The 72,089-nt window shown below is 42.3% G+C and overlaps 1 long non-coding RNA gene across 4 annotated transcripts; it reads left to right on the top strand.

The window, feature by feature from the left end:
* Nucleotides 1-22,448: 22,448 nt before the first annotated feature.
* Nucleotides 22,449-35,158, top strand: LOC104867563. Of its 4 annotated transcripts, XR_002025605.1 has the most exons (7): nucleotides 22,449-22,903; nucleotides 23,283-23,412; nucleotides 25,618-25,988; nucleotides 27,417-27,486; nucleotides 27,667-27,724; nucleotides 27,824-27,933; nucleotides 30,062-30,194. It is a non-coding gene; the product is annotated as an uncharacterized LOC104867563 (long non-coding RNA). The 4 variants fall into 4 exon arrangements; XR_781800.1 differs by having other exon boundaries at nucleotides 27,667-27,933; XR_781799.1 differs by having other exon boundaries at nucleotides 27,357-27,486; nucleotides 27,667-27,933.
* Nucleotides 35,159-72,089: the final 36,931 nt, after the last annotated feature.

Genomic DNA, 72,089 nt, shown 5'->3' with positions numbered 1-72,089 from the left:
CCAGCCCAGCAAAGCCAGGAAGTGGCGGGCCAGGGTAGACAGCAGGGCTGGTAGGCTCCTCAGAATTTCTATATCCTGTTTGTTTCACTTGGTTCCCATTAAAACTTTTAACTCATGTTTCTAAAATATTCCTGTTTCATCGAAGGATACACTATCCATCCAGTGTAAATATTTCAGCCCCTGCAATAACTCATTTTAAATGAACTCTTTATGGTTTTGTTTGCTTGTTTGTGTCCACTGGCCTGTTCAAAGTCTCTTTTTTTGTTTTGTTGCAATTTTGGCTTTATTGGTATTTTAAATCAGGACATTTCTTCCTGTGGATCCCACACAGGCCACTCCTGGGACATCCTTCTGGTGCAGTAGAGGCTAAAAATGGAAAATGCAGGGTGCTTAACTGGACCCTGGCTTTATAATTGCTTCTGCGGTGCCCTCCCACATTCCCAGATGTGTGTGAGAGACAGTGGACAGGGAGGGAAGGAAATGTTAAAATAAGGCTAAGCAAAAAGTTTGCCCAACAGCTGTCATCCCAATTCACAATTTATAAGTTCCTATTTTTGTTAGACAATGGATTTTTAATTTTTCCTCCAAACTCTGCTTGGGAAGGGGGTTCAGAAAGATTCACTCATCAACATTTCCATCAAACTTTCTTCCTAGTCATAGGTCAAAGAAACAAAGCGGGTGTGGTTTCTTACTATTCATCCTAGCGTTACTTGTTAGGACCGAGAAGATTTGTTTAAACGTTTTCTTGTTAACATGGTTACCAGGACTAGGCTTAATCAAGACTGAATAACCTGTTGGTGCAGCACAGATCCCATTGGAAAATCAATGCCCTAGAGTTATATTTATGTAATTTTAAATGGAATAATTGAAATCAACTATGACCAGCTGCCCCCACCCACAAGTCATTCTCCACAGTAACCTTAGTCTCCAGGTGGAATTTAGGAGACGCTAAGTGGAGTACATTGAGTAGAAGAAATCAGCACAGCCCCTACATTAAGGCGCAACAAGCAGAACACTTAGCAGCTGTTTACAATGAAGAGCGGACACCCAACCCTACATAAGCATTCAGACCATGTTGTAACAAGTCATCTAGCTGGCAGTGCTGAGCGGAACACGTGAGGGTCCTGACCTGTGGGCTCATCCTCGGATCACAGGGACACGGCGCCCTCGTGCCCCCCACATGGTGGGTCCATCGGTCAGCCCCACACCGCAAGTTCCCAGAACAAGGCCACTCACGTGAGCAGGAGTCGAGGCTGCCCCAAGTGACGGCAAGGATATTGGTAGTAAAAGTAAATTTGTAGTGGAGAAGCTGAAATAAGTGTGCACCTAACTCTTGTGCTATAAAAGGGCAGTAAATAGAGAACAAAGGCATAAGGACAAGAACAGAGAAAATACAGCCCCTGAAAAAGCCTGAAGAATCCAATGTTAGGAGACAGCTCGGGGCATTGAAAGAACATTTTCTCAAAGAGGGAACTTTCTGATCTCATGTTAGTACACGTATTAATCATTTTCCTTAAGTACTAACAGTTCTGCTTCTCAGGATGAATGCAGGGCTCTGAGATGCGGGTATGAGGAGCACCTGGGTTACCACTGTGGGTCTGTACCTGGGACAGGTACAGATGGAGATGGAGATGCTCTCGCTGACTGGAAGACCTACTGTGCAATCACAGGTCTGAAGGCCTGGATGGGGCCTGGAGACCGACTCCCGTGTCTCAGGTCCACAGAAGGCAGAAAAACCCCACCAGCCGCCACAGAGTGGACATTTTAACTGAGCACATTCCCATGTTTTTGCTCTGGATTCTGTGTCGTGCTTTATGACTCGTGGTAAACGTGTGTGTGTCAGTGACGTTAGTGATGTTTAAACACTTGAGATTGGGCAATGTACTTGGCTGACTCATATTTGAAAATTCAACTTTAACGTATAAGTTAACCACATCAAATCGATATATTGTTTTTTGCATGGGAAATGTCTCATCTCTCCCCATGAAAATAGCTTTACTTTGGAATAATTTGTATCTTGTCAATTTTTATATCTCGGCTGCCAACAAGCCTGTGAGTAAGATTGCATTACTTCCTCCTCCTGCTGTAAAGACACATACGAGGAAGTTCAGGCAATTTCCAGGAAGGTACGTAAGTAACCTTTGTAACTGACTCCATAGCTATGGGGGTTTTACTAAAATTATTTCACAGCCACAAACATATTTTACAAGGATAAATATTTTTTGCATCAACTTTATTGCAATATTTGTGAAGATGACAAATGAATAATCAATATCATTATCTAAATGCTATTTACCCATTATTAAATAGTATCATTATGTACAGTAATACCAAGTATTATATATTAAAAATAGAATGAAGAAATACTATTTTTGTGGGGTTTTTCTGTAATTTTTAAGCATTAAGAGTATGTCTCAAGCTGGGCATGATGGCTTACACCTATGATCCCAGCACTTCAGAGGCTGAGGAAAGAAGATTGCCACAAATTTCGGGCCAACCTAGGCTGCACAGTGAGTTCAAGACCAGTTTGAATGCACAGGGAGACCCTCTCTCTCAAAAAACAAACAAACAAACAAAATAAAACAAAAAAAAGAGTATGCCTCATTACGACTACTATGAATCATTTCAAAAGATGTAAATCTGATGTTTTATGTGCAACAATAGATTTTTTTTTCTTTATGGACATTTTTTGGTGATATCAAGATAGAAAGACAATACCTGTGGAATCAAATGGAAAAATGTCCTAGATAGAACCTTTTTTCCTTATTGGGGACCTGGGCTAAGTTAGGAAAGATAATTAAAACCTAATTTGGCAGCTTTTCTGACTGAGGGAAACATGGACAACTTTCCTTTCCTGGCAGAGAGAGATGACTGCAAAACTAAAAACAAGCAAACAAGATATTCAGTAAAGACACAAACACTCTTTCCTGTTGGTCCCCAGAGTGGGGCTGTCACTGAACAAGGGAAGGAGGCAAGGGAAGATGGCAGCTCTGGGGGCCTGTGTGTCCCCAAGAATCCCCAGGATGAAGAGGTGCTGCTATCAAGCAGGATTAAACTGAAAAATCAGCAGCTTTCTTAGGGCTGGGAATCATGTGTATGAAAGACAAGGACTTTCCTGAACAATCCTCCTGTAAACAACTATAAAAGATGCAAAAATCATTTGAAAAATCCTACTTCCTGTGTCCTGGGTTTACGAGATAAGGGAGGGGAGATGGGGGAGAGAGAGCAAAGGGGAATAGGTTTCAAATCATATGTGAGACACGGTAAACAACAAAACAGAGTTGGGTTAATATTTGGAATTTCTTTACAGTGAATAAACCTGATTTTATACAATGTAGATTTTTGGGGGTCAGATATCTGAAAATCTAAAGAATTTTTTTTCACATATCTGGAGTCTAAAAGCAAGTCAAGGGTAATAGTACAAAGAGAAAGTAAAATAACCTTTCCATGTGTGTCTGCATGGATGACTTTAACTTCTAAACGGCACCAAGTTAACCATTACCCAGGTAGTGCTCGGAAGGTACTGCTGGTTCGGTAGATGGCAGTCTTCCCACTAAGCCAATAAAACACGTTGTGAAAATCACGTTTTAAGAAAAGGAAAAACTATTTTATGGTAAAATCCAACTTTTCTGACACTAGTTATTACAGATTACATTTAGTTGGAAAACTCAGAGCCCTTATGTTAATGTCGAACAGTTTAAATTGGTATCTAATATTAAATCAGTAAGGCAAGTTGGAGCTATTACTGTAATTATTGGAAGAGAAATTATAAGAAAGATGTGATTTTCTCTCCCTGAGATCTCTGAGCCCTCATTTGTTAGGTAAGGAAGGAGGCCCCCCCGATACCAAATCGAAGTACCCTGCTGGCCTGGGGTCCCCACCGAGGAAGCACACAGACACAGCCAGAACTCAGAGCTGGGTGGGGCGGAAGGGGCTGACAGGCTCTCTGGAGCAGGACCCCCACATCCCGCCACTTACTTCTTAATCCTCAGCAAGTGACCAGCTCTGAGAGGCGGTCCTCCCTCCACCTCAGCGAGGACAGTGTGATACCCTCCCAGGGTCCCCCCGAGGGCTGAGGGGTCCTCACAGCTACCGATTAATAAAAGTTAATTTCTTCTCTTCCCTTCCTGTCTCTTCCCTTTCTCCCTCTTCCTAAAAATGAACTTTGAAAGACGCATATGTATATATTCAAATACGTAGATTTTAATTAAAGTAAATTAAAATTAATTTTGTTCTGATAATTTTGGGCTTTCTCTTGTGAAAACTGGCACTCCTTTATAAGTGGGGGCGGGCCTCAGAATCCAAAATTGGGGCAACTTTTCACTATTTTAAATGATATGATTTCACTTTATTTCATGGTCACTGCATATGGATCGTTAACTATGTTTCACTCTATGTAGGAATGGGTGTGCTTCAGAGTTAGTCTTATATAAAAACGGCACTTTACTTCTATTAAGAACATGTCACGTAATGTTTAGGATTAGAAAAGTAGATCGGTAGCTATCCCAAGCAATACTTTATAGAAAGGAGAATTCTGAGAACATATCATCTTCTTTGGTTTCTTTCTTCGTCTGAAGCAAGTACAGGGACTTATTTTTGTACTTATTTTGTGCTTTAGTGTGCAAATTATAGTAAAACAAAGGAATCCCTTTTCCTAGGCCTACTGTTCCTTCGCCAGGTAGGAGTATGGATTTCAAGGACTTCTGATTATATGTGAAGAGTCAACGTGATTTTCCTCTTAGTAGTCTGTTTCTTCTAATTCTAATTCTAATTCGTACAAAAGGACTTGGAAGACCCCTGCCCAGTGGGAAGCCAAGGCCGTCAGCTGGCCGCCTGGGCTGCCCCACCGCTGCTCCTCCCAGGGCTGAACTGTGGGCAGGAGCCACAGGGGAAGACAGGTCCCGTGCTGGAAACCATGCAGAGAGGTGAGCAGAAGACAAGCTCTGCCCGTCTGGGGCAGACTGGACGGAGGACAGACCGCAGTTCATGGGGATTATGAGCTCAGGCTAGAGTTTGCCAATGAGCGCGCTCCACACCCTGGCATGTGTCTGTGCGGAGAGCGGTTCCGTCCTCTCAGACACGGTGCTGCCCCAGCTGTAACAGTCAGTAATTGTTACTCACTTGCTCCTCAGCCACTAGGATTTGGTCTCACCAACCCCCCTGAGCCCATCTACCTAAAGTCTCGTGACGCCTATTGAAGGGAACTTAACTGTTCAGACCTGAGACGCCCTGGCAGGGCTTCTTCTATTGGCAGAAGACCCCTAAATCCGATGCTTGTATCGAAGTCTGGGGACGAGTTTGATGGAGGGCTCTTCTCAGGCGCAGGGCACTGGGTTTGGTCGGGGGCAGCCTGATTCACAGAGCCACTGCACCGAAAGGCGGCTCTGTTAGGGCGGAGCCTTCTGCTCCCTAGACTCAGTTCCCATAGTGGCTGTTATGGGCCATCACAATGACGGGCAGCAGGAAGTGACCTAAGCCCCGGCTCTGGTACAAACAAGGAATAGAGAAACGCACCAAGCTGACGCTAGAGATCAGTGCAGCCAAGGCGCCCCAGGGAGCTGTGATCCATTCGGGACCGCTGGCCTCTCCTCCCTCACCCGATGTCACCCACCTTCTGTCTCCCCTGGGTTGTGAATTAACTTCTACAAAATGCTTACATGTTTCACCCATTCAAGCCACATAGCCCTTTGGAGGCAATTTTACTAAATGTGTACATGCTTTTATTCTCAAACGCAGACTATTCCTTTCAATAAAAATGTCTGTGTTTTGGCCGCGCTCTGGAAACGACGCCATGGAGCAAGTGTGCAGCGAGTTAGAAGCCAGCGCCTGACTCCCTGCATTTCCGGGGAAACAGGGTCAGAGTGGGCCTCAACCCGCCTTTCTGGTCTCAAGTTTGTTTTTTTTTTTTCAAATATACAACTTTTAGGGCTTTGTCAAAATCTATCTTGTATTTGTTCTGCGGGACATGCACAGTAATAACCAAGAATAGACCACACGGGGGGACACAAATTCTCACCGTCCTGTAGAGCTGGATAGAGGAGAAGTGCGTGCAGCCTGTCTTGAGATTAGCTAACCATTCTGGAGAAGACGTCGCAATGCCAGGGCGAAGAGAAGCACTCACGTTAGCTTGTATAATCCTAACTGTTCTCTTCTGGGTTTGCGTTTTCTGCTCAGTGTCATAACAACAGAATACAGATGTCTGCGAATTGAGTTTAGATAAAACGCTTGATTTCCACCCGTCCTTATCTCAAGGAGAATTGATAGAATGATGGCACTGAGTTTTTGTCAGTGCTTTTCCTGGATGTTACTTTGGATGATGAACAAAACCAGGTGGGCCGCGAGCAGAGACGTAGCCTGCACCTGGTTCTCCCGAAAGCCGGAATCCCCCCATGGTGCTCAGCGCTGGCTCACGGCTGTGTCTCCGGAGTCTCACCGGCTGGTTGGCTGTGGAGGACGAGCGTGAGTGCTTGTGGGGTTGGAGCTTCATGCCACAGGTTACCCGGGCTCCGCGTGCAACTCGCACCGCCAAGTGCACGTCACAGTGCTCCGCCCAAAGGGTCTGGACGATTCCACTCCCTCGCAGAGTGGGACCCACTATGGTGTGAATCTCAGGTCCCTCAGGCTGTGGGCTGCAGAAACACGGCGATGACTTCCCACAGGGTCTGCCTCTGCTTTTTCTGACCCAGGGCCTGGACCGACTGCCGAACTTCTCTGGTGCCTGTGCAGGTTCTGCTCTCTCAGCCTGACCATCGAGAGTGAGTGCTGAGCCCACGTGGCTGAGTGGTTGTAACTATTAAAGCTGTATTGATCAGTCACTCTACGGTGATACTCATACTAATAAAATGAAATTTTTCAAAGTTTATCTCAATTCTTTCATCAGCGTGTGAATTCCCTCTACTAAGATAACTATTTTAAAAGACTAATGTAACACTGACCTGTATGGATCCCTGGTTATTGGCAGGAATCTCACAAACGTACGTCCACAGAACCGGGCATGGACAGAATGACAGCCTGGGAACCTGGCCCTGTGCTGAGCAGGCCGGAGGAGCAAAGGCTGGTGTTATCAGAATCACTCTTAGTTGTTTCCAGTTTCAAAATGTCTTTAGAAAATCTGACTGGAACTTAAAATTCATTTCTCTCCTGACACTGTTAAAAATACATTTTATATAACTTCCCTTGTTGCTTCATCACCTTTTTAAAGGAAAAGTTGAAGATTAAAAGTCTATATACTTTTATGACCACATTTCCAAGACACGTGGTGTCTTGTAATCCCTGTCACTGGGGCCACCACTGGCTGCTGCCCAGGCCTGGGACAGCTCAGCCCCCAGTGCAGTGATGGATCTGTGTGGATGGGGTGGGCAGGGGTCCCCCCAGGTCCTCTGCACACCATGGAGTCAGCGTGGCCTCGTGGCTATTGCAGGGGCCTCTGTGCTCCACTGTCACAAACAGCCGGTGAAACTCTCTGAGTCTATTCCATTGGAAAGCCAAATTTATTACAATACTTTATGTGTGTTCAATTTATTTCACTAGAGTTCTTCACCTATCATATAAAATACAAGTGTTAAGCAAGCTCAGTAAAAACATAGGGTGTTTGCGGATCGCATACTTTTTATTGTCTAAACTGAGTTGAGTAATCACCTTCCAGGACTTCCAGGAGTGTGTGGGCTGGTAAGGCACTGGGTAGCGGCGTGGATTTGTCCATGAAAAACCTTCCCTCCATGTGCACCTCGTCTTACCAGCATGAGTCCTAGTGTCCTCGTTAATGAACACTTTTAAGTGAGATGACCGCTTTGGGTCTGACAAGGAGCAGGAGTAAGTGTGTGCCATCATCTGCTCCCACACAAATGCATACAGGTGATCGGGGTGCATGATGTTGATGAAATGATTTGAAAGGTGTTAATAAAGTTGAGAAATGAAAACTAATGAATGTGGGTTTCCAGAAGGCAGGAAGTGATGTATTTTACTTATCATATCCAGCTGCAAGGCTCTCAGCTTTTGGGTCTGCACCCTTGCTACTGCAGTGCCAAGGGAACATTCTCCCCTGAGATCTCACAGTAACCTAACCCTAACCTTAACCCTGTAATTGCTTCTAGCTGAGTCCTGGGGAGCATGGCGTCCTCTTCAGATAGAGACTCCAGATGGTGCAGTTAATGGGCTCTCCTCTTCTACCTGGCAAGTCTCTAACCTTTTAGCCCCTGAAAACATCATCTTTGAGACTTCTTTTCTCTGGAATTGCTTGTTTTTTTTTTCTCTGCAGAGAGCACCAGCAGTAAAGATAGCATCAGCAACTTGAATGCTGCCAGCTAAGTCTCTTAGTGAGTGGATGGAGCTCGGTGTAGGCTCTCCAAGGGCTCTATGCAACATGTGGCAGCACTATTGCGGGAACAGAGGGCCCATCCTACGGGAAAGGTGGCCTTTGGGAGAAGTAGGGGCATTGTTCGGGAAGGGCGATGGATGGATGGCTTGCCGGCCCTCTCATCCCCAGAGTGAGGTCTTCCACACGGTCATTCAGGCGGTGACTTCAAACAGGCTGCACATCACCATTGCCAGGGAGAGCCGGAGACCTGCGCCTGCCTGTAGCCCTGGCCCAGGAGCAGATAGGGCAGAAGATCCCTCAGCCCCAAGCATGGACACCATCTCCAAGCTCCCCAGGTGATGCTACTGTTCAGCTGGGGTCAGGAGCCAAAGAAGCAGAAAAGCTTCTGCCGGAGCAGAGGAGCAATGGCACTGCTCAGTGATTTCCGAGGACCCTTCCCGGTGGACGCGGGAGCAGGGATGGCAGTGTGTGGCCAGGGGAGAAGGTACTTCAGAATCTGCAATAGTAAGCCCACAAGCATTAAGCATTCATTTAAAAGAATCTGTATTCAGGCAGATGTTACAAAGGCTTTCTCATGCTCATGTGAATGCCAAGGAAGTACGGATCTGTGTCAGGAACCTGGACCTTCCAGGCCCACCTCCACTGGGCTAACCAGAAGGTCATGTGCTCGGTTTGGAAAGAAGGAAGATAGAAGCACATCCATAAATTCCAAGCCACCACTCGCAAGCACAAGCAGCTACCAGGGGAGCAAGTGCCTTGTCGCCTGGGGGAAGGAGGGAGTTCAGGGTAGAGGGGCTTCTTTTCCGTTCTGCCACATTTCCTGTTTCTCACTGGGTGCCTGCTGTGTGCTCGATGCTCGATGCTCAATGTACTCGAAATCTGGCTATAAGAATATTCACTTTCATGGTCACCCCGAAGGTTAAACAAGTCAGCATTAAAAACCACCTCCCTGGGCTTAGTATGTGACAGGACCTGCTGGACAGCAGTGGGAGGGGAACACTGGCTTGTCCCTGGGACTCGGCCTCTTCTTGTTTGTTGGTTGTGCTGTTGTTTACTGGTGAAGCCTGTAAATCCCCACGTTTGTGGTAACACAATTCGAATCTGATATCTCATTGACTGGATCCTCCCACCCCAATCTTCCTAAGCATCTACAAGATAATTTATAGTTACCATTTTGGTCCTGTAAATCCTGAGAGGCCCTGGTTTCTAAGAATAGCTGATTTCTGCCCAGCCTTTAGTTATAAATATATTGACGCTATCTTATTTTCTTGTAGATCGATAATTGTCGCAATTACTTACCAACCAGAAAAGTTTTTGACCACATTAGCTAATCTAGAATTGGCCACACAGAACACTATATTTTACCCATTTAAACTGGCTCCCCCAAGGCCAGCTCCCTCTGTTTAAGAAAATAAAGCTGTGATTCAGGGGCTGACTAAAGGGACTGGTAAGCTATAGAGCACTTGGCCCCTGAGTCACCAGTTCAAATGTGACCCCAAATTGTAAGCATCTGAGTGCCATTTGCTAGCCTCAGCCCAATCACTGAGGAGGAGAGGCCACATCACATGCACCCCAGATTCCACCACAATTGCTTGTTGCTCTCAGCGGAGAAGCAAGGCTGAAATGTGCACAGAACTTCACCTTTCCTTCCTCCCACCCCTCCCTCACCACTGTCCTCAGACAGACGGAGGCCTGAGATCGTCTTCCACAGGCTTCGTGTGCCTTTCCGCTGTGTCTGTTTCTAAATGAGTTTTAGCTCGCGTTTAAGGCACAGGCATTCCTGTTTTATCGAAATGTCCCTGACTGGGGAGGGTGGTGTAGTGCATATGCCGATCGAACATTAGCTGCTGGGATCTTCACGGGAGGAGGGGACACTGGCAGGTGGTTTGCTGGGGTCAGGGATCTTGTCCAAGAGCAGATCTGCTCAGTGGCAGACCCGGATTTTTACCTCTAGTTTTCTGATTCCAAAGCCACCCTTCTTCTCTGGTGTGTGTGTTCGCCACACCTTAGCTGCAGATGTTTCTGGTTTACTCCCTGAGTGTGTTCGATGGGATGTTAGGCCCAGAGGTAGGCAGCAGGTTGGCCTGGGAGCAAGCCGTCCAGCTGGCAGGAGGAGCATGGTGAATCTCGCTATGCCCGGGTAACCTAAGGTCCCGGAGACTTAGTTCTCCTTAGAGAAAGCCACTGCCTCAGTTTCTCTAGTGCTTTTCCTACTTTTACATATCACTTCAGGCGTTCCCAACGTCATTCATGGACAGTACTACAATTCTTCCACAAAGCGATGAGTCAGGCAAAAGAACACTTGTGTGCTGAAGCGATCCACAAGGAAATAAGAACTGAAAACAGATCTCACAATGAGCTTATAAATTCGAGTTAACAGAAGATGATGACTTTTTCATAACCCAAATGTCCTTATCCTATTTTGGATGTGTATGAAAATAAAATATTAAAAAAAGCAAATATAAATTTTCCCCTTGAGAGACTAGTTATTTTATGTGAAGCCAATTCCCCGGACACTACACTTCCTTGGGAGCTAATGTTTCTTAAAATCAGTTTCTAGCTGGCTGAATAATGAAATCTTTTTTTCCTGTTGTCCACCAAAACTAAAGAAGTAACTGATGGATTGAAGCGCTAAATTTTCCTTCTGGTTTTGAGTATTTTCCTTATGGTTGGAGCTCTGGCACATGATGGTATGGAGTGGCCAGTGTCTCCCCAGGCCTCGCTCTGATTAATGCCAAGTTTTCCATTCCAGAACCAATAGTCTGAAAGTAAACATAGCAAACAAATTTTCGTGTGTGGTATAATAATGAATCTCATAAGAGGAATAAACATTGTCTCTGAATTTTGGACGGCCACACAATTGCACTGAAAGACTCCAATGCCTTTGTAGAAAAACCTCCCCCATGAAATCCAAATACGGCCAAACAATGAAATCTGCAAATGCATGGAAACTGCAATAGCACATCTCAGCTGGAGAAACCAGCACAAATAGTATGGCAAATATGCACTTAGACCAACAGCAACAACCGCCAACAAAAGAGCACCACAAGGTTTATGAGGCATGAGACATTAAATTTAATAGGTTGTAAACCATGATTAAGTTACAAACACATTTTCATTACCCAGTTCACAGTGAAGAGCCACACCTGGTCATTGAGCTCCAAGAGCAGCACCAATAAATATGGAGTGGGGTCAGCAGGAGTCCAGTGCACAGGGACAACCTGAACACAGGACCTGAAGCAACCTTGCTGCCAGCACCTGGGAGCCGTGCAGGCCCAGCTTTGTCTCCCGGAGACTTTGTTTCCCAGAACTCTCCAGAGAAGGTGTGGGACACAGTTGCAAATGGTAATCCTATTTCCCTCTCATTTAATTGCATGTAGAAAATCACTTTGCTTTACAAACACCAAAATGGTGAATAGCAGATAGAAGTTAAGATTAATTTATCTTCCCAGGTGTTTGAGCAAAACTTTAAGAAACATTTTTAGGCTAGAACAGCTTAAAGAAAATTTTCTGGTAGCATTTAAGAGCTATGGATGCCATTTGCTAGATTAAGTCTGCATAGGACTCAATTCTATAGAAGTTAAAAAATAAACCCAAAAAACAGCATTACATTGACTCAAGAGTATGCGTGCTGTCCTGGTAGGACCAAAATCCTCTCAAACTGGGCATCACACCTGACTGGGCCTAGGCCACCAGGTCACCACCACAACACGGGCCCTCCTGTCTTGATCTATAGTGCACCTTGCCCAGCTGGAGAATTGCTCTTTCAACTTTTCAGGGTGTGGACAGCTCAATAGCAAAAAGCTCATTCTATTAACATCTTTGCCCTTCCCATGTTCTCAAAATCTTTCTGGACCTTTCTGTTAGCAGATGTCCTTGCCTGTCCCTTCCCCATTTCAAAAAAATTAAATCTCCTTTGAAGTAATAGGGGAGTAAGGCCTGAAATTGTCTTTGGGAAAATCTAAAACATGATCAAAATAGAGAAGTAGGAATAAAGCTCAGTTGGATTTAGGGCTTGAAGTTACTTTTTAAATGCTCTTGCCATCAAGCTAGTACAAGAATGATTGCAACCAAACCTGTGACGTGGTTAATCAGGCTTGTCCTGATGCCAAAAGTTATACTCATAGAGACAGACTGGTTCTAGTGTTTAATATCTTCATATTGAAATAATATTTCTGCGAACAAGGTACATTACTTAAGATAAGAAATTCATTTGGTTTTAGCCTTCCTAGTTTTGGATTGAGTGTCATGATATGCTAACTGCAGAATGCTGTTTTCGATGACAAAGATTTGAGCGTGAAATAAACTTTTACTGTATATTAAATATTGACCCACATCTTTTTCATATGCCCTTCTATTTTATTCTTCTATTTATTCTGCAATTAAGTACTTACTTCATTTTTAATGAAAGGTGTGGAACGGAAATGTGAAGTCCTTGTCCAGGGTCACTCAGCTAACGGGGGGTAATTTCTCAGTAATTTCTATGCTTAAATGCAGAATCTGGGCCTTCCTGTCATGGCGCTCTTGTAAGGACCAAGTTTTCAGGTCGAAGTGGGCTCCCTCTGTGCCCCCCCGGCCCACCTTCATGCCACTTGCCCAGAACAGAGCTGCAAAAATTCCATTCTGTATAATTCCATTCTGTGTGACAGTCTCCCTGTGTTTCTGTTTCTCTTTTTAGGCAGCTCTGTCTTAGGCTACCTCCACCCTGTGTTTCTGTTCCTCTTTTTTATGAATCTCTCCTGCTTATCCCTGCTTAGGATAATCAATAGGAACTGATCTTGGCATTAGCCAGTTTAAGATAATCACATGTTCTGTTAAGAATAGAATTGAATAATCAAATGTTCTTTAGAAGGAGGAACTGATTCTGTGAACATAGGTACTAGTAATTTTCTGTAAGTGCCCTCCCAGTACTCCTCAAATATCCAAGAGTAAGCAAAAGTTAAAAATAGCATCTATAAAAAGGGAGAGCCTCCCCAACCCTGTATAATCCTGCTTCAAAGATGGGTCTAGGCTCTCGGTCTGAAGCCGCTGTGACGGTGACATCCTAGGGTCCAGGCTAGAGCTTGCAATAAACTCCTCTTGTAATTGCATTGGACCTGACTCCTTGGTGGTCTTTGGGGACTTTGCGACTTGGGCACAACATTCTCATACTAGACCACGGTCTCTGTATTTTGACTGTTGGAAATGAGGCTGAGGCCTGAATATTGGAATTCATATTGCTATGCTCCTTCTTCCATACGTGCTGGCCTATTGCTAGGATTCTGGTAGACCCCAGAGAGGGGAATCTGGGGATGAGTGATACTCAGGCCACTTAGGCTTCATTGCTAGGGTCAGTCCACCAACATTTTTATCCTGAAGGCCGCATTTCCCAGAATCTCCCTCCCATATTGGTTTAGGCTAGAGTCTGTCATTGAAATGAAAGCCAGTGAATCTGGCAAGACAGACATGAGGATCGGCACTGCCTGTATTGGGGAGGTTGTGACATGTCACATAGGTGGACACGAGCTCACTGAGACATTCCAAAACCCTTGAAGCGCCCTGAGATGTGTACTCCACACATCTAAATTAGTGGGAATTTGGTAAAACCGTCTCGAAACCCCGGAGAACTACTCATTGTAAGTCTGAGAATGAGGTCTTCAGAAACTGCTCTCTGATCTTTGGAAGCATTTGTCCTGACCTCCTCTCTCCCAGCACTTGCCAAATTCTTGCAACTCCTCACCCTATCAATCCTTTCATCCCTTTTCTACACACTGTGGTTCCTTTCTCCCAAATGAGTCCTAGCTGATACACCATCCCTGCCTTGGGATTTTTCTTACCAGGAAGCAGGATCGAGTTCACCAGGACAGACAGACACTACTGGCTGCCCTTCAGTACCAGCCTTACTCTTCTTCCTTGGCAATGGAGGCTTCTTGTAGCTAAGGAGGCCTGTGAAAGTGATTTCAAGTCAGCAGGATGTAAGTGAAAGTGGTATGGGCATTTTTAGGAAATGTCATTCAGAAAGGAGTAATTTCCTTCTTTGTGCTTCATCCTTGGCTGGACAGGGGATGACAGGATGCCTCGGGGCCATTTTGGATATCTGAGGATCAGGTTCATGTCTGGCTGAATCAGAAGCTCCTCACCCATCTCTCATGAGAAAACTCCAAGGCCTCTTAGGGCTGGAATAATCCGTCCCCTCAGATGTGTAGAGATCTGACCTTTCAGATAAACTATTCCTCTCAAAAACCTCTGAAGTCCTGACTCCACTAGCCTCAGCCCCTCCAAAAATTAGTATGTGGCCAATAATGATACGCCAAATATCCCAACTCCACCCCTGCCTTACCCTATATAAGTCCATATATTTTCTCAATAAAACGGAAGCTTTCCAGAAACCTCCCTGAAGTCTGCATGGTAATTCTGCGCCTTGTCCTTCCAGTCCGGGTTCCTGAACCTTGTTTGTGGGTGAGAACAACAGATGTTCATGGATATCCCTGGAGGTTCACATTTAGAGCCAAGTCTGAAGGGACTGTTCTTGATGTTGCCGGCCAGACCTCCAGAACTAGATGGCCAACTCTCAACATCCACGTGGGATGCAGTGGAAGTTCTGTTTTGTTTGTCATTGATATTTTGACATTGCTGTCACTTGCTGTCAAAGTCAGGAGTAATTCTTCAGCTTTGCCAATAGTTTCTGGAGTGTAAGTGAGACTGGAGGCGGGGCAGAGAACTCAGTGGAACTTTCAGGGAACCAGCTGAGAACGACAAAGACCAAAGCAAGAGCATGAGCAAGAGCTTCACTGCCTGCTTCTTATGTACTTGAAGGCAAGACTTGGCCATGACTTCACCTGAGTAGAAAAGAAGCTGAAATGGTCTTGAAATGCACAGGACATAAGGAGAAGGACCCGTAAGACTGGATCTGCTCAGAAAGCTGCTATTTTATGCCAATGTATATTTATTTATAATTTATCTATTATCCAGACAATAATTTTAGGCAGCTTTGTGACATATTTACCTGACGAAAGGGAAAAAAAAGGAGGGCATTAGAAAATAAGGTCAAGTTAAAAAGTAATATATGAAATGCCTGACATAGGCCATGGCCCATTTGTTCCCTGTTGTATTCCTGGAACCTAGAAGTTGTACAATAAATACCTGTTTAATTCTGAGGAGAAATTGTGGGTTTTGCCTGTCCAGCTTTTGTTATATCCACTTCTTTTTGACCTAGGACAAGCACTGGTTTGTCTTCGAGTAATGCCCCTCTTTACGTGGAATGGGTAAGGCTGGCTGTCCCTGGGCCCTGCGGGCTCCTGACGTAACCCCTGGTGGTGGGGGCATTGCCTGACTTTTGCTGGGTGTGTGAGGAAAGGTGTGTCCTTCTCACACCCCTACAACCCTCTGAGGTGTGAAGTTGGTGGGGCTTCTGCCCTAGGTTCCTGGTGTTTGGAAATGAATGTGCTCTTGTCTAAAGCTATTTCAATAGGGAGAATTTTCAGTTTTCTAAAATAATAGTTTTCAACCAAGGATCACCGTCCCTTCCCAGGGGATATTTGGCAGTGTTTGGGTCCTTTGCAGTTGTCACCAATGGCACAGCGATCCTCTGGGCGCCTTCCTGGTTGAGTCCAACAATGCTCCTGAACGTGCTAAAATGCACAGGGTGGCCCCACTCCTATAGCAAAGATCCTCCCAACTCAAGGTGTCGGGGTTCTGTTTCAATACATCTCCCTTTTATTTTTCAAGTCCGTTTCCTTGGGGTTTCTATCCCTCGCAGCCAAGACACCTAGCTACTACTAAAGAATGAATCTCAACTTTGAGTCTTGCTTCTTAGCAGCAAAGCTCAAAATAGAATGAGCTGGTCTCTCAGGAGGTGCACACACACTAGCTGTCCTCAGCAACAATGATTAACATGAATGCCATCCATGAATCCTCAGAAGGGAAATAGAAACCCGGGTTTTATAATTACATTCTGACCTTCTTGGAATTGATCAGCACTAATAACAGTCTGTAAATAATACCACACATTGCCAGTCGCGCAGACCTTCTTTCGGCAACGTCACAGAGCCACTGTACGCTGCTGGAGAGCCGAGCGTGCACGGTGGAGCCTCGCCAGGCCACCCCTGCCTACCTCGGCTGTTCAGGTGGTGCCTCTCCTGATTTGCACAGGGACCTTTTACGAGCTCCTGGCAGCTCCACGTGTTCACCTGCAAAACTTCGGCAGCAGCCAAAAGGGCTTCTGGTCTGCAGTCACGACAAGGCTCTCACCTTCAGTGTGTTCAAATGAACCTCTTGGAACGAGGCTCGCTTACCCAGAAGGGTAAGAGCTGCCACTGCAGAGACGAACAAACGAGTGTGTGTCGCAATTGTCATGTGGGAACACGTACAATATGTTGCTCAAAGCAACTGATGACTTTGGGATCTTTTTCCATAGCACTCAAAATGCAAATTTTTCTTCTGTTTTCTGTTAATATAATAAATAAGAGCTCTTCTGTAGGAAAGTATTTTATACAAAAAGGCTGTCAGTTTCTCAGCAGGAAAAGTCTTGGCGTTCTCTCCTCGGAGATGTCTTGGAATTGACACAAAAGGGCAGAAGATGGCTTAACCACTGGTCAGACACTGCAAGGCCGAGGAGAGTGCAGGACATCTCGGCTGGGAATGGGGTCAGCGTGTACAGTTTCACCACAGTTTTATGGATGTTTCACATTGGAAAGTGCTCATGCTGTTTATATATCCAGTGACAGGGTCTCATTGAGTCAACTCCTTGAGAAATGTAGTAAAACCTAGAGTAAAAAGTAAGTTAGCACTGTCATTTTCTTTGTGAATTTTAAAACAGACTTGATTTTATAATATTTTAAAAACAGAAATTAACTGCCTAGAATTATCAAGGTATTTTGAAAAGGTACTATTTAATGAGCTTATGGCATTTCTAGAACCAAGAAATTCGGATTTCTCTTGCATTTTTGTCAGCTGTGTAGATACACTGTTTCCAATTTTAGGGTCACTGCTAAGTCAGAGAAGCCAGTCAGAAAAGGCTGCACACTGAAAAGGCAAACTACGGAGTCAGTGAGGAATCTGCGCCTGCCCGGGGTAGAGGGGAGAAGGGCACGTAGACAGCACGGGCTGTGGGGTGACTCTGCCGGGCGCTAGTGTGTGGGCGCGTGCCACCGTATTGAACCTGAGCCAACAAGAACAAGCCCTCTGCTGCCGGGTGCCATGAGAACTACATATTCCATCTAGTTTTTGCTATGAACCTAAAACTACTCTAGAAAACATTTTTTAAATGAGGATTTACTTTCAAGTCACTGAAAAGCACATGAGCATTAAAACCACAGGAAAAATAGGTATTTATTTCATATTATTTATTTTCATTTTATAGTATATTTTGACGTGTGTGCCTGTGTGCACACAGAAGTTAATTTGGAAAGTAAGAATACTGGTAGTCTTCAAACCTGTGTGATGATATTCACACGCATCCACTCCCAACACGTGTATTATACACATATTTACTTCCTACTGGTGGGAACAAGCGCTCATCTTCCCTGAACCAGAATCTGTGAACCGCGGAAACGAGAGGAGGCCCCTGGACTGACAACGATCCCACCGGGTGCTCTCTGCACCTGAAAGACTCACAGCCGAGGCCGCTCTAGCCTGGGAGGTGAGCCAAAGGAGCCCTCAGGGTGACACAGGAACGACTAAGTGTCACGATGCAGCCCAGTGACTTCGTTTCTTTGTACCCTTTTAACAAAGATTAGTCTGAAGATGTTCTGTGAGCAGCTAAGAACATCGACCCAAACTCTGGACCTCCCATACCCTAGAGACAGGTAACTAGCAAGTCCCACCGGATCCTACATCCATCTTTTCCCTAGACGTCATTAGGAGGAGGTTTGCCTAAGTTTTACAGCATCCAAACCCAGGCAAATGTAGAACTTCAGTTACAAGCCCTGGTGTACAATCAAAAGTTACCAGAGGTTTGAAGAAAAAGCATACCAAAAGAAATTAGTATCTGGATCAAAGAATAGAAGGGCTAATGCTGATAAAGTTAATAAAGCAAAGAGGGAAATGAAATGTAATTATAAAGATCTCAGAAGGCATAGCAATCATGAAAAATTCAGCTAGACATTCTGGAAATTCTGGAAAGTGGGGGAATGCTGGGGTCTGTGCATCACTTTTAAACACTACAAGGATGACGGCAAGTCCTGAATATTGAGATTCCATGCTTGATAAGATACTAGAAAAATAACAATAAAATCATAATTTTCGATTGCAGTATTTCACAATCTTACAGGAATACAAACAGCATAAAGGGGCAAGAAGAGAAAGGTAAAAGAAAGCCTGTCTGGTTTCTAAGCGGGCCACTGTTTCATCTCCTCTCAGCGTCTCTCTTAGCTAACAGAGTGTGGAACTTCTGCATCTGCATTTTACATTTAAAATGTTCCCATTGTCTTTACTGTTCTGATTGTTTCTTCTCGATCTGAAACCTGATTTAAAATTTTAATTTAAATTTAAACAAGACGGGCATCTTCATGAGTATTGAGCGATTGTCAGAACCACGCCGCTCTTCTGGGAGTCTTGGGGAGCTGGGGCGCTGCACAAGCGAAGCTCACAGGGCCTTGTTCCTGCAGAGCTCCTGAAGAGCCACGGCACTGAACAGCGACGCACAAGCTAGCAGGGCTCCCGGGTGGCGTTAACTCCAAAGAAAAACGAGGAACTTCGGAAAAATTTAAGAGACGAAGGGAATTACGCTAGTGTCTGGCTAGGGCCTTTAGGTATATAAGGCAGATGCCACAAAGATTATGTTCAGATGACTCGATCAGAAGGAAATACACACAAAAGCCCACTTCACAAGCTCTTCTTCCAACTCTGCCGTTCACACTCACCACACACAGAGACATGGACAAGACAGCTTCACGGGCTTATCTAACCATTTCAAGACACGAGAAAGGAAGAGGAAACATTCTTGAATAAAATTATAAATATGATAGTTATAATTACATATAAAAGTATCAACATCTGAGAATGTCATAAAATATCCCACACTAATTTCACTTACAAATTTTGATATAAAAATTTGAAATGTTATGAACAATTAGGCTCCAACCACACAATAAGTAAACAATACGTTATTACCACATCGGACATTTAACCTTGCTAGACTATTACTTAACTATATTCTAGAAGTACTAGCAACAAATTGCGTGAGGAAAATGCAGTATGAAATTTAGACGTAATGTAATTGTTCACCATATAAATAAAAAAGAGCTTAAAAGGAACAGGACATTCAACGAGTCACTGGGCCTAAAATCAATACACAAAAATCAATAACTATTATCTATAAAACATAAATTCAATAGAAAGTATACTGGATGTGAAACTACTTTTAAAACTCCAACAAAAGCAATGATAAACCTAAGAATGTGCACGATTATAAGAAAAATGAAGTTTAAGAAGGAAATCACATATGATTCTTATTTAGGACAATGTCACATCCTACATATATCAACTGACCTTAATTCAGAACTCAATGATCTTACAAAGCAGAAAAAGTTTTTGTTTTGAAACTAAAGAAACTGAGTTTGAGGTTCTTGTAACAATTCAAATTGCATATGAGGTGAAATTTAGGAATTTAGTCTACGGATATATTTTCATGTGTGAAGTGGCCTATACTTTGGGTCACATATTCTCACATTGTAGTTACAAAGAGGTGTGCACAATTGTCTTAGTCTGTTTTCTTGCTGCTGTGACACAGTACTCGATACCCACTACTTAAACAAGGATAGGGTTAACTTGGCTCTTGGCTTCAGGGGTTCAGTTCATGATCCTCTGGCTGTAAGGCAGGAACATCTGGCAGAAGGGGATGGTGGAGCAAAGATCTTTGGTTACAGCACCAAGGAGCAGAGTGGGGGAACAGTGCTGGAGAAGAGTGGGGACCAGACACAGAGCCCAAGGCCACCTGCATGGCTCACCAGACACACCCAGAAGTGTGCCCACCAGTCCCCAGGCAGGTCCCAAAGCCAGTCAAGTCGACACTCCACTCTAAATACCACAGCCATGCAAATACTCAAGACTAATAACCACTGCTTAACTCAATGTTAGTGCATTTACATAATGACACTTTATGCAGCTACGTGAAGCAGTGGTATACTGATATGGAACAACCTCCCAAACACATTAACCCTGAACAGTGAAGTGAGAGCAGAGGAATTGTAGAATTTTACCTCTGTGTTGAAAAGTAAAGATATATGCATACTCTCTTGCAGGTGTAGAAGAGCGACGAAGGATATTCAAAGACTTTGCAAAATGGTTGTTTCTTGGCCTGGGGAACAAGGGGTTGTGTGAGACAGAGTTTTACTTATCATCTACCTATTTACTGTATAGCCAATGGTGCCTTTGGAATTTTTAAGAGGTGCGCTTTTACAGAGTAAACTGGTTTTAAGTATGAAAAGTGAGGAAATATTTCATCCTCTTTCTCAACAGGTAAAGAAGAGACACATCTGCTTTGGGATTAAAAGGAGAAAAATAATGTGGCTAAAACAAAATAATTTTTACTGGCTATCAAATCAAACAATAAAATATCTTAAGGACAGGAACTAACAAGTCATATTAAAATGTATAAACACTATGTCAAATTAGGAGAACCCAGCAAGGACTGTACTTGTGACTTGGATTTGGGCAAAGTCCTTTACCTGGGTCTCAGAGCTTGGGTAGCTGATGGGGGTGGAGGGAAGCAAGAACTAATGACAGAACCGTGCATTTTGTTTGGACTTCGAAGTAACTTCGCAGGGCAGTGGCATACAGGACCAGGACAAACTAGTGGGAACCAAAAAGCAAAGGTCATTTTCTAGGTCATTTAGATCCTTGCCTGCCTTCTTTGGGAAATCTTGGGCTCATTTTGTTGATTTCAAATGAATCTGAAAGTCCCTAAGCAAAGGGTTTTCTGGACAAAAGTCATGCTTTGGGAGGATTATCAGAGTGACTGAGGACACAGGATTAACTAGTCCTCACTCATTTGTTTACTCATTTATTATACAAGTATGTGTTAAAGGTCTACTATGGGTCCTGCTGGTGCTACTTGAAAACTACCATGGTGTGAAGCTTTTTATGTGTTTGTTTCTTTTCTTTTCTTGATGTTAAAAGTGAAGTAGGCAATCTCGCAAATATGCAGAAATACAAAGAATAGTAACTCCCAGTTCATTGCTATGGGTGAGATTCTGGTGCTTGCGATGGGATGGCACCTGCAGCTCATACTGCTGGGCCATTTCCGGTACACTGATGCACACACACACACACACACACATCCGTGTATTCTGCTTTATTTATGTGATGTTATGATATCATAAATATTTCATACAACTTCAAAAATAGTAACTGTTGTGCTCACTTCGGCAGTGCCTATACTAAACAATAGTAATTGTTAAAATTTAGGGAAGGTCTAATCTGTGACAGACATTTTTTTTTTTTTTTTTTTTTTTTTTTTTTTGGTGGTACTGGGAATTGAACACTAGGCCCTTACACTGAGCTACATCTGCAACACTGTTAAAAGTTTTTTTAGTTTGAGTCAAGTTCTGGCTTCATCACTCAGTTGACCAGGCTGGGCTCGAACTCATGATTCTCCTGCCTCAACCTAGAACTAGAAAATTACTAGGTCAAAAGATACAAGTGAATTTAACAAACTTTGTTTCAAAGAACAAAGAAGTCTATACACATTTTGACCTCTGATTTTAAAAAATCCAAGTACTCTTATCGACATTAATTAGCATATTGTTTCTTATGTAAAATGATTTTAAAATTATTTTTAAATAAACCAATCTCGTTTTAGAAAAATGGGAAATTAAAAATAAGAACAGTAGTCGTAGTCCAAAACAACTTAACATTTTAGTATTTTGCCATTTAGTTGAAATTTTTATTTTCAAAGCTAGTATTTGAAATTATTTTAAGTCTTTTCCCCTTTTTAAATCTTTTTTTGTAGGTTGATTTCTAACTTTGACATTATTCCTGCTTTATGTTCATCTCCTTTTCTTGCCTTGTCCCCGTATATTTTTTCTTATGATTGATGGTATAAAATTGAAAGCATCACAATTTTTCATCTTGGAATAAATAATTTGACTCGGAATAAAACTTTCATCTTTTGGATAATATTTTCTTTAATATAACATTTTTCATAGGCCTCTGTTGTTGTATTTACCTTCTATTCATCCTTGAAGGAGAAGAAATGCACACAGGTTTCATATTTAGAAACAGAAAAGGATTGCCCTTGGTTTCTCCTTTCTCATTCACGCAACAAACGAAGTCTTAAACACCATGCACTTGTTAGTCCAGACCATAAAAATAAGCTGTAATAAACAGAGTTCCTGATTCCATGGCAACCGCTTTCCACCGGGACTGGGTAGATTCCTCTCTTTGAATTATCGGTGGGCAGCAGATTGGTCTGTTCCATGTTGAGCCCAACTTCTGCTTATCACAGACATGAATCCGATTCGGTGTGGTTTTGTCTACGTGGTTTTACGTCACTGCCGTATTATCCCGCGTGTAGTCACAAAGTGTGCTCGAGCACAATAGTGATACCTAAAGTCCTGTCCCAGTTGCCTCTGCGGTGGCTGCTCCTCCATCCGGGACCTGACTGAGGTGGGTGCCTCCCACCTTTGGGGGTAGGGGCCACCGAGCTCCCTCTCCAGCCCCTGGCTGTGGGAGTTACAGTCTTCCCATGAAAATCGCTAAGGGAGGAAAAGAGTCCCGGTCATCTCAGAACCCAGCTTCCCAGCAAAAGGGAACTAAATGCTAAGTTTCAGGAACTTATAGATGACGACAGGACCCAAGGGACATCTGGTTCCATGAGTGATGAGAAGCTATGGTGCAGGGATCTGGGGGTCTGAAGACCAACTGCACTTGTCCCCTTCACGAGACTTCAGTGGCCACACCCTGCCCCATCTTTGGATTCTCTGTAGGTTGCTCCAATGATCTCAGCTTATTGACCAGTTCTGCTGATGTCTTATGTCTTGCACAGGAGGCGGAGAGCAGGAGGAGGGAAATGTGTTCCATGTATTCTTCAAGCTAGAGGAGGCTGCGCCTTGAGAACAGCTTCTTTTAAACTTTAGCTTCATCTCCGTGGAAATCCCGTCAGTACTATTTTATCTGTAAGTCTCCAGTTCTGGTGTGGATGTAATTTTACCTTCTCTGTATTTAAATAGGATTTGGAGAGAAATTGGTTAAAGGATGCCTAGCTACAGAAAGACCAGAAATTGATAATCTACAGTTTGGATAGTTTTTCCTTTAATTAAACTATGCTAATTTTATTTTACCTCTCTATGTCATAATTTCTTATTAAATTATCATCTGTTTCCATTACTAAAACTCAACTAATGGGATGAAATTTTTTAAGAGGATTGAGTTGCTGAAATAGTTTGTCTATTGAGAAAGAAACTGGGTAGAGACTGTAAAAGTAAATATTTATTGAATACCTGCTATGGTGTGTGTCCTGTTATTTATTTCTCATCTTTAGCCACATTTCATAGTTATAAACTACAGGAATAAGTAATTGTTTTACAGAGTACATAAATATTAGGTAATGTAGACAAAATTTTAACTGAGGCTTCACTGATTTCAAAATTTATACATATTTTTCAACGTAACATCTACCCCTCTCAAGAATGTAAGAAAAAAGAATAGTTTGAATTATCATATAACATATTTCAAAGAGAAATTTTAAAGAATGAGAAATTTTGGTTGGGTCTTCAGACTCACAGAAAACTGAATCTAGATAGAAAACTTGAGTCACTACTAAAAATAGCTTAATTGGGCACTTGTGGTATCTAAAATGCCCCCCAAAGTCTCATGTATTTGAAAGGTGATTGGGTCTTGGAGGTGCTGAACTTACTAGTAGATTAGTCTCCTGATATTTATACCTCTGGAAGTGCTATTAGGAGGTGGGGCCTGGTTGGAAGAGTGGATCACTGGGCCTTTGCACGGTAGACTTTCCCCAGCTTCTCCCTTCCATCCTTGCTTCCTGGCTGCCATGGGTGGGCAGCTGTCCCCTTCCAGACCCTTTCACCATGCTGTTTCTGCCTTGAAGCCAACCAGCCATGGACCGAAGCCACTGAAGATGTGAGCCAAAACACTCTTCTAAGTTGTGGGCACTGGGTATTTTGTCCCAGCAACAAGAAGTGACAAATATAGGCACCTTTAGTTGGTTAAAGCTGCTCAGGGCTGGTCCTGTCTACTGGGGGGGGCAACCTATTCTTTCGTATAGGCATAGGTCTTAGAATCAAGTGAGCAAGCTCTTAACACTTGCTAATTCATAGTTCTTTCCCATTGCTGTCTTTTGCTGTCAAGGATATTTCTACAATATAATGAAAGTTCAAAGAATGCATAATCCTGGTCCTGTTCTGCATTCACTGAAGTATCATTAAAGGGTTGTTATGTATGTGTGTGTGTTGTTTCATGTGTTTTACTTTTATAAGGTAAGTTCAGTTCTGCTTTCTAGGAGGTGCTGTGTTTTGTCATTTGATAGTGTCACCATAGGCAGTTGAGACAGCTTGCAGAATTTGCTGAAAGTGGAATTGTGTTTGCTTTATTAAAAAAAAATTCTGAAGGTTCTCCTTACCAAATAAATGGCAATGTCAAGGGTAAAACAACAGCTGTGCATTTAATGCATAAAATAAAAACTTGAAAGCTACACATTCAAAGACAGAGTCATTATTTAAGTGCCAATGACATTACACACTGGGACTGAAATAAATAATCCGTCATCAGTGACTTAGTAGCAAAGGTTGTTTTCTCTGGGGAGAAGTCTTGCATGCTGCCACAGTCCTCCAGACAGTTTAAAAGAAAACTTGCCAAAAGAAAAAGATAAGTAACATATCATACTCCCATCACAAAGACATATGAGAAATAACTTCAGACTTCACTTAGGAATAAAGTAAATATCGTCTCAAAGCAGTACCCGAAAATACTCTTTTGGGTGGATAATGCTTGGACATTGTTAGGAACTGTAATAAACACATAATTTACAGTACTATTTAGGGATAGATGCAGGGAAGGACACTCACTTTCCAACATCTGATGATAAAATTTAGCTGGCAAGTTCTAGAAAAATCTATAATGAATCACTGGGAGGTGGGAAACAGGTTGAACTGTTGGGGAAGCGTCTTGTGTGTACCAAGAGGGTCTGTTTATATTTTTTGCTATGTTGTCATTTTTTTTTTTTTGGTCTAAATGCTTCATACTCTATCAGTAAAAATTCTACTTTATATGTTGTGAAAAGACAAATTTCCCTTTGGAGAATATGTCACATAGAAATTCTGAAATGCGAGGACCTAAGGATTCCCACTTTGTATTTTCAGCCTGAAGAAATGACGACCAGATACCAAGCAAGTCTTTTCCTTGCTGCTGTGTCTTGGAGGAGAAAGGTTCTTTTACCCCTCTCCATCACGTGAGAATTCTCAGCGAAGATACTGTTAGAAACACAGACTAAAATCTGCATTCTGGGGATCCTGGTAAACACAGGGTCCTGTCTCTTCCCATCTCCCCTTCAGAACTGGTTTCTAGGAGCCAGAAGACCACTCCACTGTTATGTGCCGTCTCCGTGCAGCTGCTGACTTGAATTCTGTAGTTTTGGAGACTGCTTTTGCTGTTTGTGCCTGAGCACCCTGGTCATTGTCCCCTGGCCAACAGTGATTGTCAAGTGTCAACTACAAAAAGTGGCCTGTGTCAGGTAAATTCAAACAGAAAAATATGTGCTCCTGGGATTAATGACAGACAGTAGGTTTTTGCTACTTGTCTGTTCACATCTCTCTCCCCTACTATAAGGTCTGCTTCGTGAGGGTAAGAGCCTGTGTCTGCTGTAGGGACAATGCTACTTTTATGTTAAACAGTAGCATTCAGATAAATAGTTCTTAAATCAATGAATTAATGAAAATTGTTCCAAGGCAAAGGATCCTTAAGGTAGAGGGAATGAAGATAGAGATATTGCCATTAAGAAATAAAATATTTTATAATTCACAGTTCAGAAAAATGAATCTGAAGTTAATCAAATTGATCTGGTTGGGCTTCTCTGTTAGTATTTACAAAATCATAGTCTGACTTGAAAAAGGCAGAAAAATTTTGTAATGCAGAGAAATAGTTTGTTCAAATCAGCACATACATTTCACAGTATAGATAGTGAGAGAAGATATTTCACTTCAAGATCATGTCTGAAATATGTAGATCTTTATATAATGCACATGCTGTTCACCGTTTGTTCTCTTAGCGTTATCTAATGAATGAAAAAGATCTTTAAATTCTTAATACACGTCACTGGGGAAAACTTGAACACATCCTAGACTAATTTAAATATGGGAGAGAGGCTACCAGTGGAAAGATCTAAGTGGTTATATTTGATTTATAAATAGGCTGTCCTAGATAAAAAGGAGCCAGGAATCAATGTGCCAGATAAAAGAGACCAGATGCTAGGGAAAGTAGCCCTATTTTCTAGAAAGGCCTCTTCAGGAGCGAGACAGCATGTGGGGAAGTAGATGGCCTGTTGGCCCATCTTTCCAATCACTCCTCTGCAACCCAGGAGAAATCAAATGCGCCACATGAATGGTTTGGTACTGGTCAAGGTTTAAATAACTGACATTTACAGCTATTCATGAATAAATGTACGAGCCCCTGTATTTTCCATAACATTCCAAATTCTTGCATATATCTGGAACTCTCTTTTCTTAAGAAGGAAAAAGCAGTTCCATGAAGGTGTAGGACCAAGGACTCGCTGAAAGGAAGTACTTGCAAAAATACGTCTCAGAATATCTTATAGAAAATTCTAAAAACAAGTTCAAGTTACACATCAGAAATCACATGGCAAAACTTTTTCTTTTCCGTATGGTATCCAGCCTCTCGGTTATTAGGATGATGAGCCCTAGCTTGAAAGGAGAAACTTAACTCAAGGACTTTATTTTTACTGCCAAACAGAGATCTGAATTCGTATAATAAGAGAGCAGTGGGGATGCGGGATGACAGAATTCATTAATGTGCCAAGGATGTGGCCAACTTGTCTACAACTAGTTAAAAGGCAAATACACAGATTGATCATTTTTCTTTCCAGGACTGTACGTCACAATACACATGGCCTGTTTCCTAAAACCTTCTGTCTAATGTTTAATAGATTGATGGAACTTCAAAAACAGCACTTCCGACAATCCTGCTAGACAAGAAGGGACATGAAGATACCCCAGGTTAAAAGACTGTTTGCAATCTGAGCTGGGAAGAGTTAAACTCGTTACCTCACAGTCTTCCCTTTAAGCTAAAACTTTCCTTTGGATTCAGAAGGAATTGTGGCTTGAATCTGGGATTCTAAAGTGGCTGACATAAAACATTTGATTTTGTTTTTATTTTTAAAAATATTTTATTTTCAGATTTTTATACACCAAGGATTCGCTACATTTATCAATCCAGCCTGCATGTCACAGATGCGTAGGTCACTGCCCCACACCCCTGCTTAGGGGAGCGTCTTGGGGTGGTGGTGAGGAGCCCAAGACCCCTGGGTCTGAACTGCTGTGTCGATGCCAGCAGACAGCACAGCCGGCTCCTCCGCGTCCCAGCGTCCTGCCGTATGACGCACTGGACTACTTCCCAAGAGTGCCCCAAGGGAAACATGACATGGACACACAGGAAATCCCAAAGTAAGAGTTATTCTAAGGCAGGGTGTCATCTCCGAAGGACACATGTCATTTTCAGGAGACTGTGTCCAATTGCACATTCCTGGCCCTCCAGGTTCTATGAAAGGAACTTCGGTGCATTATGCGAACTGAAAGTAGACTGCATGTTAGTCCTTAATCATCGATCCTTCCCTGAATGGCAAGTTTTGTCCCACTTTCTATCCTTTGTCTGCTCACTAAAGTTGGCCTGTTTCAATCTGTGGTCACCATTGTCTCCTATATTCAGAATGTTCAAATCATTGGGTAAATGAACTGTGTCTCAAAGACCTAGATAGAGAATTGTTTCCTGATGCTCAGCTGGGATGCTTTCCCTCCTTCCTGTCTCTATAAGCGCAGGAACCCGACAACCCTGGCTGTATGAGAGAGTGACCGCTGTCCAGGGCTGGCCCTCTCAGCCTCTGGAGTTGCCAAGCCTTCCAGGGCCAGTGCTGTCTGGCTTCTGTTGCCTGGCAGCCAGACTGGACTCGTCCTGTGCAGCAGTGGGCTCAGCGTTGCTGTGCAGAGAGGATGAATTGGTGTCACCTACGTCTCCCTGTGGAGCTTGCCTCGTGAAGTTACTGCCTAGTCTATGTGCTGTGAACTGTGCACACCTGAGCGCACCCTGCCATGGATTTTAAGTTATTTACATTATAAAATTTCCCATAATTTGAAGTAATTTTTGAGTATATTTCCTCATTCTGTGTTTGTAGCAACTCTGTAAGGCAGGAAGCTCAGTCATTTTAGAAAAGGACAGTCAGGTCCACAGAGAAGTTAAGTGACATGTCCAGGATCACTGAGGCCATAGAAGACGGGGCAGGGCCAGTGCCCCATTTCCTGACTACCATGTTGGCTCTTGGTGGATGATGTCTTGTATCCTCCCACTCTTCTGCCTGCTTACTCAGTCCTTTAGTTCCCGAAGTTGGCTTCAAGCTGTCTAATGGCATTGGCGTGAGGAACGCCCAGAGTCCCAACTCCAGCATAAGTCAGGGTGGCTCCCTCCCGTGCCTCAGTTTCCTCTTGTATCCGGGTGGGAGATTTGAATGAGATAGTTTCAAAAACCAACCTGAGTGGTGTAGCACAGCAGAGAGAGGGCAGGCCCTGCGTCAAGACAGCCACAGGGTTGAATCGTGGTCTTCCTGCTTCCAGCTCTGTGACTTGGGGAAATTTATAGAAACTTGCTGGTTATCAGTTTCACATATATAAAGCCAGAGATGCTAATGTTAATTTTGAAGCAATCTTGTGAAAAATAAGTAAAAGAATATATGTAAAAGAATTTGCCAAATGGCAAGCAATCAGCACACGTCAATTATTTCTTTCAGTGTTAACACCTGTCATACTCGAGCATATACATTATTTTTAATAGCAGTTTAATTATTATCTAGGAAGATATTTCTAGCTTTATTAATTTAAAAGAGAAAGCACTAAATATATTATACAGTTATATGATCAAAAATGTCTAAATAAACACAATATTTTTGTTTATCGGTAGGACCTCAGCATCGATTACATCTTCATGATTTAACCCATGAAATGACTTGAGATGTAATGTATCAATAGTATGTTAATGTGTTTATCTTTTCTTTGTAATAGAAATACAAGAAAAGTGAAATAATTCTTTTAGATGAGAGCACTGGAGTCTTTATTCCGTAGGCTTGCCCTTTAGACTAGTAAATAAAAAGAAGCAGGTTCATCTGGGAAAATACTAATAATGACCTTCTAAAAAACAGAGCAGAGACAATAGGTACAAATAATTCTGCTTGTCCAAACGCTTCATTAAAACCGGGAGTAAAAGTACATAATCTATTTTTTTAAATGATTAAACTTTATTACTGAACAACAGCATCTTTGGAAAAAATTAACCATAATCATTATCAGAAGGGCTGGCAGTTGTGTAGCTGCATTGCCAGGAAGAACAACTTACCAGGTACAATGAGGACAAAGAGGAAAGGTTTTCTGGCAGGGTGATCAGATGGCAGAGAAGAGTCAGACCGTCAACAAAAACCCTGCACAAGCTTGCTTTCTTTTTTTTTCCCCTTGTTACAAAGTAAGAAGCATTTGGGTAGCTTTTTTAAATTTTAAATTTTTGCTGTAAACATATATTAATCTTCAGCAGCATTTCAGGTCCAGGTGCCATGTGGGAAATGATTGATGCTCCAGGGACAGGAGAAGGATGCGAACTGGGCGACTTCCAAGTTGCAGACATGCGGAGCTCATGGGACACCTACTTCTTCTGAGAGGCGATGCACACCGAGAGTCGAATTCTATTTTTGTTTGTTTGTTGCTTCATGCATCCAAAGTAGTATTATAAGCAGTTTTCAGATAAACATAATTAATCTTTGACCCTATCAAAATAACTACCCAATTAGCTTATCTATATTTTTGTTTTTAAAAAAACAACACCATGTTTAATGTATGTGGTTCAATATTGTTTATATTCTAAATGTGTCCTAAATCACTATGAAGGGTTTTTAACTTTTCATCTTGTTTGATTTATAAAAGGAAGAATAAAATATTAGAGTGAAGATATATTTTCATAAAGTTTATCTTTTGTCTTTGAAAGTTAGTGTATATATCTCAGTAGAAGGATGTGGAAATAAAATCCGAGCTCTGTAGTATGCACTCTGATAAAAGAAGTGATAAATATGACTGATGATATCAAAATAATCATCAGATTGTTTTCAGAAAATTTCTTCTTAAAAACAATTGCTCTGACACCAGTTTTCAAGTGCTCAGAAAAGATTCAGATTCACAGAAAAATCAATATTTCATTTTTGTTTTTCCTCCTACATATGTTTGTGGCACATAGGTTTATTTTGGGATAAAGCTGGTCAACTTCATGAAAACTCATTTTCAATTCCCACTTTTAAGATGTGGTGATTTCCAAAGGTTCGACATGCCTGCTTTATAGCAAAGATGAGCATCCCCGCACGGATTTCATTTTAGATCAAGACTGAGTTGGCCTCTGCTTTTGAACCTAGATTGCTAAACTGTACAGTGACAGAATACAGCCTCACAGGGTCTCTGCAAAGGGAAAAAGTAAAACAAGTACCACAGATACCTAATCCTATGCTATGGTCAGTTATATTTTAGCCTTCAGTTTTTTCTCCTTAACTTAATTTCTCAAGAAAAAAACCCCCAGGAACTTATTAGACTTTGTGTTCAGGGTCCTACCTCCAGTGCAACATCATAAAAACCCAGATACAGGAAACATAAGCTTAAAAGTTTTAAAAAAGCTTGGTGGATATTACTTCATATAATTCAAGTCAGGTCAGAAATAAGGGTAAAGTGTGAGTAAATGGTAAACCCTTAAAAATTCCAGTAACAGTCTTGACCTTCAATTACCTCTATCAAGATAAGGAATATTATGATCATGTCAGAATTTAAAGGAGGAAAAGTTGTCCAAGTCATAAACTTATAACTCTTATGATTCTTTCATCATGCATTTATTATTGGATCAAATATAGAGTCCACAGGGGATTAGGTCAGTTGATTGGGGAATAGTGCCAATGAGGCCAGAGGGTCCTTTCAGTGTTTGAGATAAAAGCTAGCAGAATCCTATGCCTTGGTGAAGCACAGAGTAAAGTTAATTCTATCACAGCATCTACAAGGGTATGCCACTAGCCCAAAGGAAGTGAAGGCAAAATATTGTGTTGTGGGCATGGCTCCTCATCATGAGAGAATAATTTCTATTCATCGTGGTAGTGGGTCAATGGGGTTATCATTCAATACACATTAGGCTATTTATAGGAGTAATCAATTGGATATCTGGATTTTAAATGTAGTTTTTTTGTTTACGTGTGTATTTCATTCTTTGATATGAGCTTGCCAAGGTTATGTTTATTTCTTGACCTAGCTTCTGGATATCAGTCGAGTCTCAATAAATGACAACAAAAGCATAGATCATTATGTGCAGATTGCTGCTTGCAATAATCTTTTCACTGCCTCTCCCATAGACATTTTTGTTCCTAGTGATCAACTCAGCACTCTGATAGTGATACTTAAACCTATGCTGTTGGATGAATCAATGAGAATTAGGGATTTGTCATTACAAAATTGTGCTAAATAAAAATGACTTTTAGCTTTAGTTCATTTATTTATTCAGCTATTTATTAGCAGCTTGCTACCCCAGGATTTCTACAGTAGTAGTAAAAAAGACTCAGTTTGAACCCTCACAGGAGATTCCTGCACACATCTCCTCCTCCCCACCTTAAACAAGCAGAGCATCCACCCTGACACTCACTGCAAATGAAGGAAAACCATCCTCCGGCCAGTTGTGTCTCTAACAACTACATCGTGTTACTTTGGGAAAAGAAAGGATTGAACCCTACATGTTACACACCAGAGCTGACAACAGCTGTTAAAAAGAAAAAGGCTCAAGTTGCACAGCTCTGGCTTCTGTTCATTTTGTGATTATTATTATAAGTCAAAAGTCTATAGCAATAAAAATGACATCAATAGGAGCAACAATGGCCATAATATGCTCCCAACATTGTCTCTAACTGTATTAACAGTGTTGCTCATTGCAGGAGGGTGGGTGGGGAGCCCTGGGGACGAGCTGACTGCATAAAAGGCCAATAAGGAACAAATCACAGCACTTTCGGCTTCCATCAGGCCACATGGCACTCAGAGGGGGAGTTGGAATCTGCTTTACAACCTGACAAATGAACCTCAAGTCATGGATAAGATTAGTCAACACCGTACTGAAGGAAGATTAAAAAAAAAGAAACCTGCTTAAGCTATAAAGAGAGCATGCCATTTTATTATTATGAACAGTGATATAATCCCAGCTCTTGCTGAAGTAGGTAACATGCGAGGCCAATAAAGGGTGGTAAAAGGCATATCTCTGTGCTTGGGCAGAAAACATTTTATTGTCTTTTGGGGAAAGAAGTATCATAAAAAAGACAACAAACTGAAAGTTTGCGTGCAGTATCTGAAAGAAAGAATGTGCACACAGAATAGGTCAAGGCTCACCTTCGATGAGCTTCAACTTAGATATTTATAAATATGAAGTAATAACAATAATATACAGATCTATAATGTTCATCGAGACTATAAACAAAAAGAAACATTTTAAAGATTAGATAAAATTATATACAAATAGCCGTTCTAATATTCCTTTCTGAAAAAGATTATGTGGCTCCCATCCTGGGCTCCGGGCATCTCATTTAGTAACTATTTTGTAGCATAAACATTGGCTGAAAACAAAGTCATGGTCGGCAGAAGTCAGAATCTATCCAGTGTTGCTCATAAACAAACGTTACGATAGGGTGCACTTTAAACTGGTAACTATAGGATACAGTGAAAAACTTCTGAACAGAAAGATCCTGGTGCATTAGTTAAACAAGACTAACTCTGGAGCTAAATTTCAGGGAACAGCTGACGAGCAGATTGGCCTACCTTGAAAGAGACCAAGAGAATTATATATGTTCTTGAGCAATAATGATGCATGCTGATACTTCAGAAAATCTGATGTTAGAATTCTTATTATTAGGACAGTAAAGCCTTTTAGATATAAGTTCTTCAAATTCTTGGATCAAGAACTAAGAACCACTAGCATTTACCGTCCTTATGCTCTGCTCTTAGGTCCTACCGAGATTAGACATTGTTGTTTTAAAGAATGTAGGGAACGTGGTTCCTCTCAGCTCTTGAGAAGTGCTTGTTCACATAATTAAAACATTTGCTTTCTAAAGTATTTTCTATGGATGAAGGCAAAAGGCATGCTATTCTTTTCTACCCTAAATCAAGCTATTATGTGATTTGAAGGGAAAAATTCATTTGTATAAAATATTCTTTAGGGCCAGGGATTTAGCTCAGTGGTGCTGCCACCTGCCTCGAAAGCGCAAGGACCTGAGTTCAATCCCTGGTACCCAAACAAACAATAAATAATTCTGGAATTGATTTTTGTTTACCAGTTCTGCTCAGTATTTCCCATTTTATTTGAATTGGTGAGGTTTCCTTTCTTCAAAGTGTTATCAATACATGCATATTTCAGTCGTGAATGTGGCTGTGGGAAGAATCATAAAGGATTCCAAAGACACATTTTAAATACTGACCCTTACTGACAACCAAGCATTATCCAGAACCATCATATGTAAGTAAATACCTTTGTTTTATCAGGATTCTACAAGAACACAAAATAGAAGTGAAACTGTCACATTTGTCATGAGATTGATGTCACCTGAAGTTTTCTGAAACCTTAAGAAGAAAATATACAGAAAAGAAATTGTGCATCCTACAATTTTAAGTGTTTGATCTTAAAAAACATCCAATAGTCGTATGGCCTCAGATTAATGCAAAAATATTATGGACTGAGATTTAAACCAAATTGGTTGTGTATGCATTTACTTATCACCCAGTAGGCATGGCAGAACTCCATCTTATTATGTTTAAAAGTATAAATCTCAAATTTGTACGTCATATGGATGGAATGTATCCAGCAATAAATATGCAGCTTAGAGGAACCTTTGCAATGCTGTAGAATAATTTGGACAGCTGGTGTTATTGGTTGATCTACAAGGTTTTTGGTGTTCTTATCAATCTGCTCTTTTACACTTAATTTAAATTTAGTATAAATATTCACTGTCAAAAAAATTAAATCGAGGGAGAATGATCTCACATTTTAGCTCGGGGTACAAAACCAGAATATTACCAAAGGAAGTACGTGCAAAGGTGAGTTTTTATGGTTCCAACTGGTTTGGAGACAAAGGAAGTGATAATTTGTTTTTGTTTATGCAGGCTTAGATGATAATCTAAAATGAAAAAGGAGAATCTTCTAGTTGCCAGTTCTGTGGTATACATGCTCTTTTTATTAGAAAAATTTGTTAAATTACTAATAGCATGTAACATTTGTTGAGTGCTTTCTGCTTTCCAAAGCATTTACATATCTATTATCTCATAACGGCCTTAGAAGATTTGAAATCATTAAATACAGCAAAAGGCAGTTATGGTAAATCATTGAGAGTGTTGTAAGCCAATTTGGGATTGGTACAGGTAAGGAAGAAAGTTTTTAATCCTTTATCTTTCATATTCTGGAACATGGACTCTTTGCAGTGTGTTAGCACGTGTATTTTATACAGTGAACACTAAGGGAATTTGTTTCTTTTATGCGTCCCAGGTATTTGTTCCCTGGTGTGGCTTCTGTAGCCCTATGGGACTGTCTTCATGAAATCTTCAATCCCACCATCCCTGCGTGTTCTAGCCAACATGGTGCCTCCCATCCACATGGCGATGGTCAGAGTAGATCTAGCTCTATTGGAAATACTGACTTCACTTGCATCTAGCCCTTGTCCGGAGAAGGCAACGAGGCCAAAGTGCTCATAAAGTGACTATAGAATCTGCATTGGAAAACAACCAAAGAATAAGGCTGAGTATATCTTGAGTGGATTCTTTCTGCAGAGCTCCAAGAAGGATCAAATCTGGCTACTCGGAACCTAGAGAAGCAGTGTGTGTGATTGGAAAAGAAAAGACAAGCTAATGGAAAGCCTTTATTGCCTTTCAGATAGTAAGAGGAGAGCCAGCTAGTCGCAAATGCAGAGTGGGCAGGTGGAAACATGGGAGCCCCCATCAAAAACGTAAGAGCCAGGAAGCACACAAAGCTGGGGAGCATACGAAACTTTAATGTTACCGAACAACGAAGTTCTTACCAATTAGCAAACATAAGACAGGTAAATGCACTGCAGGCAGGAACAGATGAGGCTCAGAAAGTGAAGTATCAGTTCCACTCACCCTCTAGCACAAACACATATGTGCATCTGTCCTAAGCCCTGCTCTCTGTGTCACTGACACGTCATTGAGAGTGTGTCACTGTAGTATAAATACAGAATATTTCTCTGATTAAAATCATAGTCTAACACTATTGGGAGAATAGGAATGCAATATTTTCAAGGATTCTACATTTTAAAGGTAGTTTTAAGCAAAGAGAAGCTGTTCTTTATCTGTGTTCTAAGAACAGTGACATTGATCTGGACACTAAATGAAGATTAGAAAAATAACAGAAAAGGCCGATAGCTGTAAGGCCAAAGCATAAGGTCCACAAGAATAGTGCAGTGGGGTTGAGGACTCTGGGAGGGAAAATTACTTAAAGAGTGATTAAATATCAGCCCCTTACTGGAAGATATTACTTATCACATTGTAAGTAAATAAAGAAGGACATAGTACGGCATCCTCCCCCAGACTTGTGTACTCTTCAGAGCCCGTTTTTAATTTACATATCTTACTTTAGATATTTGATGCTATCACTTAATGCCTCTCATTTTTTTGCTTTGTATAATGTATCGCTTGCCTGACCAGATGGCAGTGAATCAGCCAATAATTACGGAAGGCACATCATAATATATTAACATCCTAATGACTTCATGCAGATCTGCTTCCAAAATCACAATCAATAACAAAAATACAGAGTTGACCTGGAAACAAGATTGTGAGATCTGAATGCACCCTGGTGTGGCTTTTCCTTGTCCATCTCTGCTGGATGCTGTACCTGGTTTACTCCCTACCGTGTAGAAATGGGCAGACGAGACACAAGCGGAGATTTACTGGCTCTTCTGGCACTGGATGAGACCTGTCTCTCCCCCTCCCCCCTCGTCTCTTACTGCCTTTCTTACCCTCCTTTCCTGTGTGCTTGCATATACATACACACAATGTCACAATCTGCTTATACACATGGTTGTGCAGAATGGGGCACTAGAGAATCTAGAATTAGGTGGGATGATCCTGGAGATTACAGGGCTATCCGGGAGGCCACCATGACAGGCAGGGGCAAGTGGGGGTCTGGCACACTGTCAGACGTGGACACACCTACCGTCTTGAGCCAGTGTGATATCCACTCAGTGTAAGGTAGTGAGCGATGGTAAGCACAAAGTGTGAAAATTCCCCACCCAAAACTTTCTAATATTTAGGTTTTTATTTTCTAAGATAGAAACTAAAATAATTTCATCAGATACTTATGCAAGAGTTATTATGAAGAATTATAGTTCTTCAGGTCCTTTTCTTCTCTAGAGACAATCGCTTTTGTTTCTTTTACTTGGCTCTTTCAAGAATTCAATTTTTTAAATTCTCCTGTGAGATATAAGCTCTTGAATTTTCACCATGAGAGAAGTTAAAGACTTAGCTTGCCGTCTCCCTTTCCCATCCACGTGTCCCCTTGTCCTCTGCCACCTGTCTTCCCAATCAGTCATCTTGTAGCTTTGAGAGGTCAGTGTTCACCGTTCACACTGCAGTTACTATGGAGGTTCATTCAGGCCGGCATCACGGACCCCTAGGGCCTGACAAGACAGAGTTCTAAAAAACAAAAACATAAAGTTCTCTTTAAAGACTTTGCTGCTTTCCATGGCATACATACTCTTGTCTTGGACCATTTCAGACTCTGGACTTCCTTCGATGTAAAATTTGAAATGAGAACATCTATTTCTCCTTTGGGTAAAAAATCGCCATGTTTGTATTTGTTTGATTGTTCCATTTGTTATGTGCTTTAAAAAATGAATTAGCAAGTTTTGCTTCCCCAGACAGATATGTGCATCAGCTATGCTGTGCACTTCTGCAGAACTCTGCCTGCGGCACTGTGCTGGCTGCCTCTGTGCCTGGTTCTCCGAGGTCTTGGATTGCCAGCTCTCTTGTTCCAAGGAGTCTTCTTCCATCCCAATCCGCATCTCCTGATCCAGGTCCTCCGGTTGAGTGCTCCCTCCTTTCAGTGGGCGCTTCCTCTGGTGGCCTCTCATACAACTTTGGGACCCGGCACACCTGAGCACGTTTTCACTCTGCCTTCACCCGTGAGGGTGGCAGTGGCTCCGCAGCTCTGGCTGGCAATGAATTTCCTGTAGAGTGCTGTGGGCTTGGTGCCTCCTGCTGGGAGCTTGGTGTGGGATTGTGGACTGCGGTGGTGTCTGCTGCTGACACCTTCCACGGGACCTGCCTTTCTCCCATTGGAAGCTCTGAGAACTTGGTCAAGATGTATTTGGAAAAGTAGAATGCATCGAAGAGGTCACTTGGGTAGTTTTCCTTGCATTTCAGAATGGTTTAAGGAAAAGTGTGGAACAGTGTACGTGCTAGGAAAGCTATGGCATCCTCTACTGCTCCTGCACACCCAGCGTGTAACACATGAGGGAGCATCCCTGCTTGGATTGAAAAAGGGGGAAATGACTTTCCTGCTTGACCTGGAAGAGGGGTCACTGAAAACCAACGTTAGCGGCTTTGTATTGCTGGGAAGGATAAAGAGACAACGAATGCAAATCCAGAATCTTACTTCACTTATATGTCCTCTTGATGTCTTAAATAATGCTTATAATCAAAATAGCACACGGTCAGGAGTAGAAAAATTCAAGTGAGCATAAAGGGATATTATTACAAAGGCAAAATTCTCAGCTGGGTGTGGTGGTTCATACCTGTAAGCCCAGCACGCTGGGTAGGGGAAGCAGGAGGATCATAAGTTTAAACCCAACCCGGGCAATTTAGCAACTTAGAAATACACCCTGTCTCAAAATAAATAAAAAGAAGACTAGGAATGCAGTTCAGTGTGAAAGCCCTAAGTTCAATTCTAGTACTACTCCCCTCTAAAAGCTAAAATTCTTCCTCTCCAATTTATTATTTCATGATTTACAGGTTTCAGTTTATTCTCCTAGTAGAAAATCAATAGCATATTAAAATATTTAAAAGTCATTGAAGTTATGACTGCATAAAAACACTGCGCCCTGACTTCAGTAAATAACATAATCCCTGTGAATCTGTGCAGCACTGCCTCCTTCTTTTTGATGGCTCCTGGGGTCACAAGCCAGAGGCAGAAGATGAACTCTGACCGTTCTTATTCTAGATGGCTCATGAGAAAAAGATGGTTACCACATTTTTAAGTGACTGAAGAAAATTTCTTTTAACATTGCAACATGAGAAGATGGTGCAAAATTCAAATTTCAGTGTCCGTGCATCCAGTCTTATTAGAGCACAGCCAGATTTGCTCATTTATAAATGGCAGTTTTTCTCTACGACAGAATGCCTGGCATTTAAAGCCCAAATTATTTACTATCTGGTCCTTGGGATGGCCTCTGGCATAGACTACATAATTCTTCTCTAAAGTAAGAGATCATAGGGTTTTTAGCCCCGTGAGTGAAGGAGATAAAATCAGTAGAGACGGAGGTGGAGAAGACACAGGATGGTGAACCTTCAGTGAATTGCCAAGTATGTATTTGGGCGGGAAATGAGAAGACAGAATGTGGAAGACAGGCCATGACCATCCCAAGTCAGCTGTAGGGAGCCAGCTGGGGGAATCGCCTTCCCTCAGAGAGGGAACTGGGAACTGCTGAGGGCTTGTGCCAGGACAGGGGCAGGACCAAGGGCCCATTTCAGAAGCTCAGTCTGGGGACCGTGTGAGATTTGTGTGACAGTATTGCTACCAGGCTAGGAAACCCCACTTGGAGACCGCTGTAAGCTGTAAGAGAGGCCATGAGTTCCAGGGAGGCCAGGAATTCTAAACTGTGAATGTCCCATTGAGAAATTTCCATAGTGCTGAAAGTCAATGAGCAGTGTTTATATGTTGTTTATAAATCCCTTAGAATCGTTTATTTTTATGAGAATTGTATATCTTACCATTGAAGTTCTGGTCCACTCACTTTCAGCAGAGCCATCTACACAAGTAAAGTGTAACAAACACCAAGAAATGGATGGAGGCACACACTAGTGGCAGAGTAAGGTTGGACTATAGTACCTGATTTTTTATCATTTTTTAATGTATTATTTGTAATCTTAAGACTCAAAATATGGCAATGGAAGCCACACAGGGCTGTCTGTTATTTCAAAGTCATAATGTGAAGTGCTCATCACAATGTGATTAAAAACCTTAAATAGCAAGAATGCCAGTCTCCTAGACGGAGTAATTCTAATTAACCTTATAAAAAGGAGATGTGTACAGTATGTGGAAAAATTAAGGATATAAACAACCATTAAAAGAAAACCTAATCACATTATAATAATCACGTGAAACTGACACAATAGACAACGGTCACATAGCAGTACCAGATTTCAAATGCCATCATCAATAATACAAAATAGAAGTAGTATATTGCGCTATTATTCAAAAATGATATTTTAAGTCATTCTTTTAAATAGCCAAATGAGTTGTTTTATTAACATGAGGATCTGAATGTGCATATTCAAGTTGCTTTGCAACAGAATAGGCTGGATATTAAGCTAAACGTTATTAGGATACAGAAGAATAAAGTAAAACTAAGTGGACACTGGTAGCAGGAGTTTAAGTATCTTAGGATGGGGTAAGAACAGGAGAAGAAAGGACAGAAATTTAGTTCAGCTCTGCTTAGAAGAGTTGTTTTGCTCATTTACTCTTCATGGCCCACAGCGGGCCATTGTCTTGCGTGGGAGGTGGGGCCCTGCCCGGGCGAGGAGGAGCTCAGCGCCCTGTGACTCCTTCCTTCTCTATCATCGCGGGCCTGTAAACGCGTCATCATCATCATTATTGGTACCAACCAGGCATTGAACTCGGGTCCTTGCGCTTGCGAGGCAGGCAGCGGAACCACTGAGCTAAATCCCCAGCTAAAAGCCAATTTTATAGTTTAAACCTAAATAGGGGATGTCTCCCGCACTTATGTAATTTAACTTAATAAAATACTGTACTGATCAAGCCTTAGAAGGCTTGGGCGTTTTGGCGGCACCATAGGACCCTCAGGGCGTTAAGAACAGAACGGAGCGCGCTGGAGACGGCTGCACTGGGTACAGCGGCTGTTACGGCGCCGCGGGAGGTGGGGCATCTGTGCAGGCGGGTTACAGGGCAGTGGCCAATCAGAAACCAGGAGAACTGAACAACGCACCCGGATTGGCTATTTGCAATGACCCTCTCCCTCTATCGAGTAGGATTTTGGCGGTTCCATGAAATTGCAAAAAATTGTTAGATTCTAAGGAAAAATCCCTGAACGACTGAGGCCAGGAAATCCTGAACTGCGATTCCATGAGAGGTAAACTGTATAAGCGATGACTATTATTTTTATTATAATTACTATTTCCTATCTTAAATTTCGTCCTTTAATGATTGCTTTTTGGAGTGTAAGAACTTGGAAGAGAGAGAACGGAAAATAGAGAGTAAACATATAATCATTACTTCTCATCCCCTCCCTTCCTTCCTACCAAAGTGTTGGCTTTGGAGAAATGTTAGCAGTGATCAGCTCTTACTGTGGTTTCTAGATTTTAAGACACCTAATGGGCATGTCTAGAGACTGTTATCAGGATACAAACCCCAAAGTCCTCAGTGGGTGAAAGTCTAGGGGGTTCTTATGAGCAATCCTTGGACCGCTGAACTTTGCAGCCCAAAAGAGAAGGGTCTCTGCTCCCAGAAACCTTAGTGTGACATCTTCAAGAACATCTGACCTACACACGTCTCTTGAGGCTCTTTCACTAAGTGCTGCTACGCTTGGTGGCCTATTTACAAGCCAGAGGAGCTATGTTTTCTAAGCACCATGTTTCCATGAATACATAACTGAGGGAGAATCACTGAATACATCTGAAAGGCAAAAAACAAACAAACAAAAAAACCCAACTCTAGCCCTACCTGGATACTTGTTTTATACAAATTATGTTTTTAGTTCACATTATGATGTTAAAGCAGTTGTACTCACATATTTTTGAAATTTCACATGGGTTGAATGTTTGGTACAAGAATATCTTAGTCATCTAAAATGTACAGGGTAGCTGTGTGAGTGGCAGGTTAGACTGAGTGCTTGGGCTGTGACCATCCTACTTTAGCAATCACAGAACCACCCCACCTCTGAGCTGATGTTATTTTATTAAGATCTTGAGCGAAATGCATTTTGCTGATTGGCAGGCAGGAGAAGTCTCCCTGTGAGGGGACACCCCTGGCCCTGCCTGCACACCTGTCGCCTCCTCTCAGTATGACTTGCTTCTCTGTGCTGGCCTCAAGCATGCAGAAAACTGCCACAAACTGATAAAAATATATTTCTTTGAAAACATTATGTGATTCCTTAAGTAAACTTTCATAGATGGAGACAGAAGTAAAGAGAAAGCAAAATGTTTTTTTTTAAAGAAATGAACATTGAATTCATAAATTAGTCAAGGAGCTGATTTCTGAATTCCCTGACAACTTGTATAATGTGTCCACAAACTAGCCATGTCCCCCAACCATCTACAGTCTCAGTGTGATCCCTACTAAAATACCAACCACATTCTTCCTGGCACTAGAAAAAGCAATCATGATTTTTATTTGAAATCATAAAAGACTCGGAATACCTGAAGCTACCCAGAACAAAAAGAATGATGGTAGATTTCAAACTATACCATAGTCATAGCAATGAAAGTAAAATGATACTGGCACAAAAACAGAAAACTCTCAAGCAACTCTAGCCATTTAATTTTTTTTTCAAAGAGGCCAAAAACGTAATGGCAAAAAGACGCCTTTTAACAAATGGTGCTGAGAAAACTGGAAAGCCACATGTGGACAAATGAGAATACCAGCAGGGGCGAACCTATGGCACGTGTGTTTTTTGTTTTTCTTCTAAGACAAAAGATGTTAGTGTATGAGTTGCTTTTTGCTAAGCTAAAACTTCAATGGTTGGGTTTAAATGCAGTGTGGGTGCTTTGTGATAAATAAGTGTGTTCTGGGTGGTAGTTTGAGCACTGGGTCTCTACAAGGTCCGCCATCATGGACGAGATACTTCCCTCTCATCCTGAACCAAACTCAACTAAAAATGCAGACAGCACAGGGGAGACACCGGAAGCCACAGGGACGGAGTTTCCTGCTCTCCAGAAGCACAGGAAATGATATCAAGAATTAACACATGGTGCTGCATCAAATTAAAAGCCTTTCACCCAAGAAAGGAAACAGCTGACAGAGTAAAGAGACAGAACCGAAAAGGAGAAAACCTTTGCTAGCTACTCTGCTGATGGAGGACTCATGCGCAGGATGTATTAAAAATGTAAAATCTTCACCCCTGCTTTTTGTGTCCTTGGGCCCTGGAAGTTCTGCAGGTCACCAAAAGCCTGCCAAGAAGATGCAGCAGGGATCTTGCTTTTGCTGTGGCTGCTTGACCTGCAGCTGTCAGTACCATGGATTCATCAGGACACGGGGACACAGGCTCACTGAGTAGACTGAGACCCTCCTCCTTGTGTTACCCAGGACTCCTCTCCATGGAAGAGACTGCCAACTCTTTCTACATAGAATAAAGCATTTAAAACTTTCAAAAATATTTTTTCTTTTTATTGAGTTTATTGGTACATTCTAGGTATATAGTACAGTTACATTCATTACTGGGATCTTGTACCTTTACATGACAGGTCTTGGTTCTCATTTTTCCCCTTGTCCCTGCTCAAAAATATTAATTCCTATAGAATAATGAATCTAAGAAAAAGTAGGCAGGTGAATAGCAGCTTCTCAAAAGCGGGAGTAGCTATCTTATTGGCAGACAAAGTAAATTTCAAGCCAAAACTGATTAAGAGAGACCAAGAAGGCCACTACATGCTTGTAAACGGAACAATCCAAGAGGAAGAGATGACAATCATAAATATATATGCACCAAATATTAATGCCCCCAACTATATAAAACAAATATTAAGGGACACGAAAAACCAAATAAGCACTAGTACAGTTGTAGTGGGGGACCTAAATACCCCACTATCACAAATAGACAGATCATCTAGACAAAAAATCAGGCCCCCCAAATATAGACAAGATTCAAAAATGGGCATCTGAAATGAACAGACATTTCTCAGACAAAGAAGGAAAAGCAGCAAATAAACATATGAAAAAATGGTCAGCATCACTGGTCATCTAGAGATGCAGATGGAAACAACACTGAGATTCCACCTCACCCCAGGAAGAATGACTGCTATCAAGAAATCAACCAATAGCAAATGCTGGTGGGGCTGTGGGGAAAAGGAACCCTGGGCTCCACTGCTGGTGGGAGTGCAGACGGGTGCAACCACTGTGTAAATCAATGTGGAGATACCTCAAAGAACTAAGCTTAGAGGTTCCATTTGACCCAGCTATCCCTCTGCTGGGTATCTGTCCAAAAGAATTAAAAGAATGATACCACAGAGATATTTGCTCACCCATGTTTATAGTGGCACAGTTTGTAATGGCTAAAACTTGGAAACAGCCCAATTGCCCATCAGTTGGAGACTGGATAGAGGATGTGGGTTTTCTATAAAATAGAGTACTACTTAGCCATAAGAATGAGAAATTAGAGTCATTCATAGGAAAATGGATGCATATTGAGGCCATACTCTTAAGTGAAATAAATAAGACACACGTGTAAATACCACATAGTTTCTCTGGTGTGAAAAGCTAAAAGTGTAAATAAGATCCAAATTGTATAACTGATAATGTGAAATAGCAAGAAAAGGCCTAAAGGTGTAGGGGGAAGTGAGAAGAGTAGGGGAAAGGAAATAAGAGAAAAGAAAAAATATGAGAAAAGGAAAAATTGGAAACAAAGTCTTTGTAAAGAGGGGAGGGAGGAGGGGGTGAAGGGAGGGCAGGGGAAAAAATGAGAACCAGATCTGTCATGTAAAGGTAAAAGATCCCAGTGATGAATGTAGCTGCACTGTATACTTAAAATGTACCAATAAACTCAATGAGAAAAAAAAAGTTCAAATGGCCAAAAAGTATGCAAAAAATGTCCAACATCTCTATCCCCAGAGAAACGCAAATTAAAACTACACCAAGACTTCATTTCACCCCAGTCAGAAAAGCTATCATCATAGCACAGAAAACAGTGAGGCCTGGTGAGTATGTGCGAAAGGAGCCTGCCTACCCTCTTGGCAGGAATGTAAACTAGTAGGACCGCTATGGAAATTACCATGCAGATTCCTCAAAAGACTAAACAGAGAAATACAGTCTGACCAGGCGCCCCACGCTTGGTGTACTCCCAGAAGAATTCAGGAGCGCATTCTGCAGTGATGCACGGATACCTACCGTTAGCGCAGCACAATTCGCAATGGCTAAGCTGTGGAAACAGCCTAGATGCACACCAACACGTGGACGGGGAAAGGGTGTGGTTCACACGCACGGTGGAGTAGACTCAGCCGTGAAGAAGAATGAAATCATGTCATTAGCAGGAAAAGGGAGAACTAGAAACCATTGCGTAAAGTGAAACTAACTATACACAGGTTAAATATTGCACATTTTACAATACGAGACACTTGAAAAAAATACCTAATAAATAAATAATTAAAGGAGAGAGAGAGACTAAGAGCCCAGGAGGCAGATGTCAGGAAGAAGATTCAAACTGATGAAAGTCCATCAAATGCATGGATCAACTTTCAAAATAAATCCTGTCATTGTGTAACATTAATGCTCACTGAGAAAAGGTTAAAAAAAGAAAAACTGAATTGGCAATAGGCTTTCATCAGTACGGATGCATTATCAAATATCGGATAATAGGCTAATCAGTGTAAAAATTCATTGTTGTTTGAATATGTGCACAGAATAATTAGAGTTCTGTATGGATAGGTGATTAAGACGAAGTTACGGGTCTCTCAAATGAAGGGAGAAGAGGTGAAGCCAAAGGTCTGTGAGTAAATCTTCACCAGAAATAAAGATAGGATTGATAGCAGTGGAAGTTAATGGGTTTTGTTTTGGGGTCTCTGTGTGCATGTGATGGTAAGAGAAGCCGCAGCGTTTGGTGACCAGAAGATTTTCCTTGAGAATTGAAAAGGAGAAGCACTGAAGGAAGGGAGGAGGTCTCAAAAGCAGGTGAACCGGGGGCTGTCACCCAACACAACGCACAGCCAAGGATGGGAAGCCAGCCAGGGTGGGTGAGCTGGTCAGTGTGCACCTAAAGGAAACACAGCCAGCTTTAAGATGAGATTATATTTACACTACCACCAAAGCTCCAGAACACTGAGGGGCAAGATGTTTTTTGACTATATATGGCCAATCAAATGAAAAGCTGGGGAAAGGCAAGACTGGCTCACTGTTTGTGGTAAAGCTCTGGCGGTATTCATAAATGCGCCGTGCTTGAAAGTCTCCTCTGCCTTCTGTAATGGGAGGGGTCTCCTGTATTTACCTTTAAATACATCTGTTGGGTTGTGCTTTAAAAATGTATGCTTGCTTTCAGGCAGTGAAGCATTTACATTGATTTGAATAGAGTTCACTCCTAAACTGGGCACACATTTAGTGAAAACTTTGTCGTTGCTCTTGGAAACAGATACGCTGAGCACAGTTTTCTTAGAGACGCTCTTCATTTCAGGTCAAACCGAAATGTCCATTACAAACGCCCACTTCTCTCTCGAATTCTTACTTACGTCACTGGTAACAGGTACAGGCAGATTTACAGAAACACATTTTATTTCATACGAGCGGGCTGCAGCCATTCAAGGAGCCCACAGTTTCTTTCCTGGTTTCTACTCAAACTGTGATTAATCATTAGAATGTAACTTTCTTTTGTAGAAAGAGAGTCAGATATCGCAACTGACAGCTGTAGGTTATGAGATCTGTGACTCCGGTCGCATGGTTGTGTCTTTCCCATAGGAAGCGCATAGCTAATGCTGCACACAGATAAAATGCATTCATGTGCACTGAAATATATGGCCTGAGAATCCTGAATAAGTATTTATTACATATTTTCAAAAAGTTGCATTTGTTAGTTGCCAAGGATCCATTTATTTCTTTGCCTGAGTGTGATCATCCATGCAATATTGATGTAATGGAAAATGCACTGACTTAATAGTGTGGATTCTTCCTAAATGGCACAAGTGACCAAGTGATAAACAAGTTTCTGGTGAAAAATTGGTTTCCATAGTAATATATTAAGGAGTCATTTTTGTGGTGATGTAGGGTATAAAAGTGCATAGTTGAAGGCTACTTGAAATAGACCCATTCTACTTGAAGGGAGAGTGATTGACATGCGTCAAGAGCAGATCAAAAGTTGACCCGTGAAAATGGCTAAACCCCCCTCCCAGGTGATGAGACAATGCTTCTGAGATCTCCTGGGATTCACTGGGAGAGAAGCAGGGCGGGACAGCCTTGGCCATCCACAGAGTCTTTTTACAAGTACTTTTTTATTGATGCATTTTAGATATACAGTACAGTTGCATTCATCACTGGGATCTTTTACCTTTACATGACAGATCTCGGATGTCATTTTTTTCCCTGTACCCCTGACCTCCCTTCACCAACTCCACCCTCCCCTATTTATAAAGACTTTGTTTCCAATTTTTCTTTTTCTCATATTTTTTCTTTTCCCTTATTTACTTTCCCCTACCCTTCCCACTTGCCCCTGTACCTTTAGCCCTTTTCTTCCTATTACAAAATATCAATTATACAATTTGACCTTTATTTACACTTTCAGTTTATCACACCAGAGAAACTATTTGGTATTTACACATGTGTGTCCTATTAATTTCACTTAAGAGTATGGCCTCAATGGACATCCACTTAGCTATAAATGTCTCTAATTTCTCATTCTTTATGGCTGAGTAGTACTCTATTTTATAAAAGAACCACTCCTTCTTTATCTAGTCTCCCTCCAGCTGATGGGCAATTGGACTGTTTCCAAGTTTTAGCCATTACAAACTGTGCCACTATAAACATGGGTGAGCAAATATCTCTGTGGTATCATTCTTTTAATTCTTTTGGACAGATACCCAGCAGAGGGATAGCTGGGTCAAATGGAACCTCTAAGCCTAGTTCTTTGAGGTATCTCCACATTGATTTACACAGTGGTTGCACCCGTCTGCACTCCCACCAACAATGGAGAAGAGTTCCTTTTCCCCACAGCCCCACCAGCATTTGCTATTGGTTGATTTCTTGATAGCAGCCATTCTTCCTGGGGTGAGGTGGAATCTCAGTGTTGTTTCCATCTGCATCTCTAGATGACCAGTGATGCTGACCATTTTTTCATATGTTTATTTGCTGCTTTTCCTTCTTTGTCTGAGAAATGTCTGTTCATTTCAGATGCCCATTTTTGAATCTTGTCTTTATATTTGGGGGGCCTGATTATTTTTGAGTTCTTTATACATTCTAGATAGTTGACCTTTGCGTGAGGAGCAGCTGGTAAAAGTTTTTTCCCCACATTGTATGTTGTGTCTTAGTTCTGTTGATGGTTGCTTTTGCAGTGCAGAAGCTTTTCCAAAAGATGAGATCCCAGTTGTTGATTCTTTGTGCTAGTTCTTGTGCTACTGAGGATTTGTTCATAAAGTCTTTTCCTATGCCACTATCTTCAAGAGTTCTACCTAGCTTATCTTCCAGACTTTTGTTTGTGCTGCTTTCTCCTCTGTGATTCTTCCCTTTGGGACAGAGTCAGAAGGGCTTCAGAGAAGCCAGCCAACAGATCTGTTTGTGTGCAAGTTTAACATTACTAGAAAAGCACTGATTTCACCTGATGACCAGACAAGAAGTTCAACTTAAAACTACAGTAAGCTTCTGAAACAATTATTTACTTCTGGAAAATTACCCAAATGATTGCCTTAGCATATGGATGAAGATTTGCAGCTTTTATCATGTTATTTTTTTATCATGTTATTTCCTTATATTCTATGAACTTGTTTCCCTTTTGAGTTTGTCCAAATGATGCCGAGTCAAGTATTCTTCATGTAGTCTAGAAACATTGAGGAGCAACAAAGCAGAAGGAAAAATGTGAAGTTGAGTTGGTGCTTGTTAACTTTCCTGGAACATGGTCCTGGAATAGGTGTTTCACCAAACTGAATTGAAAAATGAGGAAAAAGCATAAGATCTCACCACGTGTTTTCCCTAGCTGAAAACAGATGAGAGAGGACAAGAAACAATAATGATCCACAGCCAAAAACAGATCAACGAGAAAACAAATGTTAAAAGACTCACCAAGGAAGATGGCAGCCTTCGGAGGGAAGTCGGTAGGGTGCCATAATGGCGTGTTCTCCACGAAGCAGGCAGTTCCCTGGGCAAAATCCACAAGCTCTGCGTGCCTTCACTGCCTTTTCCTGGAAGAGATGTTAGAGTACATTCGGGGCATGGATGAATATATTGGATAAGGAAAGAGAGCCCATGAGAATTTGTTCCAGAAAGATGTTAAGTAGCAAAAATGGCAGGAGCATGAACCTAGCCCGAGATAGGGTGGAGACAGAGGAGATTTTAGGAGGCCTCTTCTTAAACCTCCTGAGCATCAGGAGGCAATAGACCCTCTTCCAGAAATTGGGAGAACAATTTTGCAGTAACAAATTTGATAATTTACCTAAGAAATATAAATTCCTTGAAAAACATAATTTATCCCCCATAAGAAGTTAGTCCTACATTTACGGAATAAATTGAATCCATTACATGTTTTACTTCCATAAAGAAAAACCTAATTTTTAAAATATTTTAAAAATTGATATATAATCATATTCATCTGGGGAATTGGTACTGATACAAATCACATCTTAATCAGTTTTACTATTTCTCCTTGCTGTCCCTCCCTTCCCCAGGTCCCTTCCCATTTCCACAGAGTCTACCTCCTTGTTTCCTATAATCTCTTTTTTATTTTCCTCTTCAAATTATTTATATTTCGGGATCACCATGTGAGAGAAAACATGCAATATTTAGCATTTTATATTAATTTTTTTTTTTAGTATTACCATCTCCAGAGGAAAAATTCTAAAGTTAGTTGGTATTAACCACAAATTTTATCAGACCTTTGAGAACAATGCAATATCAATATTACACAAATTCTTCATTAAAATATAGAGACACTACTTACAGTAATAGGGTAATATATCGTGATCACCTAGAGCTTATCCTGTCCTGTAAATATAAGACTGATTTAACACATGAAAATCGTATTAAGAAAACAAAGGAAAAAATCCATATGGTCATTTCAATACATGTAGAAAACATCAGGCAGAAACCTATACTCACTCATTAAAAAAACAAAAAACAAAAACCAAAACAACAGTGGAAAATGACAATTAGGAATAGACAAGAGTTTCCCCAACCTGGTAAAATGTACCTGTGAAGAGATGTATGGTTGGCATCACATTTGATGGTGAAATACTCTGTACTTCTTTAAATTAGGAATAAGGGTAGGGCCAAAATAAGTACACCTCATTCTGTTTTCAGGCACTTTGATTGTTTATGTAGAAAATCAATTATATTCCTATCTACCAGCAGCATATAACTATAATTGAAATATGAAACAAAATCCATTTATATCCATGAAAAACTGCAATAGAAATAAATTTAACAGAAGATATTCGAGACTTTCTACACTAAAAAACTACAGAGTATCACTGATAGAATTTTTTAAAAACATGAATAAATGGAGAGATGCGCCATGTTGCTAGACTGGTGGATTAATGCTGTTAAAGCACAGTTCTCTAAGAAGGTGTTAACGTTACTTTCCTGTTTATAGTAACTGCACAAAGGTGGTGTCTGGTGCTTCCCTTAGAGAACCTGGATTAACAGATAAAAGGTGTCCTGTCATACTTTAGCAAATCTTCTGAGTTTAAGTTATATCAAAACACAGTTTTAGACTGTGGTCTCCAAATTGATCAGTAGATAGCATGTGGACCACTTATAATCCCATTAGGCCTTAGTAGGCATTTTTGTAGGAATTAAACTCACTCTGAACTTTCTATGAAATGCAAAGGACTTAAATATTCAACCCCGAGAAAAGGAGCAGAGTTCGGGGATGCACACACACCACCTGATCCCAAGGTTTGGTGTAAAGCTCCTGTAGTCAAGGCAATACAGCACCGCCAGGGGAAGGGAGCAGATGAGAAAGCCAAATACAAAGCCACATTTGTGCAGTGTTCACTGGCTCTGAAGTTATCAAGGAGGGAAAGAAATATATTTTCAGCAAATGGTACTTTAAAATTGGTACTAAAATGTGGGGGAAAAAAAAAAACAAAATCCCTTAAGCCCTTACTGTTATGCCCAAGTTGCAAAGTCCCCAAAGACCACCAAGGAGTCAGGTCCAATGCAATTGCAAGAGGAGTTTATTGCAAGCTCGAGCCTGGACTCTCGGGTGTCACCGTCACAGCGGCTTCAGACTGAGAGCCCAGATCCATTTTGAAGCGGGTTTATATAGGATTTTTTCTGCTTATAATTGCTATTTTTAGTTCTCCCTTATCATTAGGTAATCAAGGGGCACCAGGAGGGCACATTGGAAAATGACCTAATGCTTACATTTGCAAAATTATCACGGGGTGCTGGGAGGGTACGTACTGGAAAGTTACCTAATGCCTTCATTTACAGAATTAATTCCTCTTTTCATTAGATCATCTGATTTTTTTGCTAAGATATATAACTATCTATGTCAACTCTATATCAGCTGTAACTAATTCCTATATTGATTGAATCACACAAAAAGAAGCTTGTCTTAAAAAGAGTAACAGAAGCAGGGTGGAGATGCCCTAAAAGAGGAACCGAAGCATAGAATGGAAACTGCCACATAGAATAGAATTTTTCAGAAAGGAACTTTTGCATTTACTCTATTCTGGGTAAGGGGTTTGGAGCCCATCGTGACCTGGAAACTTGGCCCTACATTATTTTATATCATACCCCAGAATAAAACTGAAATAGAACAGAGATCTACAACTACAAACCTTTTAAATGCAAAGGCAAGATAAGATCATGTGGACTTGGGAGCAGGCAAAGATTTCTAAGGTAGGAAGAAATAAATAACGTTAAAAGAAATGACTGATAATTTAAACTTTATCAAACTTAAATAAAACCTCCTACTTACTGAAAGATGTCATTGAATGTCAATACAGCTGTCAATCCATAGAGTGTGAGGAAAAACTCAAAATATATATCTCATGAAGCAATAGTATCTAGGGAAAAATAAGGAACCTCTACAAAACAAAAACAAAGAGACAACTCAATAATAAATGGGCATGACATTTGCACAAATATACGAATGGCCCACAAAAACTTATTAAATTCTACCTACCATTAATGGCCAGCAAGTCACATGTTAAACCACAAGAAAAGCCAACACCCATTTGCTAGTGTTATGACTTGTGTCTAGATGTTCCTCCAAAGCCTCAAACTCTCACAAATGGGACTTTTGGGGGGTGGCTGGATTAGGTTGTGTGATGCTGGTTTTAAGGATGGGGTAGATACTAGAAGCCCCACCCTGGCTGGGTATGAGTGCTACCAATCCGTAAACATGTAGACTGAATTAGACATAACGAGACAGAAAGAATGCAGGTTTGCTGCTGCTGCTTGCTGTTTTACTGTCTCCTGTCTGCCCCACCATGGACTGTTTCTCCTCTGAGACGCCCATTTGCCATGCTACCCTTCTTGGAACCAGGTGACTATGAACCAAAATCTCTACAGACTGTGAGCTGAAGTAAGCCTTTCCTCCTTTAACTTTGAATATGGGGTATTTTGTCTCAACCACAAGAAAAGTAACTAACACAACCAGAATGGTTAAAATTGGAGATCAATACCCCACATATGGTGGAGTAACTGTAACTCCCATGCATGACAGGTAACAATGTCAACAACTACCCCGGAAAAAAAACCTGGCAGTTTCTTATAAAACTAAATGTACACAAACCCCATGATTAGCAATTTGACTCCTACGCATTTATTCTAGGAAAAATAATACATCAACGAATAACTCAGACAATTTACACTGGCTTTTCTCATGATGACTGAACATTAGCACCAGCCCTGAAGGGTTAGCAAGGAGGACTGGAAAACTGGGTACATTCAGGTGATAGATCTGCTCAGCAGCAAGAACAGCATGCAGGGGTCTCAAATCGAAACTGCCATGCTGAGTTAAGAGGAGCACACACAAATGAACACATATGACACAACTCTAACTGCATGAAAATCTACGGCTGAAGGCAGAGACTCTGGGTGTGAAATTTTTAGAACAGTTTTCACTGGAAATTTAGGGGCAACTGACAAATTGACAAATACTGAAGCCTTATTAATGATATATATGAGTGGTAAACTATCAGGAGTAATTCTGTAACTTAAATTGAAATGTATAAAAATTAAGTGGATTACTAGGTGGACAGGGAAAGTAATAAGAAAAAAGTATGTGATAAAGCAAGTGTAACGATGCAGCACATTGTCACATTTTGGACACCTAGGCCACAAACAGGATCATGCTCCCTTCGGATGGTGATGGAGCTGAAAACTTCCTGTTCCCAGTGACGAGGCTGGTGATGCTCTGCCCAGTGCCTGTGTGTGTGTGTGTGGGGGGGTGTGTGTGTGGTGGCCCTGGTATAAACAGACCTATTATGATACGAGTTGTAGAAGAGTGTGGCACACGGGTACTTGCCATACATAATGATCCATGACAACAAACAACAATTCTCTGCATTTGCTACGCTCAGCCTTTTGTCTTTGTTTTAGAGTGCAATTCTCTTGCTGATAACAAAAGTTTGCCATAGGACCATATGCCATTTTATGTCCACAGCAGACTTGTATATCTCGTGTTCTCTATTATAACATTTTCTCTTGCACGTGATTTAATTCCACGTTATTTTGTTCACTGTGGCCCTTAGGCTACAAAATCCATTGCCAGGGATGCCAATGAGAGTCCGCATTGGCCAGGGCCAGGCTGATCTGCACAAGCGCACTGCAGTGTTAGTCGGTGATGGAGCTACATAAAGACACCCTCAGAACACCTCCCCATCATTTAGCCACATGCTACTATGGGGAAATCTGTCATTAATTGTGCCTAGTAGATGGGCATATAGGTGTTTACTATACCATTCTTTCCAGCTTTGCTTCATGTTTGAAAATTGTCTTTAAAAATTCTGAGATTTAGCCGGGTGCAGTGGCACATGCCTGTATCTCACCACTGGGGAGGCTGAGGCAGGAGGAATCCTGCAAGTTTAAGGTAAATCTTGGCTACACAGTGAGTTCAAGTTCATTCTGAACTACACAGTGAGATCCTGTCTGAAAAGATCAAAAATAAATTAATAAATGCACAGATAAATACATCAGTATTTTGAGATTTAGAAGAACCCACTATCTGCAGTTGGCTCGTTGTGGTCATGCACCAGCAGTGTAAGGCAGGGTACGGGTACACTCAGAGTGCTCTGCTGGGGAGCAGGCGATCAGAGCAGGCTCAGTAAGCAGCGGCCACAGAGACCCAGGCGTGAGACTGCTGGGGGCTCTCAGGAGGAGGTGCTGCAGGTGCCCCAACCCTCTCTCTCTTCCTGCTACTTCCAGCTCCTCCACCTGCTGCTTACTCTGACCTGTGTCCGGGCCAAAGGGAGCAGTCAGGGTGGGAACAAGTAATTTATTTGTAAGGACAATAGGATTTGGGGGGGTACACAATGCAAGGACATAATGTGCCATCATTAAAAATAGCATAATATGGGCTGGGATTTAGCTCAGTGGTTCCACCACCTGCCTTGCAAGCACAAGGTCCTGAGTTTGATGCCCAGTACCAAATAAATCTTCAGGTTAAAAATACCATGACATCAAAAATCTCAGGCTACAAAAGCAGAGGGAAATTAATAAATGGTATGACATTGAACTAAAATGCTTCAACATAGCAAACAAGCAACCACTAAAATAAAAGAGGCTACAAATAGAGAAAAATATCTGAAGCCATATATCTGACAAGGGTCTAATTTCTACAATTTATTTTAAAATCCATACAACTCAATAGTAAGAAACCCAAATAAGGCAACTAAAAATGGACAAAGACCTGAAGAACTGTTTCTCCAATGATGACAGAAATGGTCAACTGAATAGGAAAACATGCTCAAGATTGCAGATCATGAGGAAATCCAAAGGAGCCACTCAGGTTCAGCCTCACACCTGTCAGGATGAGGAGTCACAAAGAGTCAGAAGGTATCAAATGTTGAGGAGATAGAGAAAAGGAAGCCTTGTACCCTGCTGGTGGGATTGTAGGTTGGAATACAGCAAAGAAATTAAAAATAGAACTGCCATGTAACCCAGAAACCCAGGAAATGAAGCCATCCCCTTCTAAAAGCACCTCCACCCCCGTCCATGCTAGCGCTGTTCCCAGTAGCCAAGATGTGGGAACGACTTACACGTCTGTTGGCGGCAGATGGATAAAGAAGCTGGGAATTACACACAATGGAGCATTATTCAGATTCGATGGAGAGTCTGCCACTTGCCAGGGCTTGGATGAATCTGAAGTGCGAAGGGGGGCCTGCGTGGGGATGATCCCCTACGGGGTCAAATCGGATAAAATAGCGGTGACCAGGGTGGGAGTCAGGGAGGAAGTGGGAGGGTAGGGAAAATTAGAGCGGAGGACACAAAGTTGCACAAATAGAGAATGAGTGAGTCCAGAGTTCTCCCTACAAGGGGAGGACTGCGAGCGATTAAACCGGCTGTGCCTGGGACTCCTGCTAGGTAGTGGGCTTTAGCTGTTTTGCCATGAAAACAAGAACAAAAATAGATAATTACAAGAGGCAATGATAAGTTCATTTGCTCCATTACTGTAAACACTTTGCTATTTATATGTATCTAATAATCATGTTGTTTACCTTAAATATGAACAATAAAATAGATTACTAAAAAATCACGATGAAATAAACTATGATATTTCTCCAAAATTAGATGAACAGGGAAAAGGAAAGACTTATCTTTCACAACCAGTTTATGCTTTTTCTCCTGGCTTATTGTTCTCATTTCTTTCCTACTAACAAAACCTATTTCCTTGATAAGGTAAAAAAATTTATTTCTAGGTCTCTGCACATTATCATTAATTTAAGATATGTGGCCTTCCAGATATAATTGTAATATAATTCCAAGACTGTAGGTGGAAGAAGGCCTAGGTATGAGATGAGAAAGGCTATTTGAATCTTGATTTTGTAAATGAGTCATAAATACCTGGCAGTCCACTCAGTTTGTAGTTCAGTTTGTAGTTCAAAGCAATGTAAGGAAAATTTCAAATTTCCCACTGCTCCCTGTATGCCAAATAAAAGAATATGTGGTGCGATTGCTTCATGTGCGAGCAGTAATGAACACAGAGGCGATCGTAATGGGAGCTCAGGAGAAGCCCCTAGAAGGAGGAGGACCACGCTGTAGAGCCAGTCAGCCATAAATCTGCAGCAAATCACTGGTTTCCCTGAAGCCTCTGGTTTTCCAAGGCCGTGAGGCTTTTGGTGCAGGGCATGCAGGGCTTTGGTCCTAGCCGGTGGGAGCACAGGTCAGAGTTCACTGGAGGAGAAGAGGCTCCTACTAGAAGTTTGTATATTGGATGGGAGAAGTGAATAACTCAAGACTGACAGTCTTCATAGAACAAGAACAACACGGAATTGTGTATTAGCAATATAATCAAGCAGATAACAAAACCAGTGGGGGTTATTCCAGAGCTGGAGCGTGAGGACAGCACTTTTTCCTGTGTCCAAAGTCCTTCCAAATAAAGTGGATTTGTTTAATCTACTGGATATTACACAACTAACTTAATAACTTACTGCTCAATACTCAGGCTTGATTTTTAGTCAACAGACCCTTCTTCTGTCTTACTAAAAAAATGTGTCTGAGTTCACCTAGACTATGAAAGAGCGTCAGGAGGGCCGGGTGTCTCAGCACCTGCACAGGGTTGAGGTGTGCCCCAGGGGAAGGCATCGCAGGTGCAAGCTGTGTCTTCTGAACCCCAAGACGCAGCTGAGGTTGGACTAAGTGCTCTGCAGCATGCTCATCCTCCTTAGGCCTTTGAATCACAATAGTGATTTGCTATGTAAATTTGCTAAAGAAGATAGACAAATCACAAACAGCTCAGTCTCCTTTAAAATACTTAGCAACCTAGTTCAGCAATAATTTACAATAGCTTTTTAACTAACCACAGTATAAACACAAGTCAAGCGACGGTCTCATACCTTTGGCTTGTTCAAATCTCATTCTCTTTTCTACTCTGTCTCAAACTCTCTGTTCGGCTGATGTATGGAACCTAGTCCTCAGGGTGAGACAAGCAAACAGAGCATCAGAGAAGGGCTTGTGAGTGAGATTATAGAGCTTCCTTTTCTTCCTAAAAAAGAACTCTTGCCGAAGCCCAATCTAATGTGATGATTAATTTTACAGAGCTGTTCTTGACCGACATCACTATAGCAATGAAAATAAACCATGAGACTAGGATTCAGCCAGAGGGGAAAAGTTCATTAAGAAATAAAAGTAGGGACAAAATTGCTCATTAAAGTGGCTAACCAGGGTTGTTTTATGGGAAGATGGATTAAAAAAATAATAGAGGGTTGCCATGTATTTTAAAGAGATGAATTCAATGTGACTCATAGATTCCGGTTTCAATAAAAATCCTGTGGAATATAACAGTTTAGTTCCATGGAAAAAAAGGATAGTTAGTGGACCCTATTATGATATTTGAAGCATTCTAACATGAAACCTGACTTGCCCACAAACTGCAAGAGGTATACCATTAACTTAGACTCATGAGAAATAAAAGAGAAAAGAGCATAATTATTTTCTTTGCCTTAAGATGAGTCCAAGGCAAAGAAAGGTCTCACTTGAGATGTTTCTATATAAAACAACGCAAATAGTTTTTTCAAAATTTGAAGTCCCTGTAGCAGCTTTTCTAGCATTGCATTGAAAATCTAAAGGAACTTCTTTAAGAATCATTTGGTCCATTAGAAACTAGCCAATACTTACAATATTTGGATGCTTTTCTTGGAAGCAAGGAGAATGTAACTCAAAAGTTCATCCTTTAGAATAGTGCTATCTTGTCCGAGGGTTGTCTTTTCACTGGGTACAAGATAAGTAAACACACGGGGAGATAAATGAAGGTGAGTAGACACCTGAAACAAGTAGAGCATGTTAGGTTCTGCTTCCCAAAGGCTAACCGTATCTGTATTTTTGCTTTAATGGAAAACCGCCTAGTCCATTTGAAAATGTGAGTTAAAGCTTTGTATCTCATTAAAGAAACTTTTAAAGAGGTTGACATCAGATGTGATTACAGCTACTTTCCCCCCAAATTTGATATGTATAAGTTTTGGATGGCAAAACCAAAAGTCTGGAGAATCTGGTTTTTGTAATCGGGTCAAAATAAGCCAATCTAGCAAGCTTGTAAATAAGCCGATTATTCACTCCAGTCTTGGTGTTTGCCGGCCCTGAGCCTGGCATTGTGCTAGATTGTAGGAAAGTTTCTGGCTCAGGAATTTATGGGGCGGTAAAGATGGTCAGGAGGAGGTAGCTTAGCGTTTCTGTTGAAATGAAGACGTCAAGTTTAGAAAGGAACATTGCAATCCTTCTGACAGTTAGGGGACTTCCCGACCAAGCAAAACAAATGGCCCCTGTAACGCCAGCTGGGCCACAAGGCAGGGAGGTATGGAAACCTCCTGGCGTGGGCCAGTCCTGGTCCACAGCGAGAGTCGCGCAGCCTAGTAGGTAACCTCAACAAGATCAGGCACGATCTGGGGGCAGCGTCAGCGAGTGCCTCAAAACCATGAAGTTAGTGGAACAAAAGTCAGATAATGAACGACAAATTCACAACAGCTGCCACTGACAAAGTGCTTACTAGGAGCAAGACGCTGCGTGTGACAAGCATGGCGCTGCTTCTCACGAAGCCCCTCGAAGAGCACATCACTACCCGTGGTACAAATGAGAACGTGGAAACGTGGGAGGAGGAGCCATTTGCCAAAGAACACAGCTAAAATGTGGCCGGGCCACAGCACAGGGGTTTCTGGGTCCACTGCTGCTTTCGGGCTCTGCTAAGAAATACCCGGTGAACCCCAGAGACCTGGAGACCTGGAGACGGCCGGAGCGACCGCTGATAGGGCTTGGGATTGCACCTGAGTCCGGACTCCACTGGAAACGAGGGCGAACCTAGAACAGACCTGGGTCACCTTGGCCCCTTGCCCTCGCTGACTCCTACTTTTGAGGGCCTTCCTTTGTTTCTGATAATATTGTTAGCTTTGAGTTATTTCTTTTGCAGATTAATTATATTAATTTTTTCTTGTTTGGGCAGTGGTGGAAATGGTGCAGGATCCGAACTGGAGGCCCTGCTGGTCAGCGGCTGGTGGTCGAGCTTTGTGCTGGCCACGGGTCCCTCCGCAAGGCCCCTCCCAGCTCCGCACAACGATCATTGCAGCAATGCCAGCCGCAGCTGCCTAATATCAGCTGACTGTGCCACTTTGGGATTGGGGCTTGGGAAGCAGGACCCACTGATTTTATTTGTTTTGTTACCCATGACCCCACAGAAAGGCAGATTGGCCAGGGGAAAACAAATAATGTGGGCTGCTAAATGCTTTGGGTGCTTATTTGCCCTCACCCTTGCCTGTTTCTCTCCATACTCACAGTCTCAATCCCAATTCCCATCCATTCTGGTTTCAGCTGATTATATTGTTCTTTTATTTAATTTTTCCCTTGCATTTTCCATTCACTTAGAACAGAATCCCACATTAAATGAGGCTCCAGGCTCACTTAAGGATGCATTTTGCAAACCAAATAGAGCAAAATCATCAGTAAATTCCAAATGTTTTATTATGTTCCTTTACACATGTACAAATTCCAGTAAGACTCTAGTTATGAAAACAATCCCAAGACAAGGATTCCAGATGCAATTAATAAGTTTCAACTATGCTGTTTAAGTGTAGAAGAAAGATCTAATATATTCGACTTTGAGGGGGACAAAAAAAAATCCAGGGATAATTTTGACAGATAGAAGCCAAACTAAAACTTATCATTAATTGCGCAGCATGTAGAAAATTTTGAAATGAGGATAAATTTGGGATCTATCAGAAAAAATATATAGTAGAACGTCAAGATGAATGGTTTTAGAACCACCAAAGGGAGATCCACTGGGACCACTGTCAAACCCTTCCCTTGGAAGCGAGGAAACTTGGACATGGAGACGTTAACTAGACAGTTAACAGCGGCGCAGACTGCAACACCAACCAGGAGAATTTTGTTTGGAGTCCGTGCTACCATTTCACACCGATTTACCTTTCCAACTCAAGAGCCCACCAGCAGTTCCATCTTTTCCTCGATTGTTCAAACCAACATTATCTGGATGTGCCACCACGTGGCCTCAGTGCATTCTGAGCGACCAGTCAGGGAGGGGCTGAAAGCCGGGGCATCTCCCTGTCATGTCGCCGCAGCTCTGGCCAGCTTCTCTGGGGTGGCTGGGAAGATGTCCCTTGTCCCACAGAAGAGTCAGGCAGGCAGAAACATGGCCTGACAGGCCTGAGTCCACTGCTCCTCAGTGGGAAGCTGCCTTCCAGACGGCTACCTGCAGGGCTGACATTCTTCCCCTGAGCTGCCCGCATCCATCTTCAGGCCAAGGGAGTATTTCTGGGACTCTCAGGGCATCTATAAGGTGCCTATTTGTAGTGTAAATTTGTGTATACATATGTATGCATGAAATAATTTCTAAACACTGGATTATTTTGCTTTTGTATTTGTGTGTGTCCCATGAAGTATGAAAATAAAAACAGATCTTAACTCTTGGAAGAAGATAAACAGTTTAACTAGTATATACATACCCTAGATATTCACAAAATCTCTGTTGCATTTCAAGCTTCTTGTATCCTTTTTGTGTAAAACTTTCTCCTCTCTCTCTCTCTCTCTCTCTCACACACACTCTGTCTCTCTCTCTCTCTATATATATATATATATAGAGAGAGAGAGAGAGATCACACACACACACACACACACACACACACACAGTGTTGTCTAGTTCTATCCCTAACTATCCCTCAGCTTAATTTCACCCCTACCCATTTTCATGGATTTTAATACTTAGCTTTTGTGTCTCGATACCTCAGTTTAAATCATGCCTGTTCAGTGGCTCTGGGGAACAGAGGGAGTGACAAAAAGTTAAAGAATGCATTGTTCATTCATGCTACAGGTGGCAGGACTTAAAACAGTAGGACACAGGACAGGGAGATTTGGGTATGTTTTGGGACAGAGAGCGGGCAGGGAGGGCTGAGCCCATTGGCGGTTTCTGAGCTGAAAGTGGGCCAGTGAGGCGGGTCTGAGAGAAGGAAGAGAGGTTGCTCAGAGAGTGCAGAAGCTGCCGTCAAGTGCAGCATAGACACCTCCCTCCTGCACTTCATGTGGTCAAGTACTCCTGAAGTTTTCCCTCTTGCCCTTCCGTACTCTCGCATGCCCTCCATCTCTACTTCCTCTGCTTTGTCGCACACCCAAATCCTCCTGATAATATCTCAGGAGTGTGCAGTCCCTCTGTTCTCTTCCATACCCAGCCACTCTTTTTACTGCTTCTCTCCTTCAAACTCTCCAGACGTCGCTTCTCACTGCTCCTCTAAGCTGTCTGTCCAGAGCTTCCCATCTCTCCCTCACAGGCCTTTCCACAGCCCTCTGCCCAGTGCTTTCCTAGGCGAACCATTCACACCTTCACACCGTCCAAACCTGGCTGTGGGGCACACAGCTGAATTAAATTGCTCTGTTTGGCCCTAATTGATTGGTACCTTTACAATCTGCCAGTCCTTGTTTGATGCTCTTCCTAGTAGACCTGGAGGGTTTGGGCTCTTTGTTCGCCTTTGACAACGTTGATGCCTCTGTGTTCTCAGCTTCTGAGACCTGAATTCCCCTGGCTTGCTCAGCTAACACCTACTTGGTCCCCTAACTTTGTGTCTATTCTGCCTTTCCCTTCCCCCATGAAGTAGCCGTATTCGTATCCCTCCCTTCACTCTCCAGCCTGCCGGGCTTCAGCTGCTCCCACAGCCTCACCCATCCCGTCGGGTCGGCGTCCCCCGATTCCAGGGCTCTGCTCTCTCCTCTTTCCCAGCTGCCTTCGGCCTCTCCCCTTCTAGGTCAGGAAGGCAACCCCAAGCGGAGGTGAGCGCTGCAGCCCCAGCAAGACCGTGTGTGTCCTGCCTGCTGTCCGTGGCAGGTGAGTGCCGTCCTTCCCACAGCTGGGCATGGGACCATGAACCCACCGGCGAGGTCTCCCCTTCTCTTACGAACGCATTGGGAATGGCTATGCCAGTTCTGCTTCTCAGTTTATCCCCACGGCTTTCCTGCTGGGAAAATTATTTCTTCCTAGACTATGTAAATTGTCCCTTAAAATCAACACCTTCATCTCTAGGTCCTAGTCCATCTCTCCCCAAACAGCCTCCCAGAAAGCAGCACGATTCTGATTAGATTGATTTTATTCTTCAATCAAAAGTCTTACAAACCGTCATGAATAGCTACCTAATCATTTAGCTTAGCTTGGTATTCAGGACCCCTCATGATTGTCTACCCACTTATTTTTAAAGACTAATTTCACACTAATGCTATTCAATGTACAACCCAGCCCAAGTCCTCTTGAACATACCTTGGACTTTCCACATGGCTCTCACATTCCTTCCCTTTCCCTGGCTCTAGCCTCTTTGGTCTTCCATTCTCCCTGGTTCTCTCTGCAATTCCTGCGTTATTCATAATAGCAGGCTTTGTTTCCTGCTTTATAAAGAAAGTAGAGATTGGAGAGGGCTCGTGGGTACTCCTTATCTGCCCTCTGAATTTATGTGGCGTCTTCTCTTACATCTACTCATGCCCTGTTATGGCTTGTGTCTAGGTGTCCCCCAAGGCCTCATGTGCTCATAAGTGGGGCTTTTTCTAAGGTGGCTGGATCTAGGGTGTGTGATGCTGGGATTAAGAGCGTGTGATTATTACTAAGAGAGTCCACTGACAGGTTTGGCATAATTCTGGGTGTGGGTGCTAAGGGTGGGTATTCTAGATAGAATGTAAAGGGACAGAAAGGAGTTGCTATTGCTGTTTGTTGCTGGCTGTTTGCTGCCTCCTGCCTGCCATGGACTGTTTCTCCTCTGCCATGCCACGCTGCCTTGGAGCCAGCCAACTATGCACTGAAACCTGTACAAATTGCGAGCCAAATAAACCTTTCCTCCTTTAAGTCTGAGTGTTGGGTATTTTGCCTCAGCAACAAGAAAAGTAACTAAGACAATGGCCTTAGGTTTGAAGTGAGGGACTGACTTCTTTAGTCGGGCATCTATAGCTTCCTGTTTCTCTGCATCTCCACTTTCCAATATCTCAATCATCACCATTCGCTGTCTATCCTTTATCTAATCTTTTCTCTATCGCTTAATCAAATACTGGTCTCTCTTCTGAAACGTGAGACCTCTGCTGACCTGAAGTTCCCTCTGGCAATCATCTGAGCTCCCCTTCCTTAAAGAGCCCCAGTTACGGGAAAGGTAGTTGTTCTCACCCTATCTGTTTCCCACTGTGGTGTGTGTTAAGTGTCCCCCATCACCATTACGATGGTTTCTGGTAAGTTTCTAGTTTCCAGACCTCCATGGGAGGTTTTCAGTTTCTATTCCATCATTCACAACTGTTTACTGTTCAATCCTCACTCTCATAGCTCTTTCCTCCTGTCTCCTAGACCATCTCTGTTGGTTTTCCTTGAAGGCCCCCTTCACACCTCTCTGACCTCATCGTGCTCTCTCTACTCAGTGTCACCCTCTGTCACAGTTTTAATATCCATCTTTTTGACAGTGCCTCCTAGGTCCATATTCTAGTCAGGACTCTGCCCTGCGCATGGCACTTAGGGGTCTACTTACCCCCTGGTAGTTCATTACTACTGGAGTCTTCAACTTGGTCTCACAACAGTCTGATCGCGTGTGTTCATCCCCTTCAGGCTCAGCTACCACTGGCCAAACATATTCTTCCAACTGTTTTCTACCTGGATGATGGCACAGTCACCTATAACGTCACCCAAGCCAGGAACATCCAATGTGTCTCCTCTTTCTATTAATTCATAAACTTAATATCTTATCAAACTGAAGCATGCCAGGATTACTACTACTACTACTTCCCAACCAGTCTTCTTTTCTCCAGTATTGTCTCATGCATTCATACAACAATCTACGTGATGCTTTCCGAATGCTGCTTCTGATAGATGGTTCTCACTTTGAAACTGTCTGCACATTATGTTATTAGTTCAAATTGCCTTCAGGATAGAACCTGCTAGACCTTGGATCATGGCTATCTCCAAAGACTCATGTTAAAGTCTTGGCCCAGATTATGGTGCCACTGGGAGTGGAAGAGACATCGGAGCTGGGAAGAGTGGAGACCTCAGGCCATGGGAGCCACCCCCTCAAAGGGTTTGCAGGATCCTGGTCTCTTGCTCTCTCTCTCTCTCTCTCCCTCCCTCTCTCTCTCTCTCTCTCTTCCTCCTGGCCATGTGGCAGATAGTTTTATCTTTGTCGCACCCTCCCTATGTTGGTGTACCGACTCACCACAGACCCAAAAGCAAATGGACCCAAACTCATCATGGACTGAAACCTCCCTAACTGGGATCCAAAATAAACTTTCCTTTTTGAAAAGTTATTATCTCAGGTATTTTGTTCCACCACATCAGGCTAACACAGAAGCCGAAGTGTTTGACACCAGATCCCATATTCATAAAGATTCTTAATGTCATAACTTGGCATCCAGGATCAGAGGAGCAGTATTTCCTTCCCTGGCCCCTTTCACATGCAGAATGATAAGAATAATGATGATAAAAAGAGTTTTTGTTGCGATGATCTCATGCATAGAGCTCATTAGATTTTTAAAAGTATTTTCCTTATTACTTAATATGGTATTTATTATATTTGATGAGACATTTATTTATGTAGATTTTATAGCTAAACAATTTCATATGCACTACTCAGAACACTAACTTGGTGGGGGCCAGAAAAAGGTCTTGAAGGTCCATGTTATTGCTTTTTCTGCTTTTTTAACATGGTACTTCTCAATCTACTTTAACTGTTTGGGGCTGGATGTTTGTATCATCTGGGAAGATTTTAAGAAATAAAGATGCCTGAGCTCTACTCACAGGAATTCACATTCAGCTGGACAGGGAGGGGGTGTGGCCTTCTGTGATTTGTGAACATTTCTCAGGCTTAGGGTTATGTGTGATTGTGTTGAGTTGGTTGGCTCGGGGGCTACTGAAGGGATTGGCGGAATAGACTTCCATTTGGGTCCGAATGGGTCATGTAGGCATGACCTTAGATGCTGCATTTGGTCCCCCAAACTTTCCTCTTTGATACTGTTTCCTTGCTTTGCTTCCTGCATGGACCTTGCTGCCATGAAGCAAACAGGTTTGCTCTATCACACCCATCTATCATTTTACACCATGGAGCCAGTGACCATGGACTGAATCTCCTGAAACCATGAACCAAATTAAACCTCTCTTCCTTTAAATTGTGGTTGTCAGGTATTGTGTCCCAGCAATGGAAAAATTAACTAACACATCAGATCATTATAACATTCAACCACAGTGGCTTTAAATAATCACATATTTGTCTTATTTAATCTTCCTCAATAGATGCCTGGGACTTTTTCCAACTTCTCACTTCTGTGTCTTTGTCTTTTGGATATAACATGCAAAATCTTGTAAAAGAAAAGTAGTAAAATAGACCCTTCACAATCCATATCCAGAAAAATGATGAGGTCATATTGAAACCTTGTTCTTAATGAATAGAGTTAATGTTGAGCTTTAGAAAAAGAGACCTTTAAAAAACTGGAAACAATGGGCAGGAGATTTAGCTCAGTGGCTCTGTTGCCTGCCTTGCAAATGCAAGGTCTCAAGTTCGATTGCCATGTGCAAAAAAAAAAAAAAAAAAAAAAAAAAAAAAAAAAAAAAAAAAAAAAAAAAAAAAAAAAACAAACCCAAAACCAAAACCAAAACCAAAAACTAAGAAAAAATGTTTATTTGTAGTCTGGATTTGAATTGAGGCCCTACAAAATAAACAGTTCTTATGATTTTGGAGAAGCTGTTGGCAGGATATTACCCTGATACTAGTCAGTTCCCCTGGTGCTGGCCCTACTAACCTTCTAATCATGGCATTGCCCAAGTTGTTTTTGTAACAACTTGCGTAATCTCCACTTTTACATCTCCTTTTTTTCTATGTAACTGATTTCACAAAATACTGACAGTGCTGTGCTCAGTGATGAAATACTCTTTTCTTCCTTTTGACCCAGCTGGGAAAGATACTTTTACACACACTCATTTTTAAAGGCTGTGAATGTATAATTAAAAAAAAAAGAGAGGAAATTGATTAATAAAATGGAACTTGATTAACTTCTGCCTATGATACTTGAGAAATACTAGAACAATGACTTACGAGCCAGGCTCAAGAAATAAAAATTTAGAAAAAATTTGACATCCTAACAGTTACATAGTCCTCTGCCCCTCCCTACCCTCGAGTATTTTTCCAGAAGAGGAAATATGCACTGATGTTCCTGATGCTTCTGAGCAAGACAGACCTCCGCATCAATAATATGTGCAGCAACCCTGTCAGTTCTGCAGAAGGAAGATCCGCCTCCAGGCTCCAGATGGGCTCGGGGACCTCACTGATATGGTTTGCGGCACAGCGTGGACCAGATGTTTCCAAGCGAGAATAGAAAGGAGAATGCGGGGCTGCTCAGAACAGCACCCTTCAGAGATGCTTGCGTGGCATACTAAGACCTTTTACACACTGAGCAGGTGCGTGCAGATATCCGGATTGTGTGTGTGTGCACCTGCGTGTGAGTGTTCTTAAAAATTAAATTCTTAGGGAAGATTTTACAATCTGTTAATGGGTTATGAATTGAATTTTGCATACACTGACCAACATTTAAAACATAGAAAACATATCAGTTTTCATTTTATACATTAGAGGTGAATACTACTTTGGGATTCCAGTTGTATACACTGATTTGTAAAAGGTGAAACACTTATAGGACTTTAATGAATCTAAGGAAACCTGGGTCTCAGGAAGTCTCCTTTAGTCCACAAATATACACAAAGGAAGACAATGCTCCAGGTTTTGCTAACTGGGGAGAATGTAGTCCCATTTACTTCAACAATTCTAAGTGCCAAATACTCCACTGTCTTTGCCCACCACTTATAGCAATCTGAGTCTTGCCTATCAAAGACTCATGCCTAGTTCCCATACCACAGTGGAGGAATAACACAAATAAATGTTTGGGGACAGGCAGAAAACTGAAAAGCACGTCTCACTGTCTTTTCACGGTGTCTCCTGTTCTGTCTGGTGATCTCTGACCCTTGACTCACAGTACTCTCATCATGAGCACCCATTTCTTGTGATTCCCAGATCTGGTGCCCAACCAAGACCAGGCCCTTGGGCAGCCACTCCCTCTTCTGCCTGATCAAATATACTTACGCTGCCGGAAATGAGAAACTGTCTCACAAAGGAGGCATCCGTGGTAGCAGTGTCTTCCTAGACAGCAATCTCAATTTGATAAGAACATATCCCAGTGCTGCCATTTCAATTAAAAGGTAACGCAGTAGGCTGGATGGATACCTTCCCTTCTATGATGGAGCAAAGACAGACATTAAAGAGCAAGTATTACATGAGATCAGCATTTTTAAAAGGGTCAGTAAAGGAGCTATGGGATTTTAGAACACTGTAATTTAAACAAGTCTCCCAGGTTAGCTGAGGCTCTCGAGCCGCTGAGATTGAGGCTTACAGATAAATGGGATTGGCTAGGTGAGGGAGGAGAACCAACAGATGAATCACCGTGGGCAGACTGCCTCTTTATTAGCTGTGTACCTTTAGGAGAATTTTTATCTCTTAAGCTTCAATTTGCATGTATATAAAATAAAATAAATAAACTGCTCTCAGAGAATAAAGCATTTGATACAGAAGAAATGTTCAGTATGGGGACGATGGTAATGTCTGTGGCAGTGGCGGAGGTACTGGATGGTGAGGTACTCAGTGCTGGCAGGGCTACTCAGACAATGGAGTACTGATTTCCAGGGGAAAGATCAGAGCAGTCTCCAAGTGTGGAAAGAGCCCGGGTTCATGGGGAGTTTTATACTCAGAGGCCTCACCTGTCCCAAGTAGGAGCCGCTAAGCCCAGAAATGACCCTCAGAGCCTCGGTACCAGACTTGGAGACCACTCCTCCCAAGCCCAACCATGGTAACAGCTGTAAACATGGCCGGATCTAGGAGCAGAAGATTGGAGGTCCTGCAGCTCTGCAGAGCCTTCCTTCCGAGCAGGAGTGACTCCGCACCCTCTGCATTAGAGTTGATGTGAGCACTTCCTTTCTCCTTCCTGAGGGAACCTACACAGGTTGTAATAGGTCAAGCTGGCATGCAAGAACATTGGGTGCTCTGGTGAGATCATCAGATGGTACTCTTTTTCTGTTTTGTCAGGTCCTACCCTTGGGAGTGACCACACTGCAAACAGAAGCCGTTTTGAGAAAGATGAGTGATTGTTCCATTGGACTGATCCAGTGAAAAGAGACAACCATGCAATTGAATATTTCTCAAGCATCAGTAGAAACTCATACCCCAAACTGTTCATTCATCATTTTATCAGGGAAAGAAAATGATTTTTTGATTATTCTTTCTCAGTAGCGATAATAAACAGCCCTGCATAACTCTTTCCACACAAAGTGGCCCTGCTTGACGTGCACACTACTAAGTCAAGGTAATGCCTCGAGACTGCACCAAGGCCAAACACTCCAAGTATCCTGAACTCTGACTGAGAATCGTGCAACCTCCATGGAAACTTACACCTCTGTAACCCTGCAGCCTGGCATGTGCTCTGTCCTTCCAACACACGTGCTGCTGGGTCCATTTGTATGTGAATTCCAGACATTCTGGCTGAACTGCATTTCTTAGGGTTTCCCACAGCACCCTCCGCACCCTGGCTCCCTGACGCTGCTTCTCTCTGTAATAATCTCCCCTGCCCTGGAAAACCTCGCCATCCATCTGGTCCATCCCAAAAGCCACCATTTTCTTCCTTTCCTCCTCTTTTTCCTCTTCTTCCTCCTCCTCCTTCTTCTTCTTTTGGTACTGGGGATTGACCTTGTGTTTGTGAGGCAGGTGGCGGAACCACTGAGCTAAATCCCTGGCCCTGACCATCTTCTTTTTAAGATCACCAAATCTTTCTCAGTTTTGAAAATCTGATGGAATTTCCTGGTCCATAAGACCCCCCCCAACATTCTAGGTAAATGTTATTTTATGCTCTTTGTGTTTTATTTTTATTAAGTTTATTGGTATATTTTAGGTATATACAGGTATACATCACAGTTGCACTCATCATTGGGATCTTGTACCCGTACATGACTTATCAGGTTCTTATTTCTCCCCATTCCCCAGCCCTCCCTTCACCCCCTCCACCCTTCTCTGTTCGGAAAGGCATTATTTCCATGTTTTTCCTTTTCACATATTTTTTCTTTTCCCTTTTTCCCTTCTCCTACCCCTTCCACTTCCCCTACTCCTTTAGACCTTTACTTCCTATTACACAATTATACATCTTGATCCCTATTCACACTTCTAGCTTTTTGTTCTTTACATTTGTGCCTTGCCCTCATTTCTAGATTGCAGACTCCTTGCAGCCTCCCACTGTATTGCACAATTCCTGTGTCCCAGGGCCACTTTTCTCCAGTTTGTATCCTGAGGTTTGGAGGAGACTGAGGAGATGGACGTCAGGGTCCAGCAGATGGTACGGTGCTCCATCTCTGCCCCGGAAGTACTGCGTGGCTTTGCTCAAATACACTATCTAAAGCCTAGACTCATTTGAAAAATATTGAAATGCCAAATCTCCTGCTTGTCTACACCGCAACATACTGAGCGGCCGCAGCAGCCAGCACTTCTTAAACTGTTTGGGGTCTAATGTCATCCTTTACAGTTCAGATAAAAGGTCTGCTCACACCGCCCCCCCCCGGGAAACCTGTAAGCAAGAATCCACATCCCACGTCACAGACCTCCTGCCCCTGGTGTTCAGGGCACAGGACCCGGTGTGGGCTCTCTACCCTCACAGGTCCCCATAACTCTCTCAGACAATACTGACCTCTGTTTCCGCATCGGCATTCGAACCTATGATGCAGCTGCAAGGGCAGATAAAACCATTGCTCTGTGGGCCCAAGTCAGGCTGGCTGCAGCCCAGCGACTGGATGCACGGCCCTGCCTGCCAGACCTGATGCTCCTCACTGCGGTGGGCTCATGGTGAAAAAGCCAGTTTTGCCTCAGAAAGCCCGTGGTCAGTAGTAAAGATTTCTCATTTTATTAGGCCTCAACCCTGGAGTTTCGGCGTGTGTGCAGCAGAAAGGACAGAGCTGCTGCCACACTCTGCAGGACCCCGTTGCCTCGAGCTGAGGTGCTTTGCTGGAGCTGGGAACTGAAGGGGTGGCTCTTTTTCACCAGAACACCATGTTTTCTTGTAAGAATGACTGACCATCAAGCTAATGTTATTCGGATCATAGTTCGGGGATTTGGCAAAGATTCTCTCACAAGTGAACAAAGTGAGACTATCACTTCAAGTGGGGGGAAATAAATAAAAGTATTTGTTGGCAAAGGTAAAATTTGAGCTTTCAGGCAAAAATGAGAATTTTAGAAACATATACGTGTGAGCCTGACAGTTTTCCTAGACATTTTTGATGAGATCAAAGGTGATGTTAACAAGCATGATTTTAAGAATATGTTATAATATGATTTGTGTCAGCATGTGGAAAGCCTGCATAACTCCGTGAGCCGACACATTCCGGTAGACTCACACCGGGATGCAAGACTCACTCAAACCAAAGGAGAGAAACCGCTGGACTCTCGTGCACCTGGATTTAAAGTTGATTCGTGATGGGCCAAATCATATTTTGAAACAATCTTTAGTAACTATTGTTGTCCAGTTTTGCTGTCGCATTAAATGAGAATATTCACAGCTCTCTACAGAGGCCACTTATTCTCCTCGGATGCACAGTGGTGCGACTGTAAACACAAACTGCAACAGGTGGGAGCAGAGCAGAAGCCAGGACTCAGCAGACTGCTGTTGAGCTGGACATTAAAGAGATCGGCAAAACTGGGGAACAAAGTCCATCTTCTCACTGTTTTCTTTTGGTGGGGGAAGAGCCTTACTGAAAATACAATTTATTAAATATGTAACAAATTTATTTTTGTATATTAAAGTAGAGAACAGGTTTTAAGTTTTTCTCCATCCTAATGTCAAACACTAGACATACCTGTGTTTATGGCCCCGTTTAGACTGTAGGTCCTCATATGTAGGGGTGCTTGAAGTCTTGGGGGCACCAAGGTTGAGAGCTCTTTTCTTGTGATTCTCCTGTTGCATCCCTGTGCTAATGGCAAGCTGAGGTAAAGCTTGGTCCACAGCCACACCAGCCCTGCATCCTCCTGCAGCTGAGTCTCTGTGGGTGGAAGCTTCCTTACCTCATGAAAGCAAGAGACCAAGTAAAGGAACTTCTTGCAGTCATAACATTGTAAAGATTGAATGACTCCTTAGCTGATATTCTCTCAGCAAGGTCTTGAAATGGTAGGTGAGAAATTAAATTTTCTTTAGAAAACGGAATTTTATTTTTGATACCCTGAGACAAAGTACTTTTGATGAACAAAACACATATCTGGACTTTGAGTGCCTATTTTGTTACCAGGTGTCATATTCACATTGCACTGCCTCCACTTGAAAGTTCTCAACGCAGGTAGTCCTTGCTTGATGAAAACAAGGTTATTTCTTAATTAGGTTAAGCCCGAGTGGCATGTAGCCTTGATTACGGCCCTCACTGGATGGGCCTGGTGGTGGTAGAAACATGAATGGAGACTCAGAGACACTTTTCAGAACAAGACAAAACACCAGCCACAAAGTGAACTTCACTTTTCCTCTGCTTGTGTGAGCTTGGGAAAGGTGTTGAAAGAAAGGAAAAACATAGATGAAGAAAAGAAAGGAAAGAAGAAAAGAAGATAGGACAGGAGAGGAGGGGAGAGGAGGGGAGGGGAGAGAAGAGGGGAGAGAGAAGAAGGGGGAGAAGAGAGGGGAAGAGAGGAGAAGGAAAGGGAGTGGAGGAGAAGAGGCGAGGCAGGGTGGGGCCAGTGGAGAGGCGAAGAAAATAAGCTGCAGGAAAAGGTGCAGCAGCCGGGACCTCGGACACCGAGGCGGCAGCCAGAAGTGCTTCGGGCCTCAGTCTTCCGGCCTCCCCTCCTGACCTGGGCCTGCTGCTGCCCCGGAACTAATTACTGCTGGGTGGGGACACAGAGCCTCCTCCCTCCTTCCTACTCAGTTGGGCCTACGGTTAGTTCTGCTTGTAGCTTTTACATTAGCTAAGTTGGGAAAGGGCCTGGCGAATGCACTGACTCTCTCTACTATTTATTGGCTTCCAGGGGATTTTTAAGGACGGGTGTGATGGAGCCCAGGAGGATACAAATCTCTAAGCAGAGAACTAGGCAGAAGCTGTGGCGTCTGGTAACAGGACTAGGGTATCCGGGACTCCCAAATACATTTCAAGAAGCCCATGAGGCCCAGGAGAAACACATGTTCTAAGAAGACATCTTAGAGGAGAAAAATTTCCCTGACTCGAAGACCCCTCAAAATCTGTTCTCCG

This window comes from Fukomys damarensis, unplaced genomic scaffold, assembly GCF_012274545.1.
Source record: "Fukomys damarensis isolate Sample0158 unplaced genomic scaffold, DMR_v1.0_HiC HiC_scaffold_26, whole genome shotgun sequence".
Taxonomy (NCBI): Eukaryota; Metazoa; Chordata; class Mammalia; order Rodentia; family Bathyergidae; genus Fukomys; species Fukomys damarensis.
This window is presented reverse-complemented; position numbering and strand designations above follow the sequence as displayed.